General features: G+C 39.8%; 1 protein-coding gene across 2 annotated transcripts; it reads left to right on the plus strand.

Annotated features, from left to right (window-relative positions):
* Positions 1-34349: 34349 nt before the first annotated feature.
* KCNA3 (potassium voltage-gated channel subfamily A member 3) lies at positions 34350-57151 on the plus strand. Of its 2 annotated transcripts, XM_007977626.3 has the most exons (3): positions 34350-37809; positions 40933-41054; positions 48400-57151. In XM_007977626.3, exon 1 carries the CDS (start codon positions 34482-34484, stop codon positions 36207-36209), a length of 1728 nt encoding a protein of 575 aa, XP_007975817.3. In that variant the 5' UTR covers positions 34350-34481; the 3' UTR covers positions 36210-37809; positions 40933-41054; positions 48400-57151. The 2 variants fall into 2 exon arrangements, with proteins under 2 accessions (XP_007975817.3, XP_007975820.3); XM_007977629.3 differs by lacking the exon at positions 40933-41054.
* The last annotated feature ends 14938 nt before the right edge of the window (positions 57152-72089 follow it).

Consider the following 72089-nt stretch of genomic DNA (forward strand, 5'->3'; position numbering starts at 1 on the left):
TCCATCACCTCTCATCTCCATTATTTCAATACTCTCCTAATTGGACTTCCTGCTTCCACCCTTGCCCTTTTAGTCTGTTCCCCAGAGAGCAGCTAGAATTAGCTTGTTAAAACAAGAGCCAGATCATGTCACCCCTCTACTCAAAACTCTCCAGTGACTTCTCATCTTACTCTGGGTAAAAGCCAAAGTCCTTCCAAAAACCCACAAGGCCCTGCAAGATGTGGCACCTGCTGTGTCTTTGGCCTCATCTCCTCAGGCTCTCTCCCTCCTTCACTCTGCTCTTTGGCCACACTGACCTCTTGCTGTTCCCTGAATATTCCATTCACCTGTTTACTTCATGGTCTTTGCATTTGCTGTTCCCCAAGGCTGGAATATTCTTGCTTCAGATATGGCATGCTCTCTCATCACCTTCAAGGGTCAAATGTCACCTTCTCAGTAAGGGCTTCCTTCCTCTCCTTGCCAGTTCCTCCCCCAACACTCCCTGTCCTCCTTAGTTTATTTCACCTGAGCACATTTAACTAACATACTATTTATTTATGTATAGTTTATTTATATTGACCGTGTCTTACACCACAATAAAGACTGCAAAGGCAGGCATTTTCTGTCCATCTTGTTCTTTGCTATATTCCAATCAACTAGAAAAGTGTTTTGGGCCAGGTGTGGTGGCTTACACCTGTAATCCCAGCACTCTGTGAGGCCAAGGCAGGCAGATCACCCGAGGTTAGCAGTTCAAGGCCAGCCTGGCCAACATGGTGAAACCTCATCTTTACTATAAGCACAAAAATTAGCCAGGTGCGGCAGCACATGCCTGTAACCCCAGCTATTTAGGAGGCTGAGGCATGAGAATCACGTAAACCTGGAAGGCAGAGGTTGCAGTGAGCTGAGATCGTACCACTGCACTCCAGCCTGGGCAACAGAGCAAGATTTTGTCTCCAAAAAAAAAAAAAAAAGTGTTTGGCATGAAAATATTTATTGGGCATAAAGTAGGTGCCCAATAAATATTTTCTGAATTAATGAGGCAATGTGGAGGCAGGAGACAAACATACCACATTTTGCAAATATGCAAATATGTTCAAAATGCCTTTGTATATTTGCAGATACACAAAATGTACAAAACTAACATATTCACTGTGTTATTAAACTGGTCTTCCAAACTCTTTCCTTCTACCACATATTAAAACTATCAGGTAAATTCACTTGTGACTGGCTGCATAGAAAGTAATTATCTATGAAATTTTGGTATATGGTATTTGTCAGATGTACAGGGCATCTTTGGCTAGATGAGATGAAGCCCCAACTATGCTACTATAGATAGTTCATTTCTTCCCAATACCCCACTCGCAACTCTTTTCCATTTATCAATATCCATGGGAACTTTTGTTTTATAACTAGAGAAGGTGAAATAATTGGGTTTGGAGGGATGGGAGCTAGAAGCAGAGGAGGGAAAAGGAGGCAGGGATCATTTTTATGTGTTCATTACTGCATCTAAGCTTCTGGAAAAGTACCAGGTACATACTAGGCAATCAACAAAGATTTGTTGATTTAATTGTTCACATGGTCCTTTGGTCTGAATATTTATGGTTGGAAAGATGAAGACCAGAAGTCGGAACCTTTTTTAAGGAAATTTTTGAGACACTGAGTAACACATTCTCCTCACCTTTGCCTAGAGTCCTGGCAGCTTTGGAAGCTTTGGGAGGTAGCACCCCTGGAGGGACACTGGCATGCCAGATGTGAGCAGTGCCAGTGGTGGTGCCTCTTCAAGGGGCTCTTGGGCATGAGAAATGGGAAGTCGAAGGCTCCTCGCAGTGGCAGTAGCTGAATGACTGGGCTGGGGACACACATGAGACACCCATTTGGGAACTCCCAGAAATAAATAACAAGGATTTTGAAGATACAGGGTGCATGACTCTATCAGCTGGTGATGTAGGTTTGAATTTCATGTGACATCACAATGTAGATTTGGAAGGAGCTTTAGAATCATCTCAACTAACTAGATATTTCATCCAGAAGTTTCTTTTGTCTTCATGGAAGAACAAACACATTTAAGTATGATATCATTTAGTCTTCCCTATCTCTCATATGTCTGTCTGTGAGTTGATTGAGATTATTGTAAATCCATCTCACCCTCCACCCCACAGCTATCCGTGTTGACAACTGCTACCTGTCAAACTTTCTGGCTTTTGCTGGAGGTAAGAGCATTTGTTCCTCTCCACTTCGTGTGTGCCTCACTGTTGAGACTCCTGCCAAGTATCTTCTTGCAGTTTTAATTGCTAGTCTTAGTATGGGGTGGCTCTCCTCCTTTAGAAGAAAAAAAGCATTCATTTAATTTCTAACCCAATTAAACCATGAGCTCATGAGCTCATGCTCTGTGGGCCACAGTGATGGGCTCTGTAGACATGAGCAGAATAGAAATTGCCAGCATTAACACGACTGCCTTCCCAGGAACACATTCCCCATCCAGGAATGACTAACACAGGGCGAGATTATGTTTGTGCTCCAGTAGCTTTCTTCAATTAATTAATCAGCAGGTACACATTCAAAAACAAGCTTCTGAAAGTGTTGAGGACTTGCTGGCATTCTTGGGAACGCCAGGGCAATAACCCAGGCATTTCAGAGGAGCTTAGTACTAACAGCCTAATGATTCTTAAGCTGACCCCTCCCAACTCCCTGCCTTTAGAGGGAATGCTATTCCACTTCTAAGAGAGTTACATGGATAATAAACTGGGCCTGGGAGTCGGATCAGAGTAGAAATTTCCTGTGTGATCTGCTCCTGGTGGAAATGGAAGAAGAACTCTTCCTAAGCCTGCCCAGGTTTGGGAGAAAAAATGGCCAGTGGCTACAGGGGCAGCTATGAGTGGCAGAGGAAAACTGGGCCAGGAGCCAAGAGATGGGAGCTATTTAAGTGCTTGTCGCCTCTCAATTCTATGCTCTTCAGTTTCCTTTTCTATAAAACAAGATGGTTATGCCAGAGGATCTCAGAGGTCCTACTGGTCTTGCTTCTCTCTGAATGTGGGTATCAAACAATGGCACTTAGGCACTTGCTGGGTGCTTGGCCTTTCTCCTTCTCTAATCTGCCTCCCACCACCATTTTCTGCCAACATGGAACATTAATATTATGAATACATTTCTTTGAGCATGGCAGCTTATTGAGGCTTCTTGAGTCCAAGAGAAGGGATTAGGGATAGGGAAACAGATATGCAATATGGTGCAAGCAGGAAGAGAGAAGGGTGATGTGGGGGGCAGTGAGGCAAGAGAATAAGAGACATCTAGACTTGGTGGAATGGGCAAAATTATATGACTGGAGGAAAACTTATCTTCCAAGCTGATCAAAGCTGGATTCTATAACTACACTCCACATTCCCTGTAAGGAAAGGAACTAAAAGGAAAAACAATAACCCAACTGATATGGCTTGGCTCTGTGTCCCCACCCAAATCTCATCTTGAATTGCACTCCCATAATTCACATGTGTTGAGGAAGAGACCCACTGGGAGATAATTGAATCATGAGGGTGGTTTCCCCATAATGTTCTTGTGGTAATGGATAAGTCTCATGAGATCTGATGGTTTTTCCGGGGTTTCCACTTTTGGGGCTTCCTCAGTCTCTCTGCCTGCTGCCATCCACATAAGATGGGACTTGCTCCTCCTTGCCTTCCACTATGATTGTGAGGCTTCCCCACCCACGTGGAACTGTGAGTCCAATTAACCCTCTTTCTTTTGTAAATTGCCCAGTTTTGGGTATGTCTTTATCAGCAGCGTGAAAATGGACTGACACAGTAAATTGGTACCAGTAGAGTGGGGCGTTGCTGAAAAGATACCCAAAAATTTGGAAGCAACTTTGGAACTGGGTAACAGGCAGAGGTTGGAAGGGTTTGGAGGGCTCAGAAGAAGACAGAAAAATGTGGGAAAGTTCGGAACTTCCTAGAGAATGTTGAATGGTTTTGACAAAAATGCTGATAGCGATATGGACAATAAGGTCCAGGCTGAGGTGATCTCAGATGGAGATGAGGAACTTGCTGGGAACTGGAGCAAAGGTGACTGTTATGTTTTAGCAAAGAGACTGGTGGCATTTTTCCCCTGTCCTAGAGATTTGTGGAACTTTGAACTTGAGAGAGATGATTTAGGGTATCTGGCGAAAGAAATTTCTAAGCAGCAAAGCATTCAAGAGGTGACTTGAGTCATGTTAAAAGCATTCAGTTTTAAAAGGGAGACAGAGCATAAAAGTTTGAAAAATGTGCAGCCTGACCATGTGATAGAAAAGAAAATCCCATTTTTTGAGGGGATATTCAAGCTGGCTGCAGAAATTTGCATAAGTAACAAGGAGCCAAAAGTTAATCCTCAAGACAATGGGGAAAATGTCTCCAGGGCATGTCAGAGGTCTTCGCAGCAGCCCCTCCTATCACAGGCCTAGGAGGAAAAAGTGGTTTCCTGTGCCAGGCCCAGGGTCCCCATGTTGTATGTAGCCTAGGGACTTGGTGCCCTGCGTCCAAGCAGCACCAGCTGTGGTGGAAAGGGGCTAACATTGAGCTCAGGCCATGGCTTCAGATGGTGCAAACCCCAAGCCTTGGCAGCTTCCATGTGGTATTGGGCCTGTGCGTGCACATAAGTCAAGAATTGAGGTTAGGGAACCTCCACCTATATTTCAGAAGATGTAAGGAAACACCTGGATGCCCAGACAGAAGTTTGCTGCCGGGGTGGGACTCTCATAGAGAACCTCTGCTAGGACAGTGTGGAAGGGAAATGGGGGGTCAGAGCCCCCACACAGAGTCCCTACTGGGGCACCATCTAGTGGAGCTGTGAGAAGAGGGCCACTGTCCTCTAAACTCCAGAATGGTAAATTCAGAGACAGCTTGCACTATGCACCTGGAAAAGCCGCAGACACTCAATGCCAGCCTGTGAAAGCAGCTAGGAGTGGGGCTATACCCTTCAAAACCACAGGAGCAGAGCTGCCCAAGACCATGGGAACCGAACTCTTGCATCAGTGTGACCTCTATGTGGGACATGGAGTTAATGGAGATCATTTTGGAGCTTTAAGATTTGACAGCCCCGATGGATTCCAGACTTGCATGGGCCCTGTAGCCCCTTTGTTTTGGCTAAGTTCTCCCATCTGGAATGGTTGTATTTACCCAGTGTCTGTACCCCAATTGTATCTAGGAAATAACTAACTTGCTTTTGCTTTTACAGGCTCATAGGCAGAAGAGACTTGCCTTGGCTGAGGTGAGACTTTGGACTGTGGACTTTTGAGTAAATTCTGAAATAAGTTAAGACTTTGGGGACTGTTGGGAAAGCATGACTGGTTTTGAAATGTGAAAAAATGAGATTTGGCAGGGGCCAGGGGCAGAAAGATATGGTTTGGCTCTGTGTTCCCACCCAAATCTCATCTTGAATTGCACTCCCATAATTCCCATGTGTTGTAGAAGGGCCCCGGTGGGAGATAATTGAATCATGAGGGTGGTTCCCCCATAATGTTCTCATGGTAGTGAATAAGTCTCATGAGATCTGATGGTTTTATCAGGTGTTTCCACCTTTGCAGCTTTCTCATTCTCTCTTTGCCTGCTGCCATTCACATAAGACAGGACGTGCTCCTCCTTGCCTTACACCATGATTGTGAGGCTTCCCCAGCCACGGAGAACTGTAAGTCCAATTAAACCTCTTTCTTTTTAAATTGCCCAGATTCAGGTATGTCTTTATCAGAAGAGTGAAAACAGACTAATACATCAACCTTCAATAGGGAGGTGAAAATAGCCTGGGATGCCAAAATTTCCCTGGCCACAAGAATCAAGGCCCAGAAGATGGGCCATTAACTAAAGAAAGAGATTGACCCCTGGAAAGAACTGTCTAGTGCTGCAAACCTGACCAGATCCTTGTGTAATGTGAAGGCTTGTTTGTGACTTTCCTCAACTGACTGCAGGGATCTCTTAAATCTCAATCTCTCTCATGCTGTCTCTCTCCCCCACCCCTACCTCCCCCTATGCATTCCCACACAGCACAAATGAGATGTGTCCTTGAACCAATAACTACATGTACAGTTTTACAGTGGATAATATGAGATGTGCTGATGCAGAAGGAAAAATGTGAGAGTGTATTGTTTAATGGTAAAATCTCCACACATTTTACAATTGGCTGTTAAGGATAATAACCAAAGCAATAGTAGAACATATTGCAGAAATTCAATATGTATTTGAATAATGAGGGGGGAATTTCATTCACTAATTAACTCAATTAATGAGAGAACTTAAAGCTCATCTATTTTCATAGGCCCTGTCCTATGGTGGGACAGGTGCCCTGTTCTCTGATAGTATATCTTACTATTTTTTCCTGGGACATCTCTACAAATTTGTTCCTTTTTGAATAAATCAAATAAGCACCTCTCAAACATTTAGACCTTCATATGAAGGCCTCCTTATTTAGACTTCCTTATGAAGGACTTCCACCTAGGCCTTCATAAGGAGGAGGAAGGCTTGGAAAAGTACTGTGTGAAGGCTATTTCACTCTGTATTGCCACCAGCCAGCCTGAAATGCTGAGAAACAAATGTTCTCAATCATTTGTATAGTTCGGTAGGCTCATTTTCTCACAGCTGTGTGAGACAAAAACAAGTCGCTGATTTTTTCCTTAGTAAACCAAATTCTAATTGGAGAGTCTATATCAAAAAAGAATCTACTTAAATGCACATATCCTTCTTTAGTATTCTTTGACATGCACGAATGAAAGACAATATTCTGTTATTTTGTCTTGCTCTCTTTCCTACTAACCATGACAGAAAGCTATCAGGGTGTGTGTGAACAGCTCCCATATAAAATTATGACAATGTATTGCTGAGCAAGGTTCTTTGAGTAAGTCAAGAAATGCAAAAATCAAAGTTCTCATAAGTACATTAACTTTTTGCATAAACATTTCCCACTCTAAACCTCATCATTGCAGGTTCCTGTATCTCATTTCCTGGATATCTAGGGATGATTCTCTGGGCTGAGAACAGGGTATCTTGAAGCACTACAGTTGTGCTCTTGTGAAAATACAGAATTTAGAAGGTTAGAAGGAAATACATCACATCAAAGCAGCCTCTCTCTGTAGATTACACACATCAGGTCAGAGGGATTGGACATATGTATCCCAAATGGAAGGAGGCAATGGGTACCTACTCCCAGACCATTCCAGTAATGCATCTAGGTGTCTCAAGCTCTTCTATAGAGATAACACACTTGGAGCACCAAACAATAATGAACATCAAAATATCCTTAGCAAGGCAGTAAAATGGGGGAAATTTTATTTCCAGAATTATAATATTCTGTAAAGTTCCTTGGGGATAAGGGAATGAGTCTCTCAAGACTGCTAACTGCCTTCTAAGGGATGGGTTCATTTAACTGCAGGCATTTTGTTTTGCAAGAACAACGGACCCATTTGGGACACAGCTTAATTTGTTTGGGACAATTGAGAATGTGTGCTATCTGCCACCAGCTGTTTTCTTTCTTTGCCTTTTTCCATGGAGCATCCATCTTCTCCTCTAAATAAATGATGAGCAAATATTTAACAAATACAGGTTTGAAGAACAGCCAGATTATTAGCCTGCAGCCTGGCTGACCCTGGCAGGCCACTAAGTGAAGAATTTTTTTGGTTTACTCTCCTCTATCTCACACTATCACACCTTTCTCTACAGTGGATTCCTGTGGTTCCAGATTTCATAACTGTTCACAGACATCTCCCTCCTCTCAACTTGGTAATCTTTGTCCAGACAACCTATGAAAAAAAAAAAATTAGAAAATCCTATAAGAAGCCATAGCATGACCCAAGTCTTTGGTTCCAAGACCCCTGGCTCCCAAAATACTCTGGGTGGATCCCTAAACACTACATTCCATCTCAACAGGAAAATCAGACAGCAGAGTTCATAGCAGAGAATTAAATGCTGGAAATCAGAAGACACAAGTTCTAGTTAAGCCTCTTAAATGACCCTAGTCACCATGTCAGAGATTGTGCTCACCAAAAACTCGTGTTCCTCTACCTTCTCCAGCCCCCCTGCAGTTGGGTTGGCATACTGTGACTAGAGTTTGCTGATGAAATGTGAACAGAAGTCATCTGTGTCACCTTCAGAACAAGGCAGTGAGGAGCCAGTGTGCCTCCTCAGTCTGTCTCTTGCCCTCTTCTGTGACCTTGGAGGCCTCATGTTCCAGATGGCATAGCTACAAGATGGAGAAAGACCACTGAGTCACATCTAATTGTGACGTGAAAAATAGCCTTTTATTGTGTTAAGTCATTGATATATTGTGGTTTGTCTGGTGCAGCCAGCATTAAGTAACTAATGCAGACACCTAGCCTTTCTGCAACCTAGCTTTTTTATCCAGCCCCAATATATTGAACCACATTGAAAGAAGATGAAATGAAACCCCAGAGATAAAATTGCTTCAAAATAATAAGTTATTATTACATAAATGACCTCATATCTTGGGTGCAAGCGTCACTAAATTCAAATGGCCTCTATTAAATGTGAAATATGCTTACCATTATGAGAGAGTCCCTAATGCCATGGTGATGGGGGCTTTAAGGGGGTCTTCTCTCTTTGTGAACCCAGATTTTCTGCAGAGTCTGGTTATGTGGGACACAACAGATATTGCTAAGTAACCAAATGGGGCTACCAGAGGTAAAAACTGGGTCTCCCTAGAGCATGCTATCTTTCTGTGACTGGTCACCAAAAAGTTGACCAACAGATTCGGAGCACTCCTGATGGAGAGTTTCCTTGTCAACCAATGGATGGTGACATTTTCAAATTGCCCTAAAGAAGCTGCTTGAAAATGTATCACCATGAGATATGGGGTTAGAAGAGTTTTTAGAGGACATCAAATTGAGTTAAAATATACAGTAAGGTTTTTTTTTTTACCAATAGATATAGTTAATTTTATGGATGTATATTTGGCAATTAAAAATTATATGTATTTAAGATGTGCAGTTTGATAATTTCATATGTATATAAGCTAATTAACATGCTATCACCTCCGATAATTACCATTTTATTTTTGGGGGAAATGAGGTGCAAGAACACTTGAGATCTACCCTCTTAGCAAATTTCAAGTATACAATAAAGTATTGTTAACTATAGTCCCTTTGTTGTATGTTAGATCTGAACTTATTCATCCTGCGTAACTGAAACTCCTGACCAACATCTCCCCATTTCCTCTTCCCTCAGTCCCTGTGAGTTTGTCTTTCTGTGTCTGGCCTATTTCATTTTGAATAATGTCCTCCAGGGTCATCCACGTTTTCACAAATGGCAGAATTTTCTTCTTTTGGGGCTAAATAATATTCCATTGTATATATAATACACCACATTTTCTTTATCTTTTCATCAACTGATGGGCATTTAGGTTGTTTATATATCTCAACTATTATGAATAATCCTGAAATGAACATGGGAATGCAGGTATCTCTTTGAAATCCTGATTTCATTTCCTTTGGATATACACCCAAAAGTGGGATTGCTGGATCATAAGGTATTATTGTTTTAACTTTTTGTGGAACTTCCATACTGTTTTTGCATAATGACTGTAACCATTTACATTCCCACCAACTATGTACATGGGTTCCCTTTTCTCAGCATTCTTGCCAACACCATTATCTCTTCTGTTAACAGCCATTCCAGAAAGTGAGATGAGTGGTTTTGATAAGCATTTTCCTGATGACTAGTGATGCTGAGCATCTTTTCATATATCTGTTGAGCATCTGTATGTCTTGTTTTGAGAAATGTTGATTCAGGTCTTTTGCCCATATTTCCATCAGGTTTTTGGGGAGTTTTGCTACTGAGTTGCACAAATTCCTTATGTATTTTGAATATTAACCCCTTCTCTAATCTATGGTTTGCAAATATTTTCTCCCACTCTGTTTCACTCTGTTGATTGTTTCCTTTGCTTTGCAGAAGGTTTTTAGTTCAGTGCAAATCCCATTTGTCCATTTTTGCTTTTGTTGTCTGTGATTTTAGTGTCATATCCAAAAAATCATTGCCCAGACCAATGTAAAGATTTTTCCCTATGATTTCTTCTAGTAGTCTTATATTTAAGTCTTTCATCCATTTTTGAGTTGACTTTTGTATAAGGTGTGAGATTAAGGTTCCATTTTGTTCTTCTGCCTATGAATATCCAGTTTTCCTAACATCATTTATTAAAGAGACTATTTTTCCCCATTTTATGTTCTTGCCACTGTTGTTGAAGATCAGTTGGCCATGAATGCATGGTTTTACTTCTGGGCTGTATAGTCTGTTCCATTGGTCTATATGTCTGCTTTTATTCCAGGACTGTACTGTTTTGATTACTGTAGCTTGGCAATATATTTTAAAATCAGAAAATGTGAGGCCTCCAGCTTTGTTCTTGCTCAAGGTTGCTTTGACTATTTGGGGTCTTTTGTGGTTTCATATGAATTATAAGATTGTTTTTCTATTTTTGTAAAAATTATATAGAAAGTTTAACTCTTCCAATGATGGACTCATTTTCCTAATAGAAATTCCATTCCATTAGTGCAGCTATTTTGTAAATCCTTTCTTTTATTTTACTTAAACAATTATCCTGTACCTTCTATCTACTGTTCAGATGTTTTATGTTTAGAGCAATACAAACAAGTCTATTTTTTTTGCAACATGACAATTTTTCAAATACTTGAGAATAATTTTAACTCCCTCTTTAGGCTTCTATTTTGCATGTTAAATCTGTTTAATTTATTTTACAAGTTTGCACATTACATTTTATTTCATTTTATTCCCTGAAATTATTTGTGCTGAATCTCTTTCCAAAGAAGTTTTAAGGTGACAAACAAAAGGATAAAGCAGATATACCAATTCAAGGGCTAATGCAGTTGCTGAATTTGAATTTCAGATATGACACTGAGTTTCCTGGCAGCAAAGACAATAAGGAAAATAAGATGAGCTTACATAGCTCTGGGTACCAGGAAGAGGAAGCACAAAAATTATTTCTACTCTCTTTGTCATCCTTGACATCTTTCTCTAAAAGCCTTTAGCTTGTCAATGTCTTTCCTAAACTGCCATAAACGAAATGAACACAATCCTTCAGATATCATTTGCCCAGAACAAGCTTCTGAAAGTAAATTAAAAGTTATTTCCTCTTTTTTTTTTTTTTTTTTGGTGGGGTCTTACTCTGTCTCCCAGGCTGGAGTGCAGTGGCATGATCTCGGCTCACTGCACCCACCCCCTCCAGGATTCAAGCGATTCTCCCACCTCAGCCTCCCAAGTATCTGGGACTACAGGCATGCACCACCACACCTGGCTAAATTTTGTATTTTTTGGTAGAGATAGGGTTTCCCTATGTTGGCCAGACTGGTCTCGAACTCCTGACCTCAAGTGATCCATTTGCCTTGGCCTCCCAGAGTGGTGCTGGGATTACAGGCATGAGCCACCACACCCAGCCCTAACTATTTTTTGTGGACCAAGAATGTACAAGATGCTTAATATATATGATCTGTAATTCTCACATTATCCTTGCAAAATAGATACGAATACCTCCATTTCACAAGTAAGTAAAACAAGAAATTAAGTAACTTACCCAAAGTCACACAATTATTACAGATTTGGGTCTGTATGGATTCAGATCTTGTATTCTTTTTATTATTCAATGACGAATTCTCAACCAAAAGGATTATATGATTTCTAAAGGTGTCTCACTAAAAACTACAGGCATGTTGAGTCAGAGGGAAAATATGGTTGAATGTTTTGGATCTGACATTTTCTTAAAAGTCAACACTGGTAACTGTTTTCATCTTCTTCCGGCATCTTAAGGAATCATAGAAACACATGTGAGTCGGGGGTGGTTTTGTTTTGTATACTGCAGCCATTACTCATTTTTTGGGACATACTCAATGCAAACTGGATTTGGATCCACTGGGCTTTGTCAAACACAGGTGCTCATGCATTGATTCAAATTTGGGTTGGCAAGAGAAAATATTCAATATGGAGGTTCACATCTCTAAAGCGTATGGAAAGAATATTAAGAACTACAATACATAACAGAGGAGTGGGGAAATCTTCTCCCTGTTGACTAGAGGCCTCTCAGATCGAGCCTTTTTTCTCCATTTCCAGGGTCACTGACTCAGGCCAGGCCCTTATTACCTCTCATCTTTAATCTTCCCAACTATCTGCTGTGCCTCAGGCCTCTACCCTAATCTATTCCATTTTCCACATCCTCCCCAGGGTTATGTCCTTAAAAATAGTTCTGTCACGTCTTTTTCCTGTTTATAAACCACTGCCAATTTCCATTGCTCAAAAGATCAAATTAAAATCCTGTCACATGGCATACAAAACACTTTACTATCTGGTATTAATTTCTCATTCTCGTCTCATCTCTTTTCCTTTCTCCGTAATACCCCAAGCTCCAGCCCCACTGAACTCCTCAACATTCCACACCATGCCTTTTCACTACTCTGTGTCTTTGCGTGAGTTGTTTGCTTTTCCTAGAAATGCTCTCCCACCTTCCCTCACCTGGAAAACTTCTACTCATTTAAGATTCAGCTTAAAAGTTGCCTCCTCTATAATAAGACTTATTTTCCCAGTCAAAATTAGTCACTCCCTATTGTGGGATCTCATAGTCTTATCTCTAATAAATTATTTATTATTTGTTTTACATTTCTTTATATCCCCACCTGACTCCTTTACAGCAGTAATATATATATTGTTCAAACATATACCCTTAAAGTCTGCAAGAGAAAGTCTGCAATAAATGTTTGTTGAGTGTATGTCCCCACCACAGTGGTTAAATTGTGTATGCACCACCAGAAGTTGAACGGACTCCAAAACTGAATTCAGATGGCTTCTGTGAATGAAGCTATTCCAGATAAAGGGGTAAGAGATGACAACCATCATTCATAGAAATAACACAAACTCAAAACTACATTTGAAGGTCACCCAAAATATATTAATAGTCATGATGGCTCACATATAATGTCAGGAAGAAACATGTGAATTATGACTTTTATAATAATGCGTATTTGGCTTTTTCTTATGGTACAATTTATATATAATTATTATGATAAAATTAAAGTAGATATGTAGATAAATAAAAATGGAAAAAAATCATTCATAGTTAAACCATGCAGGGAAAATTTCCATTAACATTTTCGTGTGTCTCTTTTCACACATACAAGAATTTGTATGTGCTTTTTCACACAACAATATATCGTCAGTGTTTTCCATTTAATTACATTTTATTCTAAACCATGACTATATATCAGCCCATTTTGTGTGTGCATATACAATAATGAATTTATCTCCTTCTATTCTTGGACATAAAAGTTGCTTCCAACTTTTCAGTATTGTTAATAGTGCCAAAAATTTTCCCTGTAGCTACCAATACTTCATACCAAAAGATCCTCTTGAAAGATCGTGCCAATTTCCCAGTAACAAGTCAAGTACAAGAGTGCCTGTTTATCTAAAACTCTTGCTAACTATGAGCATTTAGGCTGTGATATTTAACTAGAAAAGAGCAAATCTAATCAACTATACTGTATTTTGTATCTAATAAAAATAATTATTTTCAGAATGGGGATGGGGGTTAAGGCACCCATAAACAGGATGGTCAAAGATAAAATCTGGTGATGCATCTGAGCCCATGAACACGAGTATTCTGTTTGTACAGCAGGAACCTTCTGAAGAAGATGAATGCCTCAGGGTCACCATGTTTGATGGTCCTGCCTCTCATGATCATCCACTTTCTCCACCTTTGGTCTCTGCTTACCTGGCTACATGCAGCCTCCAGGAAAAGCATAACCTTCTACTAACAAGAGCCTGATGGTCTTGTTAGGCTAACAACAAGATAGTTCTCACTGTCAGTTGTCACTCTGATCCATATATCAGTCATATATGATAATTGTGTTAATGTAAGTCCATCTCCAGAAGACTTATTATCTCTGGCAAGGAATTTTCAGGACCAAAATTAGAGGCAAAACTTTAGATGGTTCCCAAACTTGCTGCCCAACAGTATCACTCAACCAAGGATATTTTGGGTTTTTTTATTTTTTATTTTTTTTTAATGTTGACTTCCAAGACCTGTCCCTGGAGATTCTAATTTGGGAGGTATGGGATAAGACCTAGGAATCTCTATTTTTCAAAGCTCCACAGCTGATTCAGATGTAAGTCAAAGACTGAGAACCATGGACCTAGACTGTGAAGACCTAACCTGGGTCCTTATCCTTCAAAGCTGGTCTAAGAGAGCAGCCGGTTTTCTCTAAGTAATAGCTTTTGTTTCTCTCTATGCCATCCTCAAATAGCAACAGGTTAAACCTAGGATAATAACACCTAATGTGTCTTGTTCTTACTGTGTTCCTCACGATAGTTCTGAGTCCTAAGGCTCAGTTTCCTTGTCTGTAAAATGCAGTAACAACCTACATGTCAACACTTATGAAACAAAATAACTACTATGACAAGAAATATTATTTTAGTCAGAGCTTTCCTTTTCATCACAACTCTAAGCCTGGCTCTAAGCCTGAAACACAACATAGACAGAAAGTAATAGTAGTAAATGAACTTTTTTTTTCAATGGGCCAGACTCAGATGTTGCGTTTACAAAGCAGTTGGATGAGCTGTAGCAACTTTTGGAAAATGTAGTCTAAAATTCTTGTTAAAAATGGAGAAAATCTCACCTCTCCAGGGCCTTTTCCTTTACTCTGCTTTGCCCCTGTAGGTCTCCTAGGGATTCTGCAAAAGCTGGTGTGGCTGTAACTCCCAGCTGCTTCTCTAACGGCGAGAGTATGGCATCCTCTCTGAGGGTGGGACTTGGTTGGAGAATCTCCAAACCAGGCCAAAGCCAGCTGGGCTCTGCTGAAAATGAGGAAAGCCCAGTCAAAGCCTAATATCCAGCTACCACTCCAACTCCAAGCCCAAGTACTCACAGCACCAGAAATAAGGAGAAAATTCAAAATAAATTCCTGCATTTTGTCCTTATCAGAAAAGAGGTCCTTACGCCCTTGAAAAGATGGGGAGTTCAGAGAGAAAAGGGGGTGCTAGACAGCAATTCGGCAAGTAGAGAAAAGCAATGCATATGACTTTAGTTGTACAGAGTGGACCTATCTTTGATCTACTTTGTTATTTTAACTCAAAGAACAAAAAGATGGTCTGATCATCTTACGATGGCCATCATTAGGCCATGTGGTGGGACCCACTGCTCTTGCATATACGATGGCAAGATCTTCTTTCACATTAGGGTGGAACCAGGACCACTTCATACATTCTAAAAGGAAGGTAGAGGATCCTAGGGACCAACCCAGTGCATACCCATATGCCAAAGAAACCAGAGCACCCAAAGGCTCGAGATGGGGAGAACCAACGTACCATCCTGCACAACATGCTCATCCCCAGGATCAGACCAGGGCTGGAGCAGGCCTGCCACCTGATCTCCTTCAGCTTTGCTCTTACCTCAGGCCTCACTCTGAAAGGTCTTAGCAGCAAAGAAGTTTCTAACACTAAGAGCTGGGCACTGGAAGGCTCAACACAAGTTCATGGAGAATACAACTCAAGCCTGAAGGAGAAGCCCTGCCTGCAGAGAGCAGAGTTATGCTGCCTCTCACAGCTACCCACCAAGTACCGGCCCTCCTATAATGATCCCATAGCAGTGGGTATCAGAAGGCTGCCTTTTCTTAGGGTCCTGGGTTCCTCCTTTGTCTTCCCACATCAGCCCCAGGAAGGCTGGGAATGCATGGGGATTAGAGTAGAGTCTGAAGAAGAAGGGTGGGGAATGAATACTCAGTTGGGGAGAGATCAACTTTTACAGGTGAGCAAAAAATTGTCAGTGAAATATCTGCTCTCAGTGGGCCAAGGTGAGCAGATTGCTGAGCTCTGTCTGTGACTAATGATGGCTGGAAACATAAAATCCAGATAATTTTGAATTTGTTTTTCTATTTCAATAAAGAAAAATATATATTTGGACTTTTTTTCTCCCTCTCTCTTTCTGGACGTAGCATTAGCTGGCTTCCTCCACAATAAGCCCCCAAATAGAACACATGCGTGAGAGGTGGGAGCATTGAGGACAGCCCAAAGACAAAATTAGAACCAAGTCCTGGGAGGCAGCAGAATCCTAGACTTTTCACAAAATCTGCTCTCCAAATCCGGCTCCAATAACACTGCTCTTTTGCAAAACTGGCAACGGTTGCCACTGAGAATCTCAACAGTATATCATACTTGTCAATCTGGGTTCCTTGGCAATGATTCAACCTGTTGTGAAATTGGTATTTGCTGCTCTCCTCGCACCCACATTAGCCATCTCCCCTAGATCTCTTTGATTTCTTGTTTACTTCTGTCTTCTTCTGTTTGTCACATTGTTAGGAGGCCACAACCAAATAAGGGGAAAAGAAGGCAAGGCAGATGCTGCTTTTATTTTGCAGCTATTGATTATGTGAAACACACTATCTCTGGGGAAAAATGGGGCTAAATAACTGAAATGGGCAATTTGTAGAGACTAACCCTGTGTGGGCAGGGATACATTAGTTGAGCTCTAGTGTGCTCAAATCTCATTTCTGTGCTCAGTGATTCTCTTCATGTGGTGTGCCGATAAGTGAATCTCATCTTTCAAGACAGGCTATAAGTGTCAAATTATTTTTCTCTTCTTCTCCTGATAGGATACTTATCAGCAGCCAGCATCCTGTAAGTGAAGGTGACCTCAGATGGGATGAAAAGTTTTCCCTGTCAGTTCCAGCCCTGTAGATGGATCTTCATCCCAGGTGGAACTGGGTGCAAATGAACTTGTTTAGCTCAGCAAATCCAGGAAACTCAGCAGGCAGGAATGCTGCTATGGAAATTAACACAGTATAAGAATCTTAGTAGTAGACAAAGTGCTGTATGGGCACTTATTCATTGACTCAAATAAAAATAAACAGACCTAGAGCCAATCATTGATACATGGATATCTCTGTCCAATGGCTATTTCTTCCATTCAAATGAGAGGTGATGCTGAGCACCAATTTTTTACTTCCAGCAAACCTGGGCAAACACTTTTAGATTATGTCAAATTAAATATATACTAAGTACTGCTAGGTATTCAAAGTATTTTATTTCATTTAATCCTCACAGTTACCCTGTAAACTAATTATTGTTATCCACTTATCATAGATGAGGAAACTGAAGGCTCAGAGAGATTTAGGAACCCAGGGACTTAGAATTCAAACATGTGTCTCCAGACTTAGAGTCTTGAGTTCTCCCTATTACCCCAAAGCTCCTCCAGACTTTTATCTGCACATACACTGGGTGGATTTGACTATAAAAACTCAGAATTAGAGGGCAATCCAATGAAATAATCTGTAAACAAGTCAATGTCAAGGACATAAGCATTAACTAAGATAACATATAATATTTTTCTGAAACATTATATTAGGCAAACTTGTGAATATGAAATTCTATATGCTTTGTTTTAAGCAATTTATGTTACTTAGTAAAATTAAAGAGTATGTTGTGGGAATTAACGATGTACATTTTAGACTTTTTTACAGTTTCAGTATTTTTAAAAATAAAAAACATTTATAAGAGGAAGGCAATTTTAAAGAGGCGACTTCAAAAACTTCATAGAAAACTTGAATTAAAAGATAAAAATAAAAAATATAAACTTTGTTTTCAACATAAGCTCTGTCAAGTTCAAGACACTTTTGTTAAGCGATGATATCAGCCATTTAGTCCATCCCTAAAAAACTGAAGACCCTGGGTATTTGACCATCTCAATGCAGTCTTTTTTACATTATTTACTGAAGAAAAATAGGTGCCCTTTAAAGATTTTTTCAGATAAGGAAACAAAAGAAGTCAGAAGGAGCCAAATCAGAACTATAAGGTGGATGCCTAATGGTTTTCCGTTGACACTCATAAAACTGCCCTTCTTTGTTGAGAAGAATGAGCAGGAGCATTGTCAGGGTGGAGAAGGACTCTCTGGTGAAGCTTTCCTGGGTGTTTTTCTGCTAAAGTATTGGCTTTCTCAAAACACTCTCATAATAAGCAGATGTTATCACTTTTTGGTGCTCCAGAAAATCAACAAGCAAAATGACTGGAACATTCCAAAAAACTATTGCCGTGACCTTTGCTCTTGGTCGGTCCACTTTTGCTTTGACTGAACGACTTGAACCTCTTGGTAGTCATCACTTTAACTGGGTTTTGTCTTCAGGATCATACTGGTAAAGCCATGTTTCATCTCCAGTTACAGTTCTTTGAAGAAACGCTTCAGGATCTTGATCCCACTTGTTTAAAATTTACATTGAAAGCTCTGCTCTTGTCTGGAGCTAATTTGGGTGCAACAGTTTTGGCACCCAGAGTGGAGGTTGCTCAACTTTAATTGTGTAAGCTGAGCCAATTGAGACAGCTATGGTATTGGGTATTTTTTCTGCTATAATCATCTACACTCTTCAATTAGTGCATGAACAAGATTAATTCTTTCCTCACAAATCAATGTGGATGGTCTGGTACTGTGGGCTTTATTTTCAACACCGTTTCATCACTTCTTAAAACAAGCTATCCATTTGTAAACTGATTTCTTTGGGGCCTTGTCTCCATAAGCTTTTCATAAAGTATCAATGACTTCACCATTCTTCCACCCAGGCTTCACCATAAACTTGGTATTTGTTCTTGTTTCAATTTTAGCAGAATTCATGTTGCTCTGATAGGGGGTCTTTTCAAATTGATGTCTAATCTTTCTTAATGTCTCAAACTAGATCCTGTTCAGACATGTTATAACAAGTTAACATCAGGGTTTTTTTGTACAGCAAAATTTTGAAATCCATGTATATATAGTGTTTTCATTTTCCATGAACTTTTTGAAGTCCCATGATCTATAATTGGGAGTGATGATGTTGTTGCTAAGACAGTTAAAATATCAGAATATTTTAGAAGGTACCCATGAAGAAATGTACTGGAGCATAGGCAGATGTGTCCATTAGTCCAGACCATGCCACTTGATTCAAAAAAAAAAATCATGAAATGGAGTTTATTATACAGGAATTCTCCAGAGTAGAAATGTCACAAACACATATGCAGAAAAATAATTGTTGTGCTCTGGCAGAGGGGATGTATGAAACATGAAAACTAAGAAACATCAAAGTAAAACCAGTTGTCTCTAGAACAGAGGTGGCTGACATACCCTTTTCAGTGCTTAGCAACCAAGGCTCTGCACTGCTCTGGGATCAGTTCAAAAGGTCAAACACTCTTCATATCATTAAGAAAGGTTTATGCTAAAAATAGAATACTATAAATGTATTTGGCTAACAGGAATCTTGAATCAAAATAATTTAAGAGCTCCAGAAAACTATAATTATTACTGCTATTATTAGTAATCATCTTTTTAAAAAGGTTCAAAATATATACATGCATATATTATATATAATTATACAGACACATCAGTAATCATCTTTTTAAAAGAGCCAGTATTGCATAAAATACTTCAGTGCTTTATGTATATTATCTCCAGTCCTTTACATTTTAAACAACTGTTTAAGAATGTTATTAAACCAACTTCACTCCAAAAGTAGCTCTAATGTTCAGGTCAGTTTTCCCATTTATAGGATAGAACCTCAATCCGTCTAAAAAAGCGAGTATTCCCATAATCCATTACCACAACTTTTAAATGAAAAAAATATATATACATTTTATATGACATACAATGTACAATTAGTACTTTTTGCTAATTGCCCAATTTTCAAGAGGTATAACGAGCAATACATTTTAAACAATCATTAATTAATTTAATTAATTCAGTTATTTACTTATGGTATTGATTTTTGCTTTTGTAACAAATTACCTATTCTCACATTCTGTTTTGATACATTATGCTAAATATTTGGTAGGTGCATAATAGACACATAAATTGGTCCCCATATAGCTGACCAAAATTATTTCTGACATCTCTTATACATAGCAGAACTCTCCAATAATCTGTTTTTGGAGTACGAGACAACATTCAAGAAAATAAATCAGATAAATATTGCAATTTACAATGGTTCAGCATATTTACTGTGGATATTGCTATTCTTAGCATTGATCATATTAATACTTTCAGGCTGTATGAATTTATATTAGTAAGAACTGAAAATATTTAATCAGGATTTTTAAATCTCTTGTGCATCTTTAAAACATCATGCAGAAATGTGATGACAATGAGCTTAAAAAAACACTATCAGCAATTAGGATTATTATAATATTAACTGAAGTTCCATTCCTGCAATTTAATGCAGTCCTAGAAGAAAAAAGAAATGACCAAAGTCAACCCACAAGAAGAAAAGAAATCACTACTTGGCAATATTATTTCATTAGCCAGATAAAGATAGGCAAAAAGAGCACATTTATCTCCTGCCAGAGGCAGCCTGTTTGGCCTGTTTGCATCCTAATCTAAATTCTGTCTTTGACTGTATATGAAGGTTCCCATTAAGGGTCAGGTGATTCACATACACCAATTGATGGTGTAGCTGAGGACGAAATCAGCCCCATAAGATGTTTGTGTGCTACTAGTCTCTGGCTGACAAAGTGCAGTGGCCCACAGGAGTTGCAGAGTCGTGCATCATCCTCCCTCATGCTTTTCCTATGTCTTCTTATCACTCAAGTAGAAGTGGCAGATAATGCTTTTCTAGCTAGTGTCACAGGTCCAGAAACCTCAGAATATTGCATCTTCAATGGGCAGTACACCAGGGACAGTATTGCAAATCAATTAGATATATTTCATATTTGAAATTAAGTTGTCTGATTTCCAACATGTCTTCTGTCTTCGAAGAATGATGCATTTATCTTCTTGCTTATTTGGCAGAAATTGGGCTTACTGGAGTTAAAGACTGTTTTCTGACTCTAAAGAATTAATCTATCTCAGCAACTGAAACTACTTTATATTCCAGCCTCAGAGCAGAAGGGTCCTGCTTGTCTCTGCCCTATATTATACAGCAGTGTTATGAATTTTATTGCGTTTACACAGATCCGATATTATGTGAAAGATGCATCTAAATCAGTAAATATCTTGCTAAAGCTGCTATGAGGCTTTGGGGAAGGATGGGTGGGGATAAAGCTGTAGGGAAAATTATTTAAAATATACATCAATCTGGCTTTATATAGTTGTCACATTGAAATACAAGTTTGAAATCCACGACTTTATTCTCATGAGGGTTATATTTGTGTGCAAAAGAAGCATTAACTTTGCACTTTATACTCTGCCTCAGAAATTTCATAGACCTGGGACATAATACAAATTACAAAGATGTTAACATGGGAGGAAATGGCATAAATGGTTCCAGACTATGACCAAGACTGCATGCAGGCAGCAGAAAAGTTATGTTAAAAATTTATCAGTGCAATGGCTTCTTTGGTCATTATAGAAAATGAATAATTCATTAAATGCTCAATAACTATAGAGGCCTACTATGTACAAAGCACTATACAAGGCACTGAGGAAGGTAATCATGAAAAAGGTATGGCCCTGTTCTCGTCATCTAAACAAAGAGAATAAAACCAATCTATTTTGAAGTTTCCTAAACATGTTGCTTTATTAAACCAAGAGACCATCATTCACCAGGTAATTAAAAAAAAAAAAAAAAAACCTGGCAAACTGAAAGTTCTACATTTCATTCTCATGCCGTCAATTTTCTGTTGTTATGCTTATTATTTTAGGAAAATGATCTCAGAAAACCCCACTTACAATAGATTTTATGTGGCATAGAGTTGATGTTTTTTGACCTCCAAAGTCTATAGGGATTTAGTAACATCTAACCACAAAGGAATATTCCAGTATTCTAATCATCCTCAACATTTCCTCTGACTCAGGCATACAGCATTATAAAAAGTAAGAGCTGTTTGCTTATTAGTGTCTCAATATCCAGGGTTGATAATGTAGCTCAACCATTTATGAAGCACTAAAGTACTCAGATGCACTTAAAACACTCTCAGATTACATATTTCAATGTGAGCATCTGGAATATTCCCTTTAGTTGGCACCTTTGATTCCATTCTTCATGCTGAGGTGGGCCCAGAGCCCTTGTGTTTTAGAATTAGAACTAATTAAGTTTCAGCCCATTTGTTTAGAAATCAGCCTTGCAATGGGTGTCAGGAGTACTTAGCGATGCATTATCTCCCAAAGCTATGCAGCCAGTGTTATCTGGGCACAAAAGGGCACTTATCTCCATTAATAATACGCACTACCACAGAACAGCCAGTTCTCACATCTCTTGGATATTGACATTTAGGGACTGAATCTCTCCTTCCAGATTTTGCCATTTTGTTCTACTCCGTGCAGGAAAGTGATGTTCCCTGTACCCATCTCTGAAGACGGTAGTCTTATAGTGTCTAACCCAAAAGGGCATCTTCTCAACATGATAGCAGAGAAGGAGAGGTCAGCTACATCCATAGTGGGAAAAATGCCCACTCCCGTCCACACTGGGGTTGGTATAGCAGTAGAAATCAGGAAGCTTGACATTGGGTAGGCAATGGCTCCCTGGTTTCGGGACTGTAGCCCTTGAAGAGCAAGATACAGACAGGAGTTGGTGACACAGGAGCAGGGCTGGTCTCCCAAGGAGGATCCCGGTAGGAGCTGGTAGGGAGGCAGTCCAGTTTAAACAAAAGGAAAATGAGGCAGAACTTGTCTTAAGAACTAGTGGAGTAGGACAACAGGTGGGGTAGCAAATAACTTGCTAGACATGCAGATACCTTCATGCTTACACAGGCATATCGAAATTAAGACCTACTCCAGGTCTCATTAAGCTGGTGTAGCTGAGGCTTCTGCCCCAATTAGAATAATTTCGAGAATCATATCCCATTGATCTTGTCAAGTGCAGACTCCACGTGCAGAGGTTGAGGAAGGCAGTGGAGACATGCACTCTCCAGCAGGGGGCCATCTGCAGAGCCACCAAAAGGATAGAATTTCAAGCTGTGCCTAAGACCTCCCACTGCACTGGGACACCACAGTAGGATGTAGGGGCCCAAAAGAGAGGAGGTCTAGGTAGGAAATCCTGATTTACAGGCAGAGGATGACTAATAAATCAAGAGGTTGAAAAATGCTTGTGAGGGTAAAAAGGCTAGAAGAAAAGGAAGGCAACCATAGATCTTGGCAGAGAAGTCAGCTAGTGCAGTCAGGTAGCCATAAGCAGGCAGGACTGGGGTGGGTTCAGAGAGGTCAGCTGAGGCAGGATGTCTCAGGCACGTATAAAAGTAGGAAACATGTCTTGTTCATTTTAGATTCCCAGTATGTAGGCGGCATAGGTATTGTGGAAAGGAAAGCAAGGAGAAACAGAGAGAGGTACACAAAAAGGTCACCACACCATGAGTGAAAAAGAAAAGAAAAATGTAGAAATAGAAGTCCATTTAACTTGGCTGGAAATCAGTAACATTAGGTTCTATCCTGACTCTGCTACTGACTAAATGCTGGACTTTGGATATAAGTGACTTAATATTTTGAGACCGTACTTACGCCATCTCTGTAAAATGAATGCATAGACTAGATAACCTAAAAGTAAAGTTTACTGCAACAAATCTTTTTTGAATGCCTACTAACTGCCAAATACAAGTTTTGAAGAAACTGAGATAATAGGAGTAATAGGGTGGGGCGCGGTGGCTCACCTCTGTAATCCCAGCACTTTGGGAGGCTGAGGTGGGCGAATCGCCTGAGGTCAGGAGTTCGAAGACAGCCTGGCCAACATGGCGAAACCCCATCTCTGCTAAACTTACAAAAAAAAAAAAAATTAGCCAGGCATGGTGGTGGGCGCCTGTAATCTCAGCTACTTGGGAGGCTGAGGCAGGAGAATCGCTTGAACCAGGGAGGCGGAGGTTGCAGTGAGCCGAGACTGCGCCATTGCACTCCAGCCTGGGCAACAAAACTCCGTCTCAAAAAAAAAAAAAAAAAAAAATAGGAGTAATAATCAGGAAAGGCCAGAGTTCTGATTCTAAAGCATGTACTTTGCTCTCTAATTTTGTAAGTGCTGCCAAGTGTGGATGCTCTTGGACTATATATTAATTAAAGTCATAAGTAAGAGGCCTGTCCCTCTTCAAGACACAACAAAGATGAAGGATTTGCATTGCATATGGCCTTTTGCAATCAGAAGTATGAACGTCCTAATGCATCTCACCCTCCCCGTATAATGCATTTATATTGTATAGAAAATATAACTGAGCAAGCAATTATTGAGCACCTATTGTATCTAAGGCAAGGAGTTGAATACTTCCACTTCTATAATCTCATTCAACACTCGTAGCATGTGGCTTAGATATTATTTTCTTCATTTTACAGGTGAGAAATTAAAACAGAGAGAGGTAAAATGAATTTCTCAAGGGCATTTTTAACTCCAGAAACAGTAGTCTCCCTTATCTGTGGTGTTGGTTTCCATAATTTCAGTTACTCTCAGTCAACTGGGGTCTGAAAATATTAAATGAAAAATTATAGAAATAAACAATTCATAAGTTTTAAATTGCATGCTGTTCTGAGTAGCATGATGAAATCTCTTGGCCTTCCACTCCATCCCCCTTGGAAGGTGAATCCTCCCTTTGTCCAGTGTATCTACAATGTATATGCTACCCACTCTTCGGTCATTTAGCCCATGCGTCACTTAGTAGCCACTTGGTTATAAAGTCTACTGTTGTGGTATCACAATGCTTGTGTTCAAGTAACACTTACTTTATTTAATAATGGCCTCAAAGTGCAGGAGAAGTGTTGCTGGAAATTTGGATATGCCAAAGAGAAGCTATAAAGTGCTTCCTTTAAAAGTGAAAAGGTGAAAGTTCAAAAAAAATCTTATACTGAGTAAGAACAAATCTGTCTGTGAAATTGTGAAGAGGGAAAAAGAAATTTGTGCTAGTTTTGCTGTCATACCTCAAACTGCAAAAGTTATAGCCACAGTGCATGACAAGTGCTTAGTTAAGATGGAAAGGCATTAAATTTGTGGGTGGAAGACATGAACAGAAACATGTTACGATTGGCAGCAATTATATTCAGTACTATATCAGTGGTTTCAGGCACCCACTGGGGGTCTTAGAACATATTCCCCATGGATAAAAGGGGGACCACTATAGTTTGAATCCAAGGCTAGAACCCTTCTAGTACACTACAGCACATCTTTACATTAGCTTGTTGTGAATAACATAATGGATAAACATGCTTATACTGTAGGCTTTTCCTGAAAGCTAATCTTCAACATAAAAGCATTTGGCAGAAAGTTCTGTTCACGTGCATGTTAAGGCTGGCATGCTACAGGTGGATTCCTAAGTTTGATGGGGGTGGGAAATCAAGACAATATATATATATATCCATTTATTCATTATATAGTTCACTTAAATGAGTATATAAACAATGAACCTCAGTGTAAGTTGTTTTAGTGTTTCTAACTGTGCATGCCAATATACATAACTCAGTCATGAGGCATACTAGGACTTTAATAGGTTGGGAATGATGAGATTTGATGCTAGGAGAACAAATTTAGCTTTAAGATAGGTCTCCAAGGGTGGCCAGCTTCTCAAATTATAAAATCCTAGAGGGAAGGATAAAATTTGGATGCAAGTTGAGAAAGCCTCATCACTCATAAGGTCCAAACCAGTGGAGGATGCAAGCCACAGAATGGCCATGGCAACAGCAACACTGGTAGTCAGGTGGGTGGTGGAAGCTGTGTAGCTCCAAGAGATTCACCTGGCATAAATAAGAACTCCAGCCCACGGCAAGGTTCAGCCTTTGAGGAGCCTACTAAGGGCTAAAAAGAAAAATGGAATCTCAAACAAGACAGTTGAGGTTTCAGGATAGGACTTCAGTATCAATGGAGAAACTAAAGAGAACAGTAACGAGCTAAGACAGAGTCATGGTCTTATTGTCACGCAAAAGATGGTGAAAGCACAGAACCAGGATGAACGTTTATAGGCAATAAGTGGCCCACTTCAGACACACTGAGCTTAGAGCAGCAAGAAAGATTTTAGATCTTCCACCAGGGATTGGGGTGAAGATCAGATTTTCTAATATATTCCCATAAGTTTGTTTAGAATTGGCTCTAGAATTAAATTGCCCTGAGCCTATAAATGAAAGCTTTCAATACTTGCAGCTGTGCCTGGGTCAGGCAAGGACAGATGTATCATAACACATTGAATTTTATTTGCATCCATTTTATAACCAAGTAATGCATCCATTGCATCATATCTCAGGTATGATGAAATCCCCAAAGAATTCTATTCATATTCTTTTATTATTATAATACTCAGTATTAACTGGATCATTATGGGCCTTCAAATACTTTCATTAACATTATTACCATTGTAATGAAAACTCAATAAAATTGTAATGCTATTCTACAGACATGTTCTTGAATTGCTTTATCAACATAATTACAAAACCTAATGACAAAGTAATAACACTGTAATACGATGCCTGCAGATTAATAGGTTTTGGGTTTCACCAGATGGTAATACAAAAACCTCAATCAAAATGTATCCTTGACCTTACAGCGTTTCAATAATTTCCCATAGGTGTTTGCTAAAGCTTTACAATTTCATGTCAATTTATGTTCAACAGTTCACATTAATGTCAACTCAATCATATAACTGAAATAATCCATTTTATTTCTTGAAATTAATTTTATTGTGACTTACAACAGCCTCACAACAAAGTACCTCACAGAAGGAACGTGAGGAAATAAATTAATTTTCTAGATAGTTTAAAACATTCTTGGCCAAATCCACTTTGAGAAAAATCATGGTGAAAGTATTATTTGTGGTGTACATCTTGCTAAAAGAGAGGTAATATGTTTGCTAGTGCTCCAAAGCCATTCAACTGTTTCTACAAATATTGAGAAGCTTCCCATCTGCAAATAAATAACTGCCGTACATGGGCTTTACAGCTTATCTCATCATTAATTGTACATCTTATCTATGATTAGAGGTGTGACTGTGCCTGCTTTTTCAATAAATTAAGTACAACCCGAAAAGGCTATGCAAGTGGCTCAGTGTCTGATTGTTGTCTCTTACATATACTGATTGTTGTCTCTTACAAGAAGAAAGAATTGGGCTTATGTAAATGCTCAGTCTAACACAATACTTTTAAATCTTTGGCTGGCATACTTGCTGATAAGAGTTCCAATCTTCCCTAAAATTGTTTTTCTTTTTATTTTGTTTTATTTTATTTTAGAGACAGAGTTTCACTCTGTCACCTAGGCTGAAGTGCAGTGGCTCAATCTCAGCTCACTGCAACCTCCACCTCCCAGGTTCAAGTGATTCTCCTGCCTCAGCCTCCAGAGTAGCTGGGATTATAGGCATGCACCATCACACCCAGCTAATTTTTTGTATTTTTCATGGATACAGGGCTTCTCTATGTTGGCCAGGCTGGTCTCAAACTCCTGTCCTCAAGTGATCTGCCTGCCTTGGCTTCCCAAAGTTCTGGGATTACAGACATGAGCCAATGCGCCTGGCCTAGAAATGTTTTTCTGAAAATCACTCTGCCATGTGAGAACAAGAACTTAGACTGCTGGGTCATTCTGAGGACATGGCAACACTGGAGAGCCATCTTAGTCCCAGTCAGGACCTATATCTGCATCTACTTCTGGAATAACTTTCTCTTCATACCTTGCATCTTTCTTACTTCTTAAAAAAAATAGTTTTTTACTTCTTAAAAAAAAAAAAACAGATTCAGGAAAGCCCATGTATATAGCCCTTGTATTGAAGAACAGGACTAATTCTTTCATCAGGGTCTATCAGTTTTTTAGCAAACAGCTATTATGCTTCATAATCATTTTTCTTCTGTTATACTATATGAAAAGTATTTATCATATACCCACACAATATTAGAGACTGGAAATACAAAGATGAATAAGACAAGCCCTCTAATCACTACAGAGGTAACCTACAGTAGGGCTTAAGGATATGAACTTCTTGGTTTGAATCCTGGTTCTACCATTTTCTAGTTGTATAACCTTGCACAAGTGAATTCACCACCCTGCATTCAATATCTTTATCTGTGAAATATTACTACTACTATTATAGTAGTAATATTACCTGCCTTACAGGGCTGTTGGAGGTTACTGCATATAAAGTGGTTAGCACCACGTCTGGCTTAGCATTGTGCATTCACTGCTCAATATGTTAGCTATTAGTATTATGGAGTTCACATTCTCATAGGGAGACCGATCATATCATACACACCTAAATACAGTACAATAAAGCCCTCTAATGGGGCTTTAAACAAAATACTGTAAGAGCTCTGATGAGAAATAGTGTCACTGAATTTATCATTTACACTGAATCTTCTTTGAAGTGGTAATCATGACTGACAAGAAGGTGAGGCTCTCAAAAGAAGTGGTCTCTAAGCTGGGACTTGAAGATTGAATTCACCAGTGGGAAAAAGGTGAAAGGAGTATCCAGCAAGCTAGAGCATAAGCAGCTAGCATGAGCAATGGCTCAGCAGTGTGTAAGTGGATGACCTGTCCAAGGACCAGCAAGGAGTGTGGAGATGTGGCCAAAATGACAGGTCAGAGCCAGGGTTTGGCCATCATGGCAGCAGTGGAGAGCGATGTGATCAAACCTACGTTTTACAAAAATAACTCAGCTATATCCTGGAGGATAAAATACATAAAAGAGAGACTGCAAGCAGGGAGCCTGTTACGAAACTGTCATGGCAGCCTGAACTGGGACAGTGGCAGTGAGAATGGAGAGGTATGGACAGAATTGAGAAGGGCTTGGAGGGGGAATGGAAAGCACTTAGTGACCGAATAGATGTGGGAGCAGAGGAACGATGCAGGGGGATGACTCCGTAATCTAGCGCACACACACACACACACACACACACACACACACGCAAAAAAAAAAAAAAAAAGACAGGAAGAGAAACAAGTTGGGGGAAAAAGATAATGAGCTCAGTGTTATAAATATTAAGTTTGGGGAACTGCAGGAAGAATATCAAGTGAGGGAGTTTAAAGTATAATTCTGCAGTGCAGGATGGTTAGAAGGGAAGGCGAAAAAAAGAGGGGGGAAAAAAGGGAGGAAGTGGCACTTAAAAAACAATCCTTGTATATGTGTGTGTGTGTGTGTGTGTGTGTGTGTAGCCTAACTGGTTCTATGAACCAGAACTAAACAGATACTTCTTCAAAATAACTACTCAGCGCGCACACACACACACACACACACACACACACACAGAGTACTGTCACATGTCCGTATGTTCATTCTGTACCTTGTCTTTCTTCCATTAAGCATCTACCATGTGCCTGGTACCCTTCTAGATCTGGAGCATACAGAAGTTAAAAAGTCCAAACCCTGCCATCAAGGAGTTTATTTTTTAGTGCAGGAGACAGACAATAAAAAAGTAACTAAATAAATATAAAATACAATGTGAAGTAAATAAATGCCAGAAAAATAAAGCAGGTAAGAGACTAGAGAGTTACCAAAGGGGGGCGGGGAAGGATGGCTATTTGAAATAGTGTGGTTGTGGTCAGAGAAGGCAACTTCCCTGAAATTGACAGTTTTAATGGACACCTAAAGTGATGGAGAGAGCCAAAAAGAAAAAAGAAAAAAAAAAACAAAAACTGGAGGAAGAGTGTTTCAGGCAGAGGGAAGAGCAAGTATGAAGACCCTGAGATAAGAACTCATTTAGTACAACTGAGAAACAGCCACGCATCCAGCTTGGCTAGAATAGACAAAATAGCCACAAGTAACATTTCTAGTACTCTTGTCAGGTACTGTTAATAAATAACACTGTAAAAATTTTCATGGATTTATATCCTATCTTTTCAACTGCATGTAAGCCCACCGAAGGCATGATCCATGTTTAAACTCCATATCCCCAAAGTATCTGGGACAATGCTGTGCATGTACTAGGTGCTCTTTCTTTTTTATTATTATTATACTTTAAGTTCTAGGATACATATGCAGAACATGCAAGTTTGTTACATAGGCATATACGTGCCATGGTGGTTTGCTGCAGCATCAACTCATCATTCACATCAGGTATTTCTCCTAACACTATCAGCCTGCCCCAGTCCCCCAACCCCCAACAAGCCCCGATGTGTGATGTTCCCTGCCCTGTGTCCAAGTGCTCTCATTGTTCAATTCCCACCTATGAGTGAGAACATGCGGTGTTTGGTTTTCTGTCCCTGTGTTAGTTTGCTGAGAATGATGGTTTCCAGCTTCATCCATGTCCTTGCAAAGGACATGAACTCATCCGTTTTTATGGCTGCATAGTATTCCATGGTGTATACGTGCCACATTTTCTTTATCCAGTCTATCATTGATGGACATTTGGGTTGGTTCAAAGTCTTTGCTATTTTGAGTAGCACTGCAATAAACATACATGTGCATGTGTCTTTATAGTAGCATGATTTGTAATCCTTTGGGTATATACCCAGTAATGGGGTTGCTGGGTCAAATGGTAATTCTAGTTCTAGATCCTTAAGGAATCACCACACTGTCATCCACAATGGTTGAACTAATTTGCATTCCATGCTCATGGATAGGAAGAATCAGTATCATGAAAATGGCCATACTGCCCAAAGTAATTTATAGATTCAATGCTATCCCCATCAAGCTATCATTGACTTTCTTCACAGAATTAGAAAAAACTACTTTGAATTTCATATGGAACTAAAAAAGAGCCCATATAGCCAAGACATTCCTAAGCAAAAAGAACAAAGCTGGAGGCATCATACTACCTGACTTCAAACTATACTATAAGACTACAGTAACCAAAACAGCATGGTACTGGTACCAACATAGATATATAGACCAATGGAACAGAACAGAACAGAGGCCTCAGAAATAAGGCCACACATCTACAACCATCTGATATTTGACAAACCTGACAAAAACAAGCAATAAGGAAAGGCTCCCCTATTTAATAAATGGGAAAACTGGCTAGCCATATGCAGAAAACTGAAACTGGACCCCTTCCTTATACAGTATACAAAAATTAACTCAAGATGGATTAAAGATTTAAACGTAAAACCTAAAACCATAAAAACCCTAGAAGAAAACCTAGGCAATACGATTTAGGACACAGGCATGGGCAAAGACTGCATGAGTAAAACACCAAAAGCAATGGGAACAAAAGCCAAAATTGACAAATGGGGTCTAATTAAACTAAAGAGCTTCTGCACAGCAAAAGAAACTATCATCAGAGTGAAGAGACAACCTACAGAATGGGAGAAAATTTTTGCCATCTATCCATCTGGCAAAGGGTTAATATCCAGAATCTACAAGGAACTTAAACAAATTTACAAGAAGAAAACAAACCACCCCATCAAAAACTGAGTGAAGGATATGAACAGATACTTCTCAAAAGAAGACATTTATGCAGCCAACAAACATGAAAAAAAGTTCATCATCACTGATCAAAGAAATGCACATCAAAACCACAATGGGATACCATCTCACGCCAGTTAGAATGGTGATCATTAAAAAGTCAGAAAACAACAGATGCTGGAGATGATGTGGAGAAATAGGAATGCTTTTATACTGTTACTAGGTGTTCTTTCTCCATTCATTTATCTATAATTGTGGATCAGGATCTCTAACCCTGCCTCGTCCCACTCTCAAACACTTCTGAGCTAATCCTAGATGCTACTTACCATCTGGCCAACAACTGATGAACTATTTCTAGGATCAATGTGGTCAGTAGGAAACACAAACTATGCCTAGAGCAACACAGAAAGGCCAAACACCAAGATTTATTTACCCTTGCTGTTTGCAGACCTGATGGTTTTTGTCAGGCTCTAGCATTGCAGACTGAAATATGAGGAAATCCTGCACATGCTCAGAGAAGCTGTTGGCTTTGCCACAGTTCTACGCCTAAACATTATAATAATATTATTATTATCCCACAGGGGTGTCATGAGGATTAATGAGACATTTTCAAATCACTTTGAGCTACTCTGTTGGGGGTACTAAATAAACGGTATGTTTTCCTCTTGAAATGCCATTTTTGGCATTGATTTGTCGTGATGGCTTCTGCTGTCCAACAGGGCTAGAATGAGTCCACCAACTCATTTTCTACAGACAACAGACTAGCCATCAGAAGGAGTGGTTTTCAGTTAAGATAAATATGAATTGAAGTGAACTAGTCGGCAATCAGAAGCAAATAGGCTGCTGTTAGAAATCTAGTATATTAAGTACTCACAGTGATCAACATAAGAGTTGCACAGTGTGATACAGTAAAGCAAACACTGGATTTGGAAATGGTCCAAGATTTTAGGCCCAGCTCTGCTGCTAACTAGCTATGTGAGCTTAAACAAACTGCAAAACTTCTCTGGGCCTCAAATATAAAGTAAGGGCTTTATATATGTCCTAAGAAGCTCATAATCAAAGTCTTCCAGACAAGGCAAATACATGAAAGGAATGGAAATAGTCATTTATGAAGGAAAGATATTTCACAGCTGGAAGAAGCTTGTGACCATTCATCACAGGACTATCCTCTGCTCTGGTCTTCCTTGCCATTGATTAATATTAATTTCAGTACTAATTCCTGCAAAAGAAGGAATAAATCACTTTCTAAGTCAGACATAGAAGTACATGAAACATCTGGTCTTTAAAAATAGGGTCTTTGCCTTTCCATGAGCTATCATTGCAGCAAGCAGTCTGTCTCATTCCAAGATTTAAATATATGAATGACTGATTATACTGCTACTCTAATCATCAGCTCAAAATATATATGCAAAATAATGAGATGGCTGTCACATTCCAGTGTTCTGGAGTTTTGTAAGAGAGTTTTACGTGGTTGCCCAGTTTTGCCATCTCACCACATAAGTGACTGCCTGCATTGCCTGGCACTGACCAGGAGGTGAAACAGAAGATGAAGGGACAGTAAAGGACATGGGTGCCTGTTGTGCCCAGGAGAGCCAGCGGTGGAAATCCTATGGAATAAACGAGCAGTGTTTTCTATGGTGAGCTCAGTTTTCCCTCACTCCTCATCTTAGGAATCACAGCAGGATTCTGGGCTCAAAAAGAAGAAATGTTGACACTCCAGAACAGACAGCAATGCAAAGAGCCACTCCTTGGGGAATTCAATTTGACAAATATGTACCGAGTCCCCACCATTTACAAGGCACTTTGGTAGTTGCTAGAAATATAAATTGGCTAGGACCTACTCTGTGCCCTAGAGAACCTCATGGTTGGGAATGGTGGTGTGAAGTATTGACCACAAATCACTTACTTAAAATTGAATTGTCAGCTAACTTTGGGTGGGTGAGGGGCTGTCTAAACAATAGGTCCTCTTCTGTAAATGATTTGAATGACACAATAAAAAAACGGACTTTTTAAAGCCTAGGGTTGAGTTATATTGGATTGCCAAACTTTCTGGAAACAAATTGTGTTCAAAGTAACCACAACAATTTGGAAAAATAAGTTTAAAGAAGATACATGTAAGTTATCTCGGCGCCCAGATCAAGCAAGAGGTACAAGGTGCAGAATGAATGTCCTTCCAGTTTAACAACTAGAGCGATGCAAATTCCCTACCACAAGGGCAGTGCCAAAATATTAAGTAAAAAGTCTAGGTACAGGTCCTGCTCTCATCCCTTCCACAACAGGCTTGAGTCATAAAGTCGGACTTCCTAACCACATAACTTAGACTTCGTGAATTTCCTTTCTCATTTTTCCTCTTATTTCCCCGCCAATAGGAAATCTGTGTAGTGGGTAAAGACCAGGCTGTCACTGCTAATCCCAATCAGAAACTTGGTCCTTGATTCTTCCCAGTGGCCGAAATCTCCGCTGCGAAAAAGGGTGTGAACTATTCTCTAAAGCAGCAGGGCCCGAACGCCTTTAATAATCCACTTCCTTCGGACTCCGTTTGCGAAGCCCATCAGCACCCATTACTCCGTTCGGCTTCGCATCCTAGCAGAAGCTAAATTGTTCAAATCCCCGCTCCTTCCCAGGGTTTGGCGGTCCTCGACCCTCAAGGGAGCTTGGGATGCCGGCGTCAGGCTTGCCTCTGGCCCAGGGCGCCCGCCTGGCCTGCACTCCCTCCCTGGACACTGGGCCCGCCTGCCCTCCCCGGGCTGGCCCAAGGGGTGTGAAGGCCAGGGGGCCGGCGCCCGCGGGGCCGCGGTGGAGCTCTCCCGGCCCACGGGCCAAAAACCCTGGGGACTGGGACGCGGCCACGCGGGCCGGGGGCGAGGGGCGCTGACCAGAAGCGGGCGGAGCCTAGGGGCCCGGGCAGGCGGCGGGACTCCCCGTGGGCCGGCTCCGCTGGGTGGGCATTCCCGCGGGGCGCCGAGGTACAACATGAGGGCTCTTCGCTGACACGGAGGGGCCGTGAGGGCTGCAAGAAAGGGAGGCCCGCGGCTGTCCCCGGGAGCGGGGCGCGCGCCCGCGCGGTGGGCAGGAAAACTAAGGGGACGCGGAGGCGAGCGCGCGTCCCGCAGGGGAGGGGGCGGAGAGCGTGAGGAGGAGGGAGGAGGCGTCTCCGTGCGGGAGCCCGGCTGACCGCGCCAGACCCAGACAGAGCCTCGCGGCTGTGGCTGCAACAGGCGGCGGGCTCGGTTCGGGGGCGGAGGCGGCGAAGGGGCGGGGAGCGCCAGGAGGAGCGACCCGGCCCCATCACAGCCGCCTCTTCCCCGCCGCATGGACGAGCACCTCAGCCTTCTGCGCTCGCCGCCGCCGCCCTCAGCCCGCCACCGCGCCCACCCTGCCCAGCGCCCCGCGAGCAGCGGCGGCGCCCACACGCTGGTAAACCCCGGCTACGCGGAGCCCGCCGCAGGCCCCGAGCTGCCGCCCGACATGACCGTGGTGCCCGGGGACCACCTGCTGGAGCCGGAGGTGGCGGATGGTGGAGGGGCCCCGCCTCAGGGCGGCTGTGGCGGCGGCGGCTGCGACCGCTACGAGCCGCTACCGCCCTCACTGCCGGCCGCAGGCGAGCAGGACTGCTGCGGGGAGCGCGTGGTCATCAACATCTCCGGGCTGCGCTTCGAGACGCAGCTGAAGACCCTTTGCCAGTTCCCCGAGACGCTGCTGGGCGACCCCAAGCGGCGCATGAGGTACTTCGACCCGCTCCGCAACGAGTACTTCTTTGACCGCAACCGGCCCAGCTTCGACGCCATCCTCTACTACTATCAGTCCGGGGGCCGCATCCGCCGGCCGGTCAACGTGCCCATCGACATCTTCTCCGAGGAGATCCGCTTCTACCAGCTGGGCGAGGAGGCCATGGAGAAGTTCCGCGAGGACGAGGGCTTCCTGCGGGAGGAGGAGCGGCCCTTGCCCCGCCGCGACTTCCAGCGCCAGGTGTGGCTGCTCTTCGAGTACCCCGAGAGCTCCGGGCCGGCCCGGGGCATCGCCATCGTGTCCGTGCTGGTCATCCTCATCTCCATTGTCATCTTCTGCCTGGAGACGCTGCCGGAATTCCGCGACGAAAAGGACTACCCTGCCTCGCCGTCGCAGGACTCATTCGATGCAGCCGGCAACAGCACGTCGGGGGCCGCCGCGGGAGCCTCCAGCTTCTCGGATCCCTTCTTCGTGGTGGAGACGCTGTGCATCATCTGGTTCTCCTTCGAGCTGCTGGTGCGGTTCTTCGCTTGTCCTAGCAAAGCCACCTTCTCGCGAAACATCATGAACCTGATCGACATTGTGGCCATCATCCCTTATTTTATCACTCTGGGTACCGAGCTGGCCGAACGACAGGGCAACGGACAGCAGGCCATGTCTCTGGCCATCCTGAGGGTCATCCGCCTGGTGAGGGTCTTCCGCATCTTCAAGCTCTCGCGCCACTCCAAGGGGCTGCAGATCCTCGGGCAAACGCTGAAGGCGTCCATGCGGGAGTTGGGGTTGCTCATCTTCTTCCTCTTTATTGGGGTCATCCTTTTCTCCAGCGCGGTCTACTTTGCCGAGGCAGACGACCCCACTTCAGGTTTCAGCAGCATCCCGGATGCCTTCTGGTGGGCAGTGGTAACCATGACAACAGTGGGTTACGGCGATATGCACCCAGTGACCATAGGGGGCAAGATTGTGGGATCTCTCTGTGCCATCGCCGGTGTCTTGACCATCGCATTGCCTGTTCCCGTGATTGTTTCCAACTTCAATTACTTCTACCACCGGGAGACAGAAGGGGAAGAGCAAGCCCAGTACATGCACGTGGGAAGTTGCCAGCACCTCTCCTCTTCAGCCGAGGAGCTCCGAAAAGCAAGGAGTAACTCGACTCTGAGTAAGTCGGAGTATATGGTGATCGAAGAGGGGGGTATGAACCATAGCGCTTTCCCCCAGACCCCTTTCAAAACGGGCAATTCCACTGCCACCTGCACCACGAACAATAATCCCAACTCTTGTGTCAACATCAAAAAGATATTCACCGATGTTTAATATATGATACAAGTGACATGCTGTGCTCAGTATTGTGTGGAACATGCCCCCTTGGTCTGCCTATGCCCTTGTTTTATACATTTCCAGACCATTCATCAAGGAAAGGACCTGAAGAAGTGGAAAGCACACTTCATTCTCCCTCTCCCTACTGCTTCATACTGAAACAGGTGCCTGTTTTGCAAGTGGGCTGCATTCTCTCAGCTCTCCTTTTCCCCCTTACCCTCTCTCTCTTAACATTGTAAACAACAAACTTACATTAAACTGCATTTCTAGTACACGCCCTATTTTAAAAAGAGTAGTACATCCTGGGAGGAAATGAAACTAAAGAACAGTTAGAGTAACTGTTTAACCTCAGAATTTTAAAGGCAGTTGTTTCTGTCCTAAGTACATCAATTCGCAGTAAATGATGCTTCAGTTTGATGGACCTTTCAACGTTATTTCCTGAATATGAATTTCGGTTGCCTACCCTGTAGATATGTGAAGAGTCTAACTAGATAATGACTTGTAAACCCACCGTGAGTTATTTGGTTTTTGACTGAAATTCCTATTTGAATCCCCCTTCCCGGAATTTTAAGGGTCTCTACAACTTTGAATAAAGGGAAGTGCCCAAGATGTCCTGATATGACTAATTAGTTTAATTCTTTCGGGCTTGCTAAGCATTTCTAAAGCATTAGACTAACAGATTCCTGTGATGTTCTGTGCATATGTCCCAGCCCCAATATCTATCAAAGTCCAGAAACAGATGTTTTCAGTGCTGCTGAGAGAAACAAAAAATTTCCTAATGCATCTGAGAGATAAGCTTCGGCAGTATCACAAGAAGATTAAAGTGGCAGACACCCTTTCCAGCGGAAGTTACTAATTCGGACCTGACTGATGCAGTTCCCATAGCAACCCATGTTTCCTGGGAAACCCGAAAAAGGTTGTCATGGCATCTCTTGCTCTCTAGCCCCACCTCCCAGCCCCTGCCGTTTCCACAGTAACCTTTCCAGATGGTTCCTACTTACATGATTTCATAAGGAAAACCACTGTTTGAATAAGCCGCACAAAAAAAGTTAAGTCTGAGACTCTTAAGGAGGTGAAATGAATCCCAAATGCATTTTTTGACTATGAAAATCATTATGTCATTCCATAATGACTGAATCAAGAAGGAAAATATGGTGTTTGGAATGTTAGATATTAACCACAATAAGGCATGATCTGGATTACATGCTATTTATTAGGCAATAATTTTAAAAGATGCTTCTCTACAGTTTTCTTTATCCAAGAACTTTCAGGCCAACAAATGAAATTTAAAAGCAAATGTAAAAGTGTTCTGTACATAAGCAAATGAGAGATTCAATCAGTGTGCCTGAAACCTTACTATGAGGGACCTTCAGGTTTTCTCTTTAAAAAAAACAAAAACAGATCCCCCAACAGCTCTGTCGTCATCACAGCACTTGACAAGCTAAATAAACTTCACATAAATAAAGGATGCACGTTTTAAACTGAGTGAATTGCAGACAATCAATTAAAAGGAGGGACAGGAAGTAACCAGATCTCGGGAGAACACCTGCAAGTTTCAGCCATATGCCAAGGGTTGCCAGAAGACAGACAGAATCAGGTGAGCACTGTGTGATCTACTGGGAGCAGTCCCTTTTGTTATCCAGAGCCAGGGAACTGTCATTCATATAGAGACTGATGGTATTTGCCAAACCAACAGTTTTATATTAGTTGCATGCTTGGTGTCTTTTTAAAAATAATTTTCACCTTTCTCATTTGATTTCCATGTTGCTAACTGTCCTTTAGTTTCCATTGTTTATTACAAAAGGATAAAAAAACAGTCATTGCTCTTCAGAATAACCTTCACCCAAGCTGAACTGAAAATTATTCCATTCCTTTTACTAACCCACTTGGCCTCCAAGCAACCTGTTTCCCCTTAAAAAAGGATAAATGGCAGAATCTACTGCTGTTAGATATTGGTCCAATTTTAACTTACATAATTATTTAATAGTAAGCAGTGGTACAGTTTTTTGAAACAAAAAATGGTTAAACATAAAATAAGAGTAACTTTTTATTTAAACATAGTCATTCTGTTTCATATATATTATATAAATTATACATTATCCACAATTGTTTTTTGGTTTTGATAGCATATGACTATTCTATCCTTCCAGAGTAAATGAGAATAACCCTATTTTTAAAGCCCATAAAGTATTTTCAGTTAGGAGTATATTTATGATGCATGCATTGAAGAGAGTGGAAAATAATGATTGAGACTGTAAGAGAGAGCTGAGGAAGGAAAAGACCAAACAAATAGAGGCAAGAAATCTAAATATACCTGGTCATAGATTTGTTGTTTCTTTTTATCTGTGTATATCTAACTAGGACTTCATTATCTAGTTTTGGTTGCTTTTTGTTTGAGTTAACCTTTGACATTGATCTACCTCTTGACCAAACTTTTGGTACCCTTAATGACCAGAAATTATTTTTATGACACATTTTGATAATATGTTAGATACATTGTAACAATTACATTAAAATAATTTTCGTGTCTGTTCTTAAAATAACATAGAGGTCAACGAAGTGCAATGACAATTTTATTCATATTTATTCAAGAGATGTAGAAACCTTGATTAGTTCTGTAAGTAAATTATGGTTGTGCCATAATTCTTATGGTTATTAAATGGCAGTAATTTAAAGGGGACCTTTGTTCTTTAATCCAGAGAAATATCCTGGCTTTTGACTCATAACTTTGAGGTAATATGATTACTTGTAGTCACCACGTTGTAAGTTCCCTAAAGGCTACAGGCTCTGTGTCTTGAAGGTTTTAGGTACTAGTGCCTAGCACAGAATGTGTGCCACATTTGTTGAGTGAATGGCTGTTGTCTTACATGAATGTTATTTCCAGGCTTTTAATAAAGTGGCTGAAAGCATAAGCTCTGCAGTCATATTGCCAGGATTTGAATCCTGACTCTGCTATATGATCTTGAACAAATTACTTAACCTCTCTGTGCCTCAGTTTCTTTGTTTGTTAAATGGGGTAATAAACAGTACCTCATAGGTTTATTGTGAATAGTAAATGTTAATATAGGTAGAACACTTACAAAAAATAATTCCATGACATGGCATCAGAGATTTTGCTAAGAGATTATATTGTGATCATTACTCACAAACATTGTATAATTAATACAATGCTTTGTGAATATGAAATATATAAATAATCAGTGTCTTCCTATTTCCTTTCTATAATAAGAATAATAATAATTACCATTTATTAAGAGTCAACCATGTCCTGGACAGTCGTCAACTCCACAAGGTAAGTGCTATTAACCTCATTTTAGGAGGGCAAAAAACAGATGCTTAAAGTTAAGTGATTTCCCTAAGACTTCACAGCTAGCAGGAGACTCCAATGATTTAAAGTCATGTTATTCTGGCTCTGAAACCCGTGCTACTTTTATTAGGTGACTTGAAAAGCAAAATAAATCTCTTATGCTTTTAGGCTTGGCTTCAGCCCGTGTCACTAATTAATGAGTTCATGTAGATAACATATCTCCAGAAACCTATTTCATTTCAGTATACTGAAAATTAACCTGTTTAAAATAATCAGATATTTTAACCAAATATAAGGATCAAATATAAGTTATTTAAATAAGATGAAGAGATTGACTTTTCTAATAACAAAAGATTATATTCTTATGGTTGGTTTATCTAAATTTAATCTTAGAAAGTATAACCAGTCGTAGTAGTGTTTAGTGATAACTGCTACGACAATGGATATTTTTCAGTTTTAGGATGTTCTGTTTTCATGTGTTTTAATCAACAATAGATGATAGCATTATGCAAATTATTTTTCTATTTCCTTATGCTTTGCTTAAGTTACTGAAGAACCATACCAGAAAGTTGTGTAAATATTTTGACTCTCCCTTATAAAGAGGGAAGAAATTATTCAGAACAGAAGTATTAAAAGCAGAATGAGATTGCCAGTTCATTGAAACTTGTGACATTATTGCCTTACCTAACCACTCCATGGATCTTTAAGGTCATCTGTGCTCTAAAAAAATTAAAATATAATTTTTCCTACATAATAGCTGTAGACCCTTCTCTAAGTTCTTAAATCATTTATGAAATGAAAATGGATAGTGATTTGGGCTTAGAGCAAAATTCTAATGAGCCTATGTTTGCACATGCCAGCTAGCTTTGCCAAACTACAGGCTTCACTGTTAAGCTCAGTTGCATGTCTTAGGTGTTGAAGAAATATACAGATGTCTGTGTATAGCAAGAGATTCATGTGAGGAGGTGTGACTGGATCAGTTCACATCCATCAACCCCTAGGGGAAAAATGTATATGCCCTACAGCTGATGAATCCAGATAGAAACATGGAAGTTAACATTGTTATTATTTTATTTCTTTTATGATGTTTTAAAATGACATGATGCACCAACTATGGTGACATAACCACAGACACCTACACGTAGGAGGAAGCATTATGTCAGTTTTTTCTAAACTTTGAAATAAATTTTCAGTATTGAAATTTTAAATGCACAGTATGAAGACATTTAAAGTTATGGTTTGTTGCCATAAAATTTGTTATTTACCTTTTTGGCATATAACATACCGAAGTATTTGTTTTGCTATAGTATATAAATACAATGTATATAATATATCCTAGTAGTCTATTCCTTTGAGAACCATAACTATAACTTATTGACTTCTATACATTTAAAATTTCAACATTTTCTACAGCAATTCCAAGTCTTTCCCACCTCTCAGCTGTGAATAGAAGTGATAACCCTTCCCACTAAGAAATGCAAAGAAGCACATGTGCCCCATAATCTGAAGACTTATGGAAACACTGTGAGATAGAGGTGAGGAGCATAAGAATGTGGACGAGGATATTTAGGGATGCATTTTTAGGGTGGGAGCTTTTTCTTTCTGTCTTGTATTAGACCTTTTAAACTGAGGAGGATACAATTATTGGTTTTTGTACTATTCCGTATGGGTTTGGGGGGCAATTCTATATATATTAATGAAATCACTTGTTTTTTATATACCTTTAGGAAGTGATTGATAGCCTTTGAGAGAAAGTAAATCAAAGAAGGCAGGAAAAGGGGGGCAGAAGCCAATTAGAGCCCAGACCTTTACTATTGTGACTCAGCTCTTAACTTTCTGCCAGAAAATGGCCATTGCTACATAGCATATGATAATAGTATTCTTTATGTACTCATATTCAGTTTGCAAGTATAATTTAAATGATTCAGACTGGTTAGAAAGCTTTCAGATGTTTGTCTTGATTTTTAATGACGTCGTGAGCTAATTTTCAAAATTGTGAAGAAAAATACATTTTAAAAAGAAAATGTTTTCATGATTTTACTGGGTTCTTTTGTACCAGATGTGTTTTTTCTTCTGTTTTAAAATTTGCACCATTAGCTATCAAATGCATGTTAAGAAGAGATCTGGAAAAGAGCCTCCCATCATTTTCTTGGGAGCCATGTTGTTATTGTTGTAACCTAAATAGTGTGGAATAGGAACTCTGCCCTAAAAAATAAAGCCTGGAATTCTGGTTGCTAGCAATACAGCACTTAAATGGAGAAAAAAAATGATATTTCATCATGTCTAAAGAATGTTATGAATAAATTTGTTCATGCAAGACTCTGACTTTGCAGATACAGGGGTGATACTTTCCAGTATGGTGATAGTGATTGGGGAGAAGCTTTTTCTCTTACAGTGAGCTTCCAACTTCACACCCACTCCTAATATCATAACACAAAGGCTCTTGGGAATCTCTATGGAGGCCCCCACCAACTTTTTAGAATGAAAGTTAGCATCATGCCTACACGTTTTATATCAGACAGCACTGTTATTTCATTTGTCTTCCATTACATTTATTTTAAACTTCCGTTCATTATGGAAGTCCCTCTGAATCCTAAGGTTCTTATTTTTATACATTTAAACATGTTCTTTAAATTAAACGTAATTTGGAAGAGAAGCAGTGGGGACAATTTATTATACACACACACACACACACACACACACACACACACACACCCCTTACCTGTTCATAGATTACTTCCTATCCTGAAGTACATTTCCTTTCTGTCTGTTGATCTAAATGTTCTCATTTTTTCTGAAAATTAGTGAATTTCCAAAATACTCGTTTTCATTCCATATGTGCAGCATAAATATTTACAAATCATTTTTCTTTTTTTCCAGCCTTACTTAAAATGCAGGTTTATTGCCTAGTGTTCTCAATGCATTTATTAATGAAATAATATTCATAGAAATAGTAAATATACTCAACCTATCACCAAATTTTGTCATTTAGCCTCCCAGATATCTCTAAAAACAGTCTACTTTACTATGGCGCTGCCAGGACCACTCTAATCCACACTGTCGTCTCTATCCTACATAAGTGTGAAGGTCTCTTCATGGCATCCTCACATTTCTTGTGGGCACTCTTTGACCCTTTCTCTACCTGGTAGCCAGAATGATCTTTTTGAGACCAAAATCTGATTACATAACCCACCCCTGCCTAAAATTATTGCAGGGTCTTCTTGTTTTTAGGATAGAGACCCAAAGGCTTAGCATAGCTTTTATGGTCCCACATGATCTCGTATCCAACCTTACCTCCTCTTTGCTTATGTTTCTCCCCTCCTCCTTTTGTGCTCCAGTCACCCTGGTCTTCTTCCAGATACAGGATAAGCCCCCTTTCCCTCTTAAGCTAATGGGGATCTTTGCAATTGTTTCACTGCCAGCCTCCTCTTTCTCTCCTCACCTCTTCTATTTTTACTTCAATACTCCTCCAAGGCATCTCTCATGACTGGTTTCTTTCAGTTCCCCTATTACAGTGTAATAGTTCATTAAATGTAAGATGCCTTTGATTATAAGAAATATTATTATTTGTGTACTTTATTTTAAAGATTTCCAATTGTAAGGATAAAGTACCAGTGATTTTAAGGTGCATCCCAATTTCATAGATGCTCAAATCTAAAAATGTATGTCTTAGAATGCGTTAAATATAGTATGTTATCTTGACATAGCTGTAATTTTATATTTATTTGTGTTATATGATTAATTTCTGTTTCTTCCATGAGAGTGGGGACTATATCTTTCTTTGTTCACCACTGAGTCCCTTCCCACTCTCTCCTGAGTCTGCTCCAAAAGGCTGTCACCCCCCATCACTCCACCAAAAGTGTATTTGGCAAGGTCACTGGTAACCTCATATAACAATACCCAGTGGTCATTTCTCAGTTCTCATTTCAATTTGACCTATTAGAAGCATTTGGCATAGTCAGCTACCTCCCCATTCCTAAGAAGACTGTCTTCATTTGACTTCCAAGATAACACACTGTGGATTTTCTTTCTACTTCTCTGGCCTCTCCTTATTTACTGGTTCTTTCTCATTTTTTCATTCTTCATTCTATCTTATTCTAATAGCTTTAAACTATCTATGTGTGTACATTTGTATCTCCCACCTAGATCTCTCCCCTGAGCTCCTGATTGAATTTCCACCTGCCTACATGACGTCTCCACTTGGATATCTAATATACATCTCAAACTTAATATGTCCAAAACTGAGCTTCCCTCCTTCCCATCAAGCCTGTACTTCCTGCCCTCTTCCCCACCTCCACTACTGGCAGCTTCAATTTTCCAGTTGCTCAAAATAAAATCCTTGGAATTATCCTTGATTCTTCTTTTCCTCTTACATCCCTTATTTAATCCACTGTGTTAACACTACTTTTAAAATGTTTCAAGAGGCTTACCACTTCATACCACTTCTACCGCTACCACTTGATCTAAACCATCATTATCTTCACCTGGATTTTTACAGTAGCCTCCCGATGGTCCTCCAGTTTCCATTCTTCCTCTTATTTGAGTCTATTCTCAATATAACAACCAGGGTGATTCTTTTAAAACAGTTATCAAATTGTATTACATCTTTGTGTCAAAACCACCGTTTGGCACCCCATTTCACACAGAGTACCAGCTAAAGGCTTTTTTACAATGGCCTGCAAGGCCCTGTCTCATTTTGCCCTCCTTACCCTTTTGACCTAATTTCCAACTCCTCTCTCACTTGATCCTGTGCTGCAGCCACATTGGCCACCTTGATCTTCTTCAAATACACCAGGCATACTCCACCTTGGGGGCTTTGTGTTTATTGTTGTTCTCCCTGCCTAGAATGTTCTAGCATCTGATAGCTGCATGGCTGCCTCCGTCACCTCCTTCAGGTGTCACTTTCACATTGAAGCCTTCCCTAGCCACACTATTTAAAATTGCAGCCTCAAAACACTCTCTGTATCCTTTCTCTGCTTAATTTTCCCTCTAATGTATTAGGTATTTTATTTATTTTGTTTATTGTATGTTTTCCATTGCCTTCCATGAGGACAAGGAGTTTTGTCTGCTCAGTGTGCTGTATCACCAAAGACCTGACATAGTACCTGAAATACAGTTGGTGCCCAATAAGTATCTATTGGAAGGAGAGATGAGAGGAAGGAAATTACCTTCCAATTTGAGGTGTTTTAACCTATAAACAAAATTTTCGTGTCATGCATCTATGCTTCATTTAATCACTATGTGGTTTACACTCCTCATCATGCTCTGAAGGACAAAATTCCTTGTAATCAATTCACTGTAGAAGGCTTGCATTTGTTAAAACATGCTCCAGCAAGTTTTCCACAAGAAGTATTATGCCACCCAATTATGGGGATGGAATCCCTTAATGTAAGTAACTTAACTGTTACCTTATATGAGATATCATTGAGGGTACCTAGTCACTAAGGATACCTGGAAGTTAGAATCCTTCACAAAGACCATGTTTTTTCATACATAATAGCTAACAGAGTGCTTTTTATTAATGATAACATAAACGTGTTGACTAATTCACCAGGATGGCACAGCAAAATCAGAACAAACAAGTGATATCTCCAAAGGACTTATCTATCTAGCAGACATTCTAAGAAACTTCCCTATAAGTTCAGTCTCAGTTTCAGTTAATGATGAGTCCTAAAAATCCATTAAGTCTTCATTACTATGGAAGCTGATTGAATCAAACATTAGATTTCACTAGTGAATCACATTACAGAATTACATCACTGTAGATATGGACTGACTGGGTATCTTTTGCAAAATAACCTAATTTTAAAATGTAATGATAATTACATTTCAATAACCTATAATTACATTTAAACCTATAAACCTATAGGTTACATTTAAAATGTAATGATAATTACATTTTAAAATTATGACATTTAAAAATTAGCTATTTTTAAAAATAAAAATTAGCTATTTTTTGAAGTGATTGTTCATACATGAAAGGAGATGGGGACATTTACATCACTTAATGAAAAGTAAGAGCAGATTTTTAGAGCGATATTTATAAAATGGTAAAACTTAAACTACTTCTAAATAATTAGATGGAAGGTGAAGACAATCCAGCAGCATTTAGTTCTTAGTGTTGGGAGATTCCTAGCGGCATTGAAATACCAACACATATAGTATGTACTGACTGAAACTGATTAAAGCATTGGTAGCGGCCGGGCACAGTGGCTCAAGCCTGTAATCCCAGCACTTTGGGAGGCCGAGACGGGCGGATCACGAGGTCAGGAGATCGAGACCATCCTGGCTAACACGGTGAAACCCCCGTCTCTACTAAACAAATACAAAAAACTAGCCGGGCGAGGTGGCGGGCGCCTGTAGTCGCAGCTACTCGGGAGGCTGAGGCAGGAGAATGGCGTGAACCCGGAAGGCGGAGCTTGCAGTGAGCTGAGATCCGGCCACAGAGCGAGACTCCATCTCAAAAAAAAAAAAAAAAAAAAAAGCATTGATATGACTACTGCACATATTACCATGATTTTTTTGTAATATTGTAACCGAGGCACTTTCCTCTGCAGTAGGAAATGAGGATTCTCCTAATAAGAGGAACTTTCCCCACACCCCCTTTGAATTTCCTCCTTTCCCTGGATTTCTCAGGCAAACCAGACCAGAGAATGACCTGACTCTTGCCTCTGCATACCCAAGTGGCACAATTTCCTTACCAAATGTGTCAACAAATTTGAAACTAACATATGTGCCTGAGTTTACATATGTAGACCAGCAGAAATTAGAAACTCTTTTCTCCTTACATCACTTTACACAGTTAAGCTCACGTAGGATAAAGATCATTTTTCTCTTCTGAGAAAAATGTTGTTAGGGATTTTTAAAGAAATGACACAAAATATAGGATTGAAATCTATATTTGTGTTTTTTTCTGGTTTTGGATGAAGGATTGTGATATTGTTTATTTTTATGATTTAACTCACTATGGATTTTACTGGATTTTCTATTATAACTTTGTTTAGTCAAGGTATCAGACATTTAAGAGGCAGCCTTATGTGCCATTACATTTTGTATTTACCTCATGTCTGACTACAGAACAATAAAATATCAGATAGTCATGAATAAATTTCTTCTATAAGAAATTATTATGAAAAGCATGTTAAACAAGAGTGACTATGTGTCAGACTTCTAAAGAGCAAAATTTACTGGGTAACCAAAAAGTACAGTGAGAAATATTTTCTTCAAGTAAGAACTGTTTGAATTGCTTTATACCTAGATTCTGTAGACCTTTTGCCTGCGGACCTTTTAACTGATTTCAAAAGAGCATTTTACTGTGTGACCATATAAATTGAAGATACTTCTTATTAGTAGACCTAAATATTGCTCAAAGTAGTATCAGTTATACCTCACAGCTCATTTTCCCATGACTTTCTAAATTTTTTTAAGATGTAAGTTACATCTTAACATGTTACCGACTTTAATTACTGAGTGAGATTAAAGGTTTTTGCTTGCTAAGAGTACATAATTTTCAAGACCTCAATCAGAGAATTGTATATAACCAAATAAGAAATCTTTCTAGTCCTTGAGCTTATTCATTACCATTTACTTGGTAGAACTGGTAAAACTTATTGGTGTGCAGCTAACTCTAAGTAATTTAATAGATGTCAAAGTATATAGACACATGAAAACAAAGTTCCCATAAAACTATATGCTATAGAATGGCTTCAACTCTTTTCTCATCAAATATAAGTTAATAAGACTAACAGTTAAGTAAACTAGGTTTCTGTACTTCTTTCATTTAGGCCTTTTGGAGGTATTAATTACTTCTTCATAAATTTGATAATTATTGAAATTTGACTATTATTCTCTATTCTTGTTCTATATGTTGAAACATTTATTTGGTAAATTATCTTCAATTATAGGTCACTATCTTCTATTGTACCTCCTTTCTCTCTTTTTATAGAATCGATTTTGAGTCCATTCTTCTAAGCCTTTCAACCCACATCTTAACCAATAATATAGACATTATGATTTTTGGGGTTTTGGTTTTTTTTGAGACAGAGTCTTGCTCTGTCACCCATGCTGGAGTGCAGTGGCGCGATCTCGGCTCACTGCAAGCTTTGCCTCCCAGGTTCACGCCATTCTTCTGCCTCAGCCTCGCGCGTAGCTGGGACTACAGGCGCCTGCCACCATGCCCGACTAATTTTTTTTGTATTTTTAGTAGAGACAAGGTTTCACTCTGTTAGCCAGGATTGTCTTGATCTCCTGACCTCATGATCCGCCCGCCTGGGCCTCCTAAAGTGCTGGGATTACAGGTGCGAGCCACCACGCCCGGCCGACATTATGATTATTATCCTGATACCACTTTTATTTTTGTTTCTGTTGAATTACAACCCCCTCCACACCTATACTTTATTAGGTTACATGTGCACAACATGCAGGTTTGATACATAGGTGTACACGTGTCATGTTGGTTTGCTGCACCCATCAACTCGTCATTTCCATTAGGTATTTCTCCTAATGCTGTCCCTCCCCCAGCCCACCACTCCCCAGCAGGCCCCGGTGTGTGATGTTTTCCGCCTTGTGTCCAAGTGTTCTCATTGTTCAGTTTCCACCTATGAGAGAGAACACACGGTGTTTGGTTTTCTGTCCTTGGATAGTTTGCTGAGAATGATGGTTTCCAGCTTTATCCATGTCCCTCCAAAGGACATGAACTCATTCTTTTTCATGGCTTCATAGTATTCCATGGTGTATATGTGCCACATTTTCTTAATCCAGTCTATCAATGATAGACATTTGGGTTGGTTCATGAATGGAACGTTTTCTATTGACATAAAGTCTATAGTTTTTAAAAAGTTAAATATACCAGTAAATCATTGTGTTTACTCTGTCTGACAGATCCCTGAAAAGCCCCCCACATAAAGAACTGTAGAGCTGCACTGACCAGTAGGATGCTCCATTTTAAATTGCCTGGATCAAGAATGCAGTAGCAGTTATATCACTGATGGGCAGTGATCCATCTGCCAGCACATGTTTTTATTTCAGTTGACATTAAATAATATGTCTCTAACAAATGCTTTATATAAAGGGAACAGCTCTGAAGTTGGAGGATTCGCTTCATAATGCACGCATATAAAAGATATATTTGATCAAGAGATGAAGAATGCTAAAAATATTAAGGTATCATTGCAACCTTTTGACATTTTGATGAAATCGAATCATCCAAAAACTATAATCAGTGCTGCAGATAAAGAAAGCCTAAAATTTGTTTCTAACAAGCCAACTATTACTGTTTTTTTTTTTAAATTAAGTAGTGGACTGTGTTTAATCATGAGATATAATCATGTTATACTCCATATTCTGGGTTATGTGCAACTTTATTTGTGAAGGTGTGTTTTGTACCAAAGGCTCTCATACATAGATTAGTCCATTTACATATGAATAAGTGAGTCTACACTGTGCCCAAATGAATGGTATTAAAGACAGACTTGCCTAAAAGAAATGTGCCTTGCTTGATTAAACATTCTTTTATTTTTTAATTCAAAATGATAGATTTGCAAATTAGTCTCATAGGTTTTAGCTGAGCTGAACTTGACAAAGATATATTAGTACTTATTAAATGTTTTAGTATTCTATCTTAATTAAAATTGTAACATTTAGTTATACTTTCAACAGTTCATATGTTATATATTCGTTTAATTTTGTTTTCATGGGATGTTTGATGTGGTGAGACAAAGCACATTCTTAAAGATATATATAATATTTCATCTAATGTTTATAACTTTTCCTTCAAAATTATATATGTAAAAGTTTCCTTAACTCATTTTCTATTTTTATATTCTTTTAGAAATGGAACTCTTTTTCAATTTAAAAAAGTTTTAGTTGGAAAAGAGATTTAGAAGGTCATGAAGATGGTTTCCCATTTGGGGACATTTCACTTCTGTGCCATTAATGTATTTACTGTGACATTTCAGCAGAATGGTAGCTATTTGTATATTATTTCATAAGCCTTATGGAAAGTCAAACTGTGAAAATTTATTATATAGAACCCTTTTTTATTTCCATATTTTAGTTTCAAAATATACCTGAACAAATGCATAAATAACAAATCCTGTGTTATTTAAATGTATAACAATGCTATGTTATAATAAGAGCACTTGTAGAATTTTAATTATTATAAAAATATTTCAGTAGCAAAGCCAAGATTATAAATTTTTTGATCCCCTACAGAATGGAATACAAGTGATGAATTGCATTGTATAAGAATCAGTAACTAAAACAATCTTATTCCTGCAGCAAAACAGATAGATAAATAAAAGATACAATCTAGGTAACTTTCTTTGAGGCAAAGTCTACAATGAATTTCTCACAAGCTGCTGGTAATTTCTTTGTGTCAAAACTTTGAGACCAGATCACTACAGGAAAAATGAAATAAAAATCTGACAGCTATCTCAGATTTGAGCTATGTGAACTTTTAGTCAAGATGATTTGTGATTGAAGTGAAAATATGGCCACTGCCTTGTCTTTGTTCTACATTAGCCCATTTAGTAGAGACTTGGACCTTGAGAATAGTCAGTCCATTGCAGCCAACATAATCCTTATAATTAATTATCACAGCCTGGGTAGCAGTAAAGTAATGCACATCAGCTGCTGGGATGATTGAAACAAACTGATCAACTCTGTTACAGGAGGTCTTAGACATTCAGATGTTTTAGTAAGCATCAGTAGGTGTTACAAAAATAGACACAAAAACTACCTTTATAAAACACCAATGAGACAACTGTATGCATTATAGTATATTTAATATCTGAATTATTATTACAGATTACAGTTTCAAATAAAGACAAAACCTGGATTTTTGTTGTAAAAGCACAGGATGGTGTCAGATGAGTAAACTGTCATACTGAATATGGTTCACAGAAAGGATAGTAAAAATGGTACTGGTTTAGATAACAGTAGACCAGAATTTTTATCCACTTTCTACCTGTGGGACCTTAGGTAAATCAGTTACATTACTAGACTTCAGTTTGCAGGCTTGAATTGCAAGATGCGTGTGCTGGATTCAGTGATCTCCAAAGCCCTCACCAGTCCCCAAATTCTCATTATACACATTTGAGAAATGCTTTGAAGAAAACTTAGGGCTGGGTGCGGTGGCTCACGCCTATAATCCTAGCACTTTTGGAGGCCGAGGTGGGTGGATGACAAGGTCAGGAGTTCGAGACCAGCCTGGCCAACACAGTGAAACCTCAACTCTACTAAAAATACAAAAATTAGCCGGGCCTGGTGGTACGTGCCTGTAGTCCCAGCTACTCATGAGGCTGAGACAGGTGAACCACTTGAACCCAGGAGGTGGGGGGTTGCAGTGAGCCAAGATCACGCCACTGCACTCCAGCTTGGGCAACAGAGTGAGACTTTGTCTCAAAAAAAAAAAAAAAAAAGAAAGAAAGAAAAAAGTACCCAGATTTTCTTATGCAGGAAAGAATACATGAAGTAAGATTTAAGCCTTGAAAGTATCATAAATATATCATTCTTCAAATTTATTATGATGAAAGAAAATAGGATTCTTTCTCCTCAGAATTTTCATTGATCTATAATGGGATCAAAAAGTAGAAAAATCAGTCTGCAGAATGAAAACAGATTAATTGAAATAGCTAGAAAGGAGGGGAGAGCATTTGTTTAATTAAATGTTAAGGTAACTTGAAAATTGTCTATGAAATGCTAAAACCGTACCACAGCCTTATTGTACGCTCAACATTTTAAGCCTGGGAGCAGGGGACGGTGGGAAAAGGCTGGAGTGATAGAAGTGTTTGCCTTATGATCTCTTGACTCCTTTTACACAAGAAGCAGATTGGTAGAGCTTAAGCAGGTGTCTGTGCTGTGGTGCTGGCTCTGCCAAAAACTCTCATGTGCCCTAGGAAAGTTCATTTAACTTCTCTGAGCCCAAGTTTATCTGTAAAGTGAAGACTTTTTAAATTTAGTAATCTGTATGTCTCTTCATCTCAGAATTCTATAACGTTTTCAGACTGTTATATGTGTACATGTACATGTTGCTCCCCTCTGGTCACTAAGATGCCACATGTTTCTACTTGAGTGAACAGATTGCAAGTCCAAATGTTCTTGTTTCTAATATTAATAATTGACCTCAGCAAGACCTAAAAAAGTAAAAAAAAAAAAAAAAAAAAAAAAAAAAAAGTAAATCTTACCTTTTATTTTCACCTTGGCTTTAAATTATTATGATTTATCATTTCATCTTTGAATGCTGAGTGAGTTACCTAAATAGAATGTCTGTTCCAGTTAATCTTCTCTTTAAATTTTTGTAGTTTAATAAACATGTAGCAAATCAGAAGCAACTATAACATGCTTATCAATGAACTGTAGCAGATTGTATGGTGCATTTTTGTCACATTAAAAAGTTAATGCCCTTTTGGTCCCAGAAGCAATGACTATAATCTAAAATAATATTCACAAAATTTTGTGAATGTTTTTGAATACAGAGGAGGCCTAATCGAGCCATATTGTAGTTCATTTTGCTCAGGAGTGAGAAACAAAATTCAGGGATAACCCAAACATGTCTGTTTGGCAATAGTGGATAGTTAGGTAAAGAAGGATGATAGCTTTTGCACATCACAGATAAGAGGTGACTATACCTATTGAAAAACAGGAATATATTCTGGTTCCTGGTTTTATGATGTAAAGATATTAGAAGGATACTAAAATGTGGATGCTTGGGAAATTGAATAATACAGAAATATTTTGTCATACTGAGATTATTTGTCCAGAAGTTTAGTCTCATATCCCTTCCATTCAGAAAAGGGGGCAGTTTTTAAAGGCCTCTGTCATAATAGGAAATGTATATTTTGACTAGTGGAGCAATTAGTTAAAACATTTAATCTGATCATTTTGGTTTTGTGAATCTGAATTTTCATTTTAGGTGTAATTGAGTCACTTATGTATTACTGTGATCTTTGTGAGAAGTGATTTCGTCTTTTCTTTTAAGTTGGTGAAACTTGATAAATGGTGATTCTAGCATATTGTGTTAATACTGTATCTTACACTAATTTGTGAACTGGCCATCATAAACAAATCATAGTAGTATCTCTTCTGGTAAATTGTTTCTATGGTGTGATCTCTTAATGCTGTGTTTGGGGGTGGGGATGGGGTTAAGTATTTTGTTGACTTTAAGATGTCAAAGTGTTTTTCTTAAATGCCATAAAATTGTATGACTATAAGCCAAATAAGAATATTCTCTTTTTTCACTTTTAAGGGCACTGTATAGACCATTTTGGAAACTATCCCACAGAATGGTATAATTTAAGTTTAAAAGCTCTTACACACATACACACACACAAATATATATATACACACGTACAAGGGAAAGCAAACAGTGTATGCGGTATTTCTACGTGACATGCTACATGTTGCAAGAATCCATTTTCAAAATCTTACACAGATTATGCAGAGGTCAAAATAACAAATACAACACCTCAATTTTTTATAGAGTCTAGCATTAGTTTACTTATAAGATTTGCTTACATCATACTTCGCAAAGATCATTTACATCATTTAATGTTGAAAATATTTATATGAAGTACTAATGTCATCTGAAGTTTAGAGATTAAACAACCAAGGTTTAGAAAGATCAAATGACTAGTCCAAGATAATATGGCCAATAAATGACTCTAAACCTCCTATGTTCTTTATACTATTCACCTTTTGTCATGTTATTTTTATCCTGTCACTGCCATTATCTTTAAAACTTTGACAAAAATTTACTTTTAAAAGATACATTGGGAATTTTCAGATTTTAGTGCAAAGACATTGTTGCTGTTCTTGTCAGACCTTTTGAGATACTTCCAGACTATAGCCCTTCCACAGGGCGATACTCAAACATTTTCCACCTAAAACATTTAAGTCTGCACACCCTGACCACAGACACTGAATTCGCTTGATGTCAGAATGCTAGACTAAAAGTTGATCTTCTTGACTGACATTTCTAATCTCCCTTTTTAAAAATTCATCATAATGACTGACTTCTGAACAGCTGAATAAAGCAGTGATCAACACAAGAAACTGCATCCATTCTGATTCAGAGGAAAAAAAATCCAACCTAGTAACCATTTTTCAGCATATTGTATTTCATCACATTTATTCTGTGATTAGTGGAGGACAGAGAAGAGGGACTGGGGTGAAAAACTGCCTTTATTTTAAGAAAACTCATTTCCTGTAACTATTCAAAAAGTATTGATTATCAAGTGTTAGATAACAATATTACTAACATTTATCATAGTTCAAATATTTAGTGAAATTTCTCCACATATTTAAAATTTTACTTAAGAATTTTCCCAGTTAAAATGTCATGACTGCTTAGTTTGAATAAGGAAGATATTCATTTCAATTCATGACACAATATTACATTTTTATTCTTTCTCAGACAACAGAGAGACACTGTTACTGCTTTCCCTTGTAAGTCAACAGTCTGTGATACACGCTGTACTTTTACTGATTAGCAATGCATTGTTACTGTGAATATTTAGCTAGAACTTATTATATTGGAATTTAAAATTTTCTAACATTGAATTTAATTCTCTTCATCAAATAAATAAGCATTATTTTTTATGAAATGAAATAATCATTCTTAAGCAGTGATAGTAATGGAATTCTGAATAAGATATAAAATCAAACATATTCTAGTTTTTCTATGTTTATCCTTTAACATTGAGTTGTTTTAACTTATCACATATTATTGTTAAGTTGAAATAAGCTTTATGCCATGTTCTCTGATGTTCTTGTCATAATAATTTTGGGCCTTTGTTAAGTAAATATCAGAAAATATCTGTGAGTTTTGATTATGTGATGTTTTCATCTGATTCATTTTTAAAATTTGTCATTGGATTTAAAATGTTTTCTTTGCTAATGTTATATAGAGAATTCAATAAAAGACCAAAAAAGGAAATCCTGTTGCACATATTACTAATTAGTTCCAAATGATTTCCTTCCCTTTCTTTCCTTTCTTCCTTCCTCCCTTCCTCTCTTTCCTTGTTTTCTTTTTGCAAAAGAGGAAACATCAAAAGCTGGGCAGTTGTCAGTACCTCAAGCATCAGCTGCCTTTGAGACCAGCTCTGCAGACTCTTATGTATTCTCCCACATGACTGTAATGAAGACTTCTGTGTATTACACTTTGCAAGCCTTTTGAAAGCCAACATTCCCTAGGTTTCTTCCAGTGTTCCCTATCTTACACTGTTGGAGACACAGTAAAGTCTCAAGGAAGGAAAAACTTATTCACAATAGTCTGTGCCTTTATGCTTTGTACTAGTTATATGAGTAAATTATGGCACAGCAAATGTACATTATTTTATGCAGAAATAAGTATTGGACATCAATTGCGTGCACTGACCTGTTCACAGCAATGTCAGGGATATGGATGTCAATATGTAGATGACCCTGCTCTCAGATATATGCATGTGTGCACACACACGTATATATACATATATATACCTATATACACACACATATATACACACATATATATACACATACATATATACACACACACATATATATGTATATACATACACACACATATTCCCAAGCTAGTAGGTTAGGATCCTCTTTAGATCCAGAATTGGTCAAATATTAAATAAGAACATTCTGTTTTCAATATTTATTCTCTGTGTATGCCCAATGTTTTTGTATCGTAAGAGAGTATAATTTCTAGCAATCACCTTTTATATACCCATTGTTCTCATTTTGTGCTTAGCAATGTTGATCCTAACTCTTTTTCTTTTTCCTAATAACAGCTAGTTACTCAAATGTGTTTTTACTTTTGGAATGTCAACAAATAATACATCATCAAAACAGAGGCCCTCTGTGTTGTTTCCACCTGGAATTTTACTTTGTCTAAAAAAACTAAGTGCAGATTTAGATGGCTTTACACATGTGGTGATTAGTTATTAGAGACAAGAACAAAACATATTTTTCTAATCCTCCAATTGACATGAGAAATTACTTTTTAAGCTTTCTTGTCATAGAATTTTGGTAGTGAACTCCATTAGTGACTATGTGTAAAGTTTTTTTTTTGTTGTTGTTGTTGTTTTTTTTTTTTGAGACGGAGTCTTGCTCTGTTGCCCAAGCTGGAGTGCAGTGGCATGATCTCAGCTGACTACAACCTCCACCTCCCAGGTTCAAGCGATTCTCCTGCCTCAACCTCCGAGTAGCTGGGACTACAGGCATGTGCTACCACACCCAGCTAATTTTTGTATATTTAGTAGATATGGGGTTTTACCATGTTGGCCAGGCTGGTCTCAGTCTTCTGACCTCAGGTGATCCACCCACCTGAGCCTCCCGAAGTGCTGGGATTACAGGCATGAGCCACCATGCCAGGCCTAAAGTATTTCATTTTAAGGGACCAAATCTTTAAGTCCTTTGGAAATGGTCACAGAGTAAATTAAGAGATGTAGGTTGTTTCCAAGGGATTACCTATATCCTCTTTGAACCATGCCTGTATTCAAAAGAATTCACACTTTTCTGCTGGATTTCAACAGAGACAAATTAGTACATAATTATTGCTGCACACCTCCTATGAGTTAGGACCCACTCAATCATCCATTCACTTTTCTGTACTTTCCTTTGTACTAAAACCCTTATCAATCTTGTGACTTTCTCTCCCTTATATCTACTGTTTATAGGTTTCATTAATCACAAACAAATTGGTTATTTTGTTTCAAAAAATCCTCTTTACTTTCAGTGATATCTGATAACTTTAGTCATAGAGGAGGAGACTATATCATGGAATTCGAAAAGCCAAATGAGGAGCTAAAACTCTAGTGACAAATACTATCTTAAAATGTAAGGTCAGTGAAGTAATTTTTTTGGAAATGGAGCCACCAGAGAAGGAACAAATAGAAATCTGATTTCAAAACACACAATTGACAAGGAAATGAATAAATGTGGCACAGTCCCTCACCCATGCCTGGTCTGATTTGGCATAAAAAATGCTTCTAAATGAAGGTGAAGAACACAAATGAATTCATAGGTACTATTCATTAACCTTTGCAATGTAGATGCCAGGTATTACTAGTTCATACCCATATGCCAGCCATGAAAACAGACAGTTGTTTCCATATAACCTGAATCTAAAAGTAATCAGAGACAGCATGACGTAAGTTAGTCAGAGGACCTAGTAGGAATCTGGAATCTGGAATAAATGATGATAAATATATCTTCAGTCTATTTTTCATTTACCTCTATAGAGTAGCTGAGGAATTCTGCAGAGGAAAAGGCTTGTGTTGTGTCTTAATTTGTGGCAATAGAGATGGAAATAAGAGAGAGGAAAGTGACATTCATAAATGTGGATGTAAATTTTTGAGGTAGAGTTAATTTTTTCCTTTATTCCTGGAGGCAATTTATAAGGCTATTTTAACTTTGTATGTCCTAGTCTCGATAATGTATTGAATTTGTGATTTTAATATGCTGCTCCCTGCAGGCACTTTCCATGCCAGTAGGAATCTCTGCACTATCAGGCCAAGCTCTCAGCATGTGTAGTAGCCAAGAAAAAACCTAGCAAACAGAACTCCAGGGGCATGCCATACATGTGTGTATAGTTAGACAAGATTAGACAGCTCTACAGGGCACCCCTCAGAGTTAGCCCACATTCTCAGAATGGCTGGAATATACGTTAATGGGGCATTATATCTGTACTGTGCTTTCTAATATTTATAATATTTTAAGTAGGTATATATAGTTCAAAGCAACTCTATATACTTAAATATATAAAGTATACATATATATATTCTCTGAAATAGGCAGAGGAGGTGGCATCACATGCTTTTTATAAAAGAAGAAACTGGATGCACAGTTATGCAGTTTACCTAAGGTCATGTGGTCAGCAAATGTCAGAAAGTGACTAGAATACAAGGTTTTCTGACTCCTGATCCCCAGTTCTTTTTGTATAGCCACATTTCCCTCCCCCCAACACCCCTCTTATCTCAAATTCTGGGTTCCCTAAGAAGTGAAAAAACTGAGAGGATTATTATCAGAAAATCTTAAAGAAGAGCAGAAGAAAGCCCTTGCTATTGTGTTTGTCTTATACCATGTTCACATTGGCGAGCCTAGCCCTGCCTCAGCAAGCCTCAAGATCCAATCCCCTTACCTTAAAGCGAGACACCAAGATAAATAAAAACCCAAGCTCTTCAAACTGAATCAACCACCATTCCCTTCATCTATTCATTTATTCGTTCAAAAATGTTTGAGCAGCTCTTATATGCAATTTCTCCTTCTCACTTCAGTGGAAAAGTTATCCCAGTCTCTGGAGCTCCATTCCATCCTGTTCAACCTCCTTCAGAACCTGACTGTATTAAATATCATCTGCCTTTTCCTTATCCTCAGTATATCCCCACCTCAGAATCTATGATCGGTGGATATGTTTCCTTGACCATTGTTAGCTCTCTTTGCCCCCTTCCCCTCAAAGCCAAACTTCTTAAAAAGTCTCTACTTCCTGACCCCTCATTTATTTGACATTCTTCTACAGTGTTATTCCTCTGTAATCTGGCTTCGGTCTCCACTTCTACACTGAACATTTCCTTAATACTGGTTTCTCTCTCATACATCAATTCTCAACCTCCCCAACTCTGTAGAATTTGACACTATTGATCCTCCCTCCTTCTTGGGTTTTGTGACATTTTCTCTCAGTCACCTTCACTGACTTGTCTTTCTCTTATCACTTTTTAAATACTGCTGCTCCCCAAGATTCTGATCTCAGGCCTCACTTTTTCTGAGTCAACACTTTCCCTAGGTAATCTCATCCAATATCCTAGTTTCAACTACTTCCACAAATTTTTATCTCCAGCCCAGAGCTACAACCTGAGTGCTAGTCTTACCATATTCCAGGTACCAGTCACTTTCTCAGCCAATCATTTCTGCCCTTTTTACCTTTGAACCTTCCAACCCACAGTCTAGAAGGGACAATCCTAAAACCCACGTCAGCCCATTCTCTGTCCACAGGTGGTCACCTAACTCAACTGGGCCAGGTGATTCTCTCTCCTTGGAATTTCGATTGAAACTTGGAGAGTTAGAAGTAGAAACAATTAGGCAAAGAGCTATGAAGTTTTAGCAAGTTGAGCCAAAGTCAGCATCATAGCAACCCTAAGTCCATGTAATCTATATTCTGGTGAAGTAGTAACTAAGCCTAGCAGAGAAGCAAAGGGAAGAATGAAACAGACACAACGCAAAACAAGCACACTGCCCCTGTGAAAGATTATTATCAGAAAATCTTAAAGAAGAGCACAATTTACAGACAATTTCCAACACATGGGAGGCCCAACTCTACTCCCTGTCACTGGGTTCTATGAGATTCTTCTAAACCCTCCAAAAATCCATGATTGCCTTAGCCAGCTTGATGGAGTCTTCTGACCCACACAGACAACTTATCTTTTGTGTACTAATCACTTTGCCATAAATGTCCTTTTGGATGGTCTCGAAACTATTTATGATACTTCAAACCCAACATGTCCAGGACAGAACAACTCATTTCCCACACTCAGCAATGTCATCTCAACTGTATTTCTTGTCTTGGGTAATCAAACCACCTCTCTTTAATGCTACTGTTTGGAAATCTGGGAACCAACTAATCTCAAACTTCTCCCTCACTCTTCACAGCCATTAAATTCTTGATGCAACTTTAGCGACCTTCTTCACCTCTGAGTTATTTTTGTATCTTATTATTTCTTGCCTATGTTACTAGAGTAGTCTTGTGAATTTTTCATACTGCAGACAAAGTGATCTCTGAATCACAAATACACTAATAACTCCCCCAGCTAAAATACTTCAGTGACTCCTCCTTTATCCTTTTAGAATAAAGCCCAAACCTTTTAGTATGACATCCAAGGATCTTCATGGTCCAGCTTCTGTCTACCTTTCTAATTTCATCAATTATCACTCTCCAGTATATACTCTCTGCTCCAGTCACCCTGAATTACTGTGAATCCCTTATATATAGTATGCCCTCCCATATACCTTCACATTTGCTGATCTCTCTGCCCAGAAATATCTTTACACCTTTCTTTTTCTTCCCCACTTCACTCATCCACATTGTTCTTCTACTCAGTTGGATGATAGCTACTTATCTTCCAAAACTTACGTTTTCTCCAGGAAGATTTCAGTTAAGTATCTATCTGATATTTTATATCAAGAGCCCTCCATCAAAGAACTTGACACAAAATATAACTGTCTACTCTTTTTTTTCTTTTATAAAACTGTGAATAACTTGAGAGCTGACTCTGTGTCCTTGTCATCTTTGTATTTACAGTGCCTGGTAGATAACGGATGCTCAATAAATATTTGTTGAATAAATAAGACACTGAGAAGATGTAACTTCTATCCTCAAATATCTCATAGAAATAGTGGGAAATTAGAACACCTATGATTATGGCATAGTGACAAGTTCTACACCAGGTAGGCTCAGGGAACTGTGAGAAAGAAGGAAGAGAAAATTAGCTTAGGGGCCTTCAGGAAATAAGAAAAGGATTTAGGCTTGATGACTAAGTAGAAAGGACTAAGCGAGGCCAATGAGATGGGGAAGGATTTCCAGCTCCTTGTAGCCAGTGCCAGTCTACTTTTATAAGTTGCAAGAAATGTTGCACATTGATATACCACTGTTAAGAGGCTCTCAACACTAAATTGGTAAAACAAATGCAATCTGAGGAAACTAGCTAATTGTTTTAGCAGTGTAAAACCTTTAAAAATGTTTCAAACTATTGCAGCACTTAAAACTATTTTGGGTTCAACATGACCTCAGATATGTCTCTCTCTTGGAAATTTTCCCTCTTAATTTTGAAACATGAGTAGTGTTGAGAAAATTAATCTGACTTTCTAGTCAACCACACTTACCTCATCCAGTTGCCGTTTTAGAAGAGTTGTTTATTATTCCAGGAACCTTCAAGGTTCTTGTTGTAAGCTTTTTGACTTAGAAACAGGAAATCAGATTTTATCTCAAGTGTAATTTTAAACCACAGTATTTAAACATTTCCAGTAGTTTCTAGACTTCATCAGAGGGCTACTTCAATCTCCAACCCTTTGAAGTATTCCACTCGGATAAGAACTCTTATGTTTGAACTGTACTGGATTTGCCCATTTATATCTCTGTAGATCCCAGTCAGAATGTCTCCCAGTTCAAAAACATACACACATTCTCTCATTCTTATGGAATCTACTGGAAATTAACCTACATGAGGCTATGGGCATCAAACTTTAGATCATTATAATCATCAAGAACAATTGACTAACTTAGAGTAAGATTTTAGTTGCTGATAATTCTAGGCAAAATTCTTATCCAAACTGAAAACATGAATTTTCCTAACTGCATTAATAGATAAAAATGCCAATTATTGGAAAGCAAAACACTAACTCCAAAGGTTGCAAATGGTCTCAATCCTTATTCATCACAATTCCTTTAGGTCTATTAAGGAGAAATTTAGGGAGCTGAAGAATAAGATATAATTAATGTAACTTGGTGTTGGTGATTTATTCAGTGACAAATTATAAGGCTGCTACTATAACAGGCTCCCACAAGCTTAAAAGGAACAAAGCTCTTCTGTTTTAAGGATAGGTTATGATAGCCATTCTCAGATAATTCTCATTTCATCTTTTCCCACTGGTTATCTGTCAACTGAGGAGCCTTTAGTCTGGAGTCCTATTGTGTGGTTGCTACTTGAAAAGTCTTTTAACATCTCCATGACCCCTAATGCTGCAGAAAAGCTTTGCATTTTGAAAGTGTATTCTTGTCCATCTTAGCCGCACTCTCCCATCTCCCATCTGAGTTGTTAGTGGTTGATTGAATTGGCATCTGCAAAGGCTGAAAGTGCCACTAAAAGGGCAATTCCTCCTCCACTGATGTCAACATATCTTGATCTGTGGGTCTTTTTGAGAGATGATACAGACCTTGCTTAATAATCTAATAGAAATGACAATTTTTCTGTACTAGCCTAGAGATAATCCTGCCTGCAAAAAGAAGATGGATTACATGGATAGAAGTCTAAATCCAATTGAGATGACCTTTCTAATAAAATGAGCATATACAGATGTCCTACCATGCTCTTTGAGTCATGGCTAATCTAGACTTTAAAGAGGAAGTCTACTTCACATTTCTTTCTTTAATTTCACATATTTCTTCACAGTTTGCCCAGTTCTCCAAAGAGAAACTCACAGTCACTGAGATTTTTGAATCACATGACTTGTAATTGTGAGTCACTGGCTGATTAAAGTAGCTAAACCTCTCATCTTCTAACATGAGCCTTTAATTCCTCCATTCGGAAGTGACACTGCAGCTGTTGTATATCACCATTATTGTTAGTTCTTAAAAACATGTCAAAGGTTTTGTTTTGCTTTGTTTTTTTTTAAAAAAAAGACTTAAATAAGATATTGACAGACATTTAGATAGGAAAGCGATGCTTTCAAACAGAAGTTGAAATTTCAAGTTAATGTTTTAATAATTATGTCTTCTTTTGGCTCAGTTTCACTTGGATCTTAGTCCAACAATCATGTCTCCAAAATATTCTAAATAAATCACCACCAAAAAGAAAAAAAAAAAAAGCCTTAACTCTCATTCAGGAAAATGATGAGTTTTACTGGGTTCTGAAAATGCTTCAAGAACAAAATTAAGTGAGTAATCACATCTGACTTATAAAGCAAGAGAAGAGCCTGAATACAATGCAGTCAGGCACCTCTGAGCTTCCTGGCCAAAAATAAAATAAAAATAAAAATAAAAATAAAAAAAAGTATATAGCCTTCCCTGACTTCTCTTGTTAAAATCTCAGAAAAAGAGAAGTCTTCTGGCTTCCGCTGGTGATTCTTCACCTCATTCTCTCATGAGGGCCCAGTTCTATTAATATTGGGTAATTCCAGCTTTGGGTCTAACTAGGAAATTGGAGAGCCCCTTCCACTCAACCCATAACTTTGTTTTAAAAGTGTCTTTAGGAAGAGCTGGCCCCAAAAACCTTAAACCTTGCTACTCAGTGGTCCTCAGGGACCAGCAGCATCAGCATCATCTAAGAGCTTGATAGAAATGTAGACTCTCAGGCTCCACCCCAAACTCACTGAATTAGAAATCTGAATTGTAATAAACTTCCCAGGTGATTTATATGCACATGAAAGTTTAAATAGCACTACTATCAGATCATTACTGTATAACCTCACTTGGAGATTTTCCACCTGTGAGCCCTTTGAATGAATAAACAATATAAGTTCAAATTAAGCTAACATAATCTGCCTTGCTTCTATATAGAATTTGTTTTTATAAAGTACCAAAACATGATAAAGAATGAATATTTTCATTATTGAATACTAATAATTTAAAAGCTACTCCTTCATTCTACTCTTCAATGTAGTCTAAATGTTTCATTCCATACAAAATAACCACTCCTAACCCCCTCCACCAGGCCTATCCCTCAACAGCTATAAAACCTTTGTAAAACCTCACATTTGGAATAGTCTTCATGGATGTTAATAAGCTACTAAAATGATAATTCAAATGCCTATAACAAATGACAACAGACGCTCTTTTAAGTCCTTGTCTATATTAATTTACTGGATCCTTAAAAAAACCCTAAAAGATCGGTTCTTTTTTTTTTTTTTTTTGAGACACAGTCTTGCTGTGTCACCCAGGCTCTCACTCTGTCACCCAGGTTGGAGTGCAATGGTGCAATCGCAACTCACTGCAATCTCCGCCTCCCAGACTCAACTGATTGTCCTGCCTCAGCCTCCTGAGTATCTGGGATTACAGGGACGTGCCACCACGCCCAGCTAAATTTTTTTGTATTTTTAGTAGAGACAGGGTTTCACCATGTTGCCAAGGCTGGTCTTGAACTCCTGACCTCAAGTGATCCACCCGCCTCAGCCTCCCAAAGGGCTGAGAATTCCATATTCAACATTTATGTGGTATATTTTACAAGGATGGGGTTTCAGCCCTGCCAACTGAGGTTCTTCATATATGCAGGCCAAGCCCTGCATACATGCTTAAGCAATGTCCTAAAGAACACATATGTCTCCCAAAGTGATTGCTCTGGAGGGCTTCCTCACTTCCTCACTGGAAAGCCATGTTTTAGTCATTAGTATTCTGGTCAGACAGAAAACCTCCCTTGCAGAGCTGCAGTGGAGGGGAATGCAGCTTTGTGCACTATAAATAGTAATTTTATTAAAATGTAGAAAAATTGTTGAGAAAGGAAAAAGAGGTGGGGGCAGAGGGTTGCCATGGCAACTCAACCATTCCTTCAGTTTTGAAAGCATGGGGAGGACTACAGAATAGTAAATAAAAGAAGAGGAAATAGAGGAAGTCAGAATGGCTCATGATCACAAGCGGAATGAGACAGCTCAGACAGTCTAGTTTCAAACTGAGTGATGAGCTGAGAGGCAGAGGGTGGGCCTCCCAGGGGAAGAGGGGATGCCTTTCTTCAGAGAGCAAGAAGACTATCAGAGTGAAATCTTTGTCATCAGCTTTACCTCGTGGCTCAGCCACAGAGGCCACCAAACAACACAGCCCCCAACAAATGATTTATGGATAAATGAATATGGAAGCAAGAATCCTCCTGGTAGCCTGCCAAGAACTCCCTCCCTGCCCCCACCTCCACACATATTTTTAGATATTGGTTCTAGAATCTCCATTCTTCATCCCACTCCTCACTCCTGGATGTTGATTGACTCCAGGCAGATCGAGAAAGATCAGGACACACCAGAACTCCATCCACTTACAAGACATTAGATTAATTCACATGTGACAAATCCAAAATATATTATTAAAGGAAACTAGGATAAAAGGATAACCTTAGTTCAGCACTTTACAGGTTACTGATCATTACACATTATCCCATGGATGCACGGAACAGCCCCAGCAATCTGGGATTACTCCACCTTACGGTAGCCCAGGAAATTCTGTGCGCAATTCAGACTAAAACAGAGCGACTAATATCTCCTGCATGCAAGAATTTTCCATCTCTCCTGGAGAATGGAATTACTATTGATGGTTTAGAGGACTTTCAGTCTGTCTTGATCACACACTGTGACAGCTTAAGCAATGCACTATCCCCATTAACACTTCAGTATTTGGGAGTGGAGGGTGAGGTGGGGTGGGAGGTGAGGCAGGAGGTGAGAGAGATCCAAGCAGTTCTACCTCGTTTCTGTTAATGGAGGGTAGATTAAAAAAAGATCATCCAGAAGTCATGTTTAAGGGCTTTGTAATGCACCAAATATATTGAATTGTATGGAGGCTACTAGCAGACATTTGGGATAATTTTTAAATAAAGATTTAAAGGGATAAGAAGAGAAGCTAGTTAAAGAGAAAGCAGGTTAGGATTTAAAAATGTTCCATAGAACCCACAGATTACCTTGCCAGAACAGCAACCATACTGCCTACATCTGGGACACAATGTTGACTCTAGCTCCCTCCCCCAGTTGGACAAACCTCATGCAAAAGGCAGAGCTCAAGAACACTCACATCGTGGCTGACAGGATGGGCATTACCAGAGGGAGAGCAGCCTCACTGGGCAGAGTCAGGGCCTCCTCAGACTGGGAGAAAATGAAAAATGAGAGCAAAGGTTCTTGATCACCAGATCCAGGAATGTTGTTCCTGAAGAGCATTCCCTGAAGCTGAACACTTGAGAAGTAAATTTAAAAAGAACGAAAGGAGCTAAGTAGTCCGCATATGAAGTTTATTGCCCAAAATGTGTTACAGATTACAATGTAAACAGGTTCAAATCAACTTCAGATAAATTCACATAGAACAAATCCAAAATAAAATATTAAAGAAAACTAGTATAGAAAGATAACCTCTGGCCGGGCGCCGTGGCTCACACCTGTAATCCCAGCACTTTGGGAGGCCAAGGCAAGCGAATCACCTGAGGTCAGGAGTTTAAGACCAGCTTGTTCAACATGGTGAAACCCCATCTCTACAAAAATACAAAACTTAGCCAGGCATGATGGTGGGTGCCTGTAATCCCAGCTACTTGGGAGGCTGAGGCAGGAGAATCACTTGAACCCGGGAGGCGGAGGTTGCAGTGAAGAACCAACATAGTGCCATTGCACTCCAGCCTGGTTGACAGAGTGAGACTCTGTCTCAAAAACAAAACAAAACAAAACAAAACAAAACCTCTATTTAGCACATTCCAGATTACCAAGTACTTAAACATATCTCCATAGACATTCAAAAAGGTAGACATTAGGCAATCATCACAGAGAAGAAAATTGAGACTTGGAGAAGACAGAACACAAATCCAAACTGTATACTAAATATTTTGGTCTGATATTCTCAGTATTCTTTGGGTTTAGGTGTGGGTAGGATAGAGAGTCCCTGATTAGGATGACTTAGCTACAAAGTCAAAATTAAAGAAATCTGTGGTTCTGGACTGTATATTTGCAGTTTTGACTGAAGGGTTTGATAAAGAGCACCAATGTTCACAACTGTGAATTGTGAAACCACAATTTTCCCAGATCTAAGTCAACCATGCAGTGGTACCATGGAACCCATTTCTGCCAGTCATGAAATGCTGCCTTTCTCCTAGCATTGTTACCATCTTCTCTCCCTACACACACACACACACACACACACACACACACTCACTCACTCACAAATGCACTAAACCTCTCCTTTCTCTTCCCTTTTCTCTTTTGTTTAGTCACACATGATCTTTCACTTCTACTTCAGCTGCATTTATCCACCCAAGGCAAGCATTTGAGCATCCATCCAGCTAAATATCAGGGCCCAGAATGCCAAACTGTTCTCTCCAAGACTGCGCTACCGACAGCCAAGAAAAGCTAACAGTGGTGATAGTTAATACTTACTCAGCACCTACTCACCATGCACAAGGCACTGGGATAATAACTCCTTTGCATTCAGATTCCTCAATAGCTCACCCAGTCCTTACAACAACGCAAAAACCTTGAAAAGTGTTAGTATTCCCATTACACAGATGAGAATGTGAAGCAGAGGGGTCATAACTCACAGGAAGTCGTGTGGCTAGTGATGGTGCAGTTGGAGAAGTGCATGCTTCTCCCCCTTCATAACCATTGCCTACCCAACATTTTAAATATATTTGATATTGTCTAAGTTGTTTTCCTTAAGAAAAAATGTTTTATATTAACATATTATAACTGATTCGTATTTGGTTCATAATCAGGCAATTCTATTTTATAAACAATCTTTGTCTTCTTAGTGATCCATTTATATACACCCTCTCACACTCTGCATTTCTGCTACTAATACCAATTTCTTTTTTTCTTTTTTTTTGGGGGGGGTGGTGGGGGACAGTGTCTCGCCCTGTCACCCGGGCTGGAATGCAATGGCGCGATCTCAGCTCACTCCAATCTCCACTTCCCAGGTTCAAACTATTCTCCTGCCTCAGCCTCACGAGTAGCTGGGATTATAGGAGCCTGCCACCACACCCAGCTAATTTTTGTATTTTTAGTAGAGAAAGGGTTTCACCATGTTGGCCAGGCTAGTCTCGAACTCGTGAGTTTGTGATCCGCCCGCCTCAGCCTCCCAAAGTGCTGGGATTACAGGTGTGAGCCACCTCGCCCGGCCCAATTTCTTAATATTCTGGCTTCTGGCAGCCATCCAGCCTCTTTCTCTAGCTCTCTTTTCTGATCGTAATTCATGCATTAGGAAGACAGGCAAGACTTAATGTGCTTAGTATCTCATATCTTCCCTTAATTCTACAAAGCCTCTCAGATCTTCCCACAACCCTTTGCTCTACCATGCTCTCTCACCCTGCCCATCCCAGAACTCTACACAGATGGCTCTCCCAGGTCACAGAAGCCCAAAAGTAGCCTTTCTTTGGGTCTTACCTCCTTGACTTCTTCATCTTTTGGCATCCATCAGACTGAACTGCCTTGCTTCTCCTCAGTAGTAATTATACTTCTTCAGTCTTCTTTAAGGCTCATCTCAGCTGCCTTTCCCCTCCATGTCCTGTCTCCCAGGCTCAGCCCTTAGTCCTTCTTACTTCTCCTATAATTTCTTCTCAGGCCATCATATACATTTCCATAGTTTGACTCTATTTGCCACTAACTCCCAAATCCCTATCTCTATTCTTAGACTCTCTCTCTTTAGCTCTTCCATTTCCAACAATCTGCCAGTCATTGCCACCAGGATGACTCACTGGAACTTCCCATGCAGACTGTCCAAGCAAAGCATTTTCTTTCTCCAGTGATTTGGCCCTTCCTTCTGACTTCCCTATCTCTAGCAGATACCATCATGCGGATAGTCACCCAGGCAAAACAAACAAACAAATGAACAAATGTTGTCGTCTTTCATCCCTCCATCTTCCTCACCTACTATAGTCTGTTAGTTTTAAAATATAAAAAGATTCTACTCCTGCTCAGAAAGCCTTCAGTGGCCTTCCATTTTCTGTTGATGAAGTGCCAACTCACCCTGCCTTTGCATCCCACACTCTCCATTGATAGCCCAACACCCTTTCTCACCCAAGCTTGCTCCAACCAAAATAGACCCTGTCCTGTTCTCAAGCTTTTCTGCCTTCCTGTTCTGATGTATGCTGTCCTTGATATCTTCTTCTCCAACACTCATGAGGAGTGTTTCCTCCCTTCTCACAACTTAGGGTCTTCCTGAGTGTTTGTGATATTTATCATGTCCTACTCTTTGTTTGTATCTGTCTGTTCCACCTCCTGAGGTAGAGGATGGGCTCCATACTTAAAGCACCTGTTTCCCCACAATGCTTACATACCTTGTGCACAGCAGATCCTCATTATACTTTTGATGAATTGAATTGAGTTGGGGCTTAGCAGCTGTGTAAGAAGCACCAAGTTTCCAGGACCCTCTCCTCTCCTGAAACCAAGCAGATATTGTATTATTTTTCCCACTTTCTCATCCTAAAAATGGGCCTCTGTTTTTCCCTTATGGTCTGAACATCTACCGTTTACCTCTGCAAGCAGTGAAAAGTGGTCAGATCTTTGGAACAACAGTCATAGCCACTGAGCACAGTCCATGTGCCAGACACTGTTTGAAGCACGTACATGTTTTAACTTATTTAAACCTCTCAGCAAATCTGTGAAATAGACACTGAAATTCCCATTTTACAGATGAGGAAACTGAAGCACAGACAGGTTAAGTGGCATGTCCAGGCATAAACAGCTAGTACGGAGGGAGTCAGATTCTCAGGCAGGCCTTCCGGCTCTAGGACCTGTGCTCTCGACACTTTGCTATAAGGAAATGCAGATTTGAAAAGAGGAGATTTTACCTGTAGGTCTTGATGACCCCAGTCCCAAAACCCAGAGCCTGGTTTGGTCTTCACAGGTTTGACCAAATGTGTACATATGTGTATTTGATTGGGGGTATATGTGCAGTGGAATAGGGGAGAGCCACCTGTCTTTGCACTCTGCTCTTTAGCTGGTATTGTTGTGTTTGCTGTTATTTCCCCAACATAAGCTTCCTGAAAGAAGACAGTATCTTCCATGATTTTACTCTCCCACTGGAGTCTGATCTCGCGCTTGTCATCTAGCAGGTGACCCACAAGTTTAAGGCTGAATCACATTTTCACATATAAAGTCAGTGCCCAAACCATGCCTCTCCTTTGAAGTTTCTGTTGTCTGCCCCCACTTCTCCCAGGCTCCTGACACACCCACTCTCTCACAGAGCAGGTGCACTTCAGCAGAATGTAAGCAAATCAGTGCTGAATGTCAAAACAGATTTTACTCCATTATTAATTCGCGAGAACCAGGAGAAGAGCAAATAAATATCCCAACAAAATTATGCTATGAAATACATGAAACCCACTCAGATCTAATATTTAATTTAGACCCAACTGTCTCAACAGCTTTCTACCATCCCAGATTCCAGCCAAAGGCCATCAGACATGGCTTGGGGTGAAAACTCAGCAGCAATACAGGCCTAATGCAAAGACCAGGGCTGAATGATGGGCCACCCCTCAGGGACAGGTGCCCACAGGCCAGAGGCTGAAAAGCTTCTCCAAAGATGCCAATTAGCTCAAGTACAAGAACCAAAGCCTGAGCTCTGACATCTGCATAAGTTGGGCTGCCGGGAGCTTTGCCTAATGATTCTGCAAGAAGAGGGGCTCTGGACCAGCACCTGCCTCCTGCTGCCCTGCTTCCTCAGCCAGTCGGAAGGGAGATACAAGCACCACCTAGTGCTGAGACAAGGAGATGGGTCATTGACAGCTGCTCACTGACTGTGATGATATTCTAAGTATCAAGGCTACAGTGAATGCTGAAGAGAGGGGAGAGAGAACAGAGGAGTGGAGAAGCAGTGGGGGAAATAGATTCAGAACACGAATTCCCAGCTTATTCAACTCACCCCACTACGCCCACCAGTCCTCAGCACTGGTGTCATGGCACCATCCTCAGAGCCCAGGAGGCTGGCTTCCTGCAGCCTCCAGGCCTGGTGAGCCCTCCTTCTACCCCAAGCTTTTTCCCAGCCTGTCGGGCAGATATGCGGCATGTACTGCTGTGCTCATGGCCAGTAGACCCCTGCTTCCTCCCCTGTAGTGGCTCTCTGAGAATAAGGATGTGTCTGCCCTTGGCTCAGCATCTCAAGCACATAAAGCAGATTCTGCTTCCAGAACCAGAAAATACATGACAGCTTAAGACACAGAACTGACTCTCTCAGTCACTCCATGCCGCTCCAGCAGAGGGCTTCTCAGGGGCCAATGGAAACCAGCCACCAAAGGCTCTCTCATCAGGCTGAGTCCAGACCACCCAAAGAGAATCCATACCACCCCGGCCCCACCCAGGGGCAGACCCAGGACCCAGGCAGGTCCTGAAGTGCTGGACCACTCTGTCACAGACCCAAGGTACAGGTATGGGTTTAGCTGTCCCCCATGGCTGCTCAGCCTGCACAGCCCACTGAGGGGCCTATCCAGCTACCAAGGGAGGACGTGCTGCCAGTGAGCTCCAAGGAGCCCTGTGGCAGAGCAGGAAGGGGCAGGGGAATGCTCCCGCCCACCATCAGCTGGGGCTGGAACTCCAACTCACTCTGAGCACACGGCAGCCTCCCAAGTGGATGTACGTTACTCCAGGTGACACATTCTTTTCTATAAAATTTCCTTCCAGATCAAATCCATTTTATTTTATTTTTATTTTATTTTACTTCTTTTTGAGACAGGGTCTCCCTTTGTTGCCCACACTGGAGTGCAGAGGAGCAATCACAGTTCACAGCAGTCTCGACCTCCCTGGGCTCAGGTAATCCTCCCATCTCAGCCTCCCAAGAAGCTGGAAATACAGGCATGGATCACCATGCCTGGCTAATTTTGGGGGTTTTGTTGTTGTTGTTATTGTTTATTTGTTTGTTTGTTTTTTGGTGGAGACAGGGTTTTGCCATGTTGCCCAAGCTGGTCTCAAACTCCTGGGCTCAAGCAATCTGCCTGCCTTAGTCTCCCAAAGTGCTGGGGTTAAAGGTGTAAGCCACCACACCCGGCCTCAAATTTGATTTTAATGAGCATCAAAAGAAGCTCTACACCAACACCTTTAACTTGGTCATTGGGAAGAGCCCAAGGAGTACTGCTGCATGATCCACTTATTTCAGAGTTCTTGATGGCTGTCCCTCCTCTATAGTCCTGGCTACTGTCAGGTCATGCAGCCCCTCTGCAGGCCCAGCATTGGTGATGGAGCTCCCAAGGCTACCTCCTCCACTGCTGGACAGCGTTCCACCAGCTAAGAGTTGGTGAGCTCTCATGCTGTGCTTCACTCCTTGCCAGACATTCCTTCACCCTCATTTCCTGATTCTCACTGTCCAGAAAATGCCATGTGCCAGACTATGAGCCTGACTATAGCCTCCTGTGGATCAGAAAACAAAAAGGGTGATGAGTTCTTTAACTCATGGTAAGTATTATTATGATTCTCATATTCAGATAAGGAAACTGTGGCTTAGAAAAATTGACCCCCTTCTTTAAGGTCACAGTAACTTAAAATTGGCAAAGCCAGGTTACAAACCCTCAGTTCTTAACTAGAACAGGGTTGCAAACTACAATACCTACAGACACCTGGGAATCCGTGAAACTGTGCAAATGTAAGAAAGGTGGAGGAAGTAGCACTTGTGAAAAACCACAGTGCAACTGTTTATTCAGAAGAGGCAGCTGCCACCCACGTCCAATTTATTGTTACAGGAGAGAGTAGAAACATGGGTGATCAGATCCTCAGATTTTTAAAAAGAGGCTATCCATATAGATTTGTAAGCATAATCTCCCAATTTGTGCTGATGACTGATGCAAGTTTTTAAATCCCAGGGCAGGGCAGGCCAACACCAAGTGGGTCGCAGACCCACATCTGTGGGCAGGATTCAGGGTGGTGCCCATTGCGACTCTACTCTAGAGTCCAAGATCTTAACCATTAGACTTTACTGTCTTAAAATATCAGCTAGCTTTATCTCTGGTGAGTCACAATTTTTCTTCCTGTTATCTCCATCTGTTGGCCTCAGTTCTGCCATCTGTAGCAACAGGGATTCCAAAAACACTAGCCTCTTGTGCCCTTTTCTAGGCTAAACATCCCCAGCCCTACAAGCATCCCCATTTTGGCTTGGTTTGCAGGACCTTTACCATGCAGGGCCCATGATTCTAGGCATGCTCCAGACACACTCCCACCTG

Source organism: Chlorocebus sabaeus, chromosome 20 (genome assembly GCF_047675955.1).
Source record: "Chlorocebus sabaeus isolate Y175 chromosome 20, mChlSab1.0.hap1, whole genome shotgun sequence".
Lineage (NCBI taxonomy): Eukaryota > Metazoa > Chordata > Mammalia > Primates > Cercopithecidae > Chlorocebus > Chlorocebus sabaeus.

Coding starts and splice junctions, on each gene's coding strand:
- KCNA3 (XM_007977626.3), top strand. CDS start 34,482: ATGGACGAGCACCTCAGCCTTCTGCGCTCGCCGCCGCCGCCCTCAGCC.